Source organism: Talpa europaea (genome assembly GCF_964194135.1).
Source record: "Talpa europaea genome assembly, chromosome: 10".
Classification (NCBI taxonomy): Eukaryota; Metazoa; Chordata; class Mammalia; order Eulipotyphla; family Talpidae; genus Talpa; species Talpa europaea.
Window position 1 is genome coordinate 13,791,059 of NC_140077.1, and position 71,655 is coordinate 13,862,713.

General features: G+C 49.1%; 1 protein-coding gene across 1 annotated transcript; it reads right to left on the minus strand.

Moving 5' to 3' along the window:
• Positions 1–16,656: 16,656 nt before the first annotated feature.
• DUSP5 (dual specificity phosphatase 5) lies at positions 16,657–27,833 on the minus strand (the record flags this gene model as incomplete). Its single annotated transcript, XM_084245176.1, has 4 exons — positions 27,387–27,833; positions 22,730–22,878; positions 19,666–19,885; positions 16,657–17,063 (listed from the first exon to the last, which is right to left on the minus strand). Exons 1-4 carry the CDS (start codon positions 27,763–27,765, stop codon positions 16,657–16,659), a joined length of 1,155 nt encoding a protein of 384 aa, XP_084101302.1. The 5' UTR covers positions 27,766–27,833.
• Positions 27,834–71,655: the final 43,822 nt, after the last annotated feature.

Here is a 71,655-nt window from a genome sequence, read left to right on the forward strand (position 1 = left end):
CATCAGGGTCCACCTCTGAAACTTGCTATAAGAGCCCTGGCTGATAGTGGTGATTTTCTAGCTGTCCCAGAGCAAATGGCTAAAGCAGGATCCTTCCCAGATCTGCCCACCCAGAGTTCAAGCATCCAACCAATCTTCCTGTGCCTTTCCCCAGAGTACAATAAACATTTCCTGAACTTCTAGAAAACAAACCAGAAACAGCAACTTAAACATTTTCTCAGAAATTGGTGTTCTACCACCCACTCCACCTTTGTTGCAGCCTGGTGCAGGGTAGGAAGCTTAAGGCAAAAGCCAGGCTGGGAGCAGCCTCCAGGTCTCCAGTGACGGGTGCCAGGGACCAGCCTCTGGCAAAATGTCCTGTCAGGCATAAGACCTGAAACCATAAAATACATAGAAGGAAATATAGGCGAAACACTACCTGATATTCACATCAAAGACATCTTTACAGACACATCACCCAAAGCAGTGATAGTGAAGACAAAGATAAATAGCTGGGACTACATCAAATTAAAGAGCTTCTGCACAGCAAAAGAGACAATAACAAAAACAAAGAGAAACCCCACCAACTGGGAGAACATTTTTGCACACAACACTAATGATAAAGGACTGATCACAAAAATCTGCAAAGAGCTGATGAGACTCAACAACAAAGAAAATAATCCAGTCAAAAAATGGGCAGAAGAGCTAAAAAGAAACTTCTCTGAAGAGGAAATGCGAATGGCCAACAGGCATATGAAAAAATGTTCAACATCACTTGTAATCATGGAAATGCAAATCAAAACTACCATGAGATACCATCTTTTTTTTTTTTAAAGATTTATTTATTTATTTATACAAGCACTGGGTATAGTCAGAAGCGCGGGAGGGTGAGAGAATTCACCAGAGCCAGAGCAGGGAGCAGAGCAGGCAGAAGGACCGAAGTACACTGCTGAGGGGAGCAGCGGGCGGCAGGAGAGGTCTGCGCGCCATGTGGGACCCTCCTCTGGTGGCCCAGGAGCAGCCGGGGATCGAACCGGCGCAGCAGAGGCCACGGGCAGCTTCGCAACCCAGCGCTCAACTGCTGCGCCACAGGGGAGGCCCGAGATACCATCTCACACCAGTGAGAATGGCACATATTAAAAAAACTAGCAACAACAAATGTTGGCGAGGGTGTGGAGAAAAAGGAACTCTTCTGCACTGTTGGTGGGAGTGCAAACTGGTCCAACCACTGTGGAGAGCTGTGTGGAGATTTCTGGACCTACTAAACATAGAGCTTCCATATGATCCAGCAATTCCACTCCTAGGTATTTACCCAAAGGACACAGAAACATCCATTCCAAAGAACACCTGCACCCCTATGTTTATAGCAGCACTATTTACAATAGCTAAGCTTTGGAAACAACCCAAATGCCCAAAAATAGATGACTGGATCAAGAAGATGTGGTACATACACACCATGGAATATTACTCAGCATTCAAAAAAGAGAAACACATGCAATTTGCAGCAACATGGATGGCGCTGGAAGGGATCATGCTCAGCGAAATAAGCCAGAAAGAAAAAGAAAAATACCGGATGGTCTCACTCATAGCAGGAATCTAGAAAACTTAAATAAGGGACCGGAAAATGAATAACTATAAGAAAGTGAAAATCAAAATCAACAAAAAACTATGAACCAGAGACACTTTTTGGGGGGTGTGGGGTGGGAGGGGAGGGATTGGGGTCAGAATGGGGGGGTTGCAATTGTATGGGGAATATAAAAATAAAATTTATTATTAAAAAAAAAAAAAAGAAGTTCAGAACATTAAAAAAAAAAAAAGTCCTGTCAGGGGTTCCTGAAAGGATGAGACAGCGGCATAATGGGATTAGGGAGGAGAGGAAGTGGTGGCATCCCAAGCCTCACTGGCACTTCCTGACTGGTGCCAGATGACTGACCCAGCAAAGGGTCTCCTCTCCCAGGAGCCTGCTTTGACCTTTGGAAAAGGAACTCCTGTTTTGACCACCTGGCATCTTGCACTTCTACCTCCCATGACAGGGTATGATAGCTTGTTTACATTTCCATCCCTACATAACCCTGAACATCTAGAGGACAAAGACTGGGCTTTTTCCCCTGATTTCCTCATGCCTGGAACATCAGTGTTACTGGAATGAATGAATGAATGACTCTCCCAATCCCCACACTATGTGGGAAACCATAAATCCTGGAGCTTTTCCAAGGCATCTTGGCAAAATAAAATAATCATGATGGGCTTTGGAGTTAAGCGGCCTTGCTTCAAAGCAGGCTCTCGTACCCCTAAGCAAATGCTTCCTTAACCTCTCTGAACCTCAGTTACTTCATATGTAGTATGGAGATCATACCTAACTCTCACACCAAGTAAGTGGGAAGGCAGGAAAAGTGGCTGGCACACAGTAGGCCCTTGATCGATCCTAGCTCACTTCTTCCTTCTAGAACTTCATTCTGACTCACTTCCTTCTCCCTGGTCCTCACACTAGTGAGGTCCAACAATAGAGAAAAGTTTAAATAAACGATGGCATTTCAAAGAGTTAAAATGTTAAGCAGTCAACAAAAATGTTGTTTAACCAATAGTTTTTAACAGAATAGAGAATATGTATTTCTGTAAAGCAAAGAAAAGGCTGAGTTATTCATACAGGATGACCTCAGGCATGTGAAATGAGTAGGCATGTGCATGCTCGTGTGTGCAGTAGACGATTTCTGGAAGGATAGACAAGAAACTCGTGGGAGTAGAAAGTTGGTATAGACTTTAACTTTTCACTTTATGACCTTCTGTTCTATTTTATTTACTGTAACTATATATATTATAATAAAAATATAATTCTTCCCATGATTATGTATTCATTTTTAAATAAGAACCCAAACCAGAAAAAAAAATATAGAAGGGAAATACAATAAAATTTCAACAGTAGCTATCTGGGGCGTGATGGAATTATGGAATTATAAAAATAATTCTTATCTTCACGTTTCTATAGTTTCCAAGTTTTTTATGATGAGCTTACAATTCCTCTATGATCAGAATTGAGGTGAAAATCATCTGAGTGGCTCCCCTGGGGTATAGGTGGAAGGAAGAAGAGCAGGTGACTGTCCAAAGGGTGAAGGGAGTGTGAGGTGGAGCTGGGCACAGGCAGTTGTATTTTCGGAGCCATGTGGTTCCTGCTGAGTCAACTAACTAGTTGTTTGGCTCCAGCCCACTGGTGGAGCCGGGAAATGCTCCCACTCTTGCCCTGGCTCAACCTTAGTCATCCTCTGGGAAAGAGGGTGCGGATGGAGGCAGGCTAGCTGGAAGTCTCCATCTGTCCCTGGAATCTTCTAGGCAGAGAAGACCTAGGAAGGAGTCTAAGACCTAGGAATCCTACCCACCTCGCAGTGTCACCTTGGGGCGGGTAGCAGCCAGGAGAGAGCAGGAAGAGTAGGTGGAGGGGACTGGGGAAATGCCCCTCTGGCCTTTGGCAGGCAGTTCTGCATCCTCTTGTGGAAGCTGCTGTGAAAATTAATTACCGTTTGTCCAGAGCTTCCAGGTTCCCCAAGATGAAAGACACAGAAGAAGGAGTGTCATGATGAATGGGTGTTTACGGTATTGACTTTCATCCCAAACACCCCACATGACATTATGAGTCCCTCCCCTCCCCTCCACTGCCCCTGCATCCTGGCCTCAAAGCACAGAAGGTGAACATCAGTATCAAATGCTACTGAATGTGAGGAAGGAAGGACAGGGGGCAGCTGATGCCCCACTGTCCTGCATTTCACACAGGTAAACCAAGGCACTCAATTCCCCTATGGGTTAATGGGAGGAAATGATGACAAAGCCTAGGAAACTGGGCTTCCCTCATGGTGCAAGGGGTTAAGCACAGCACTGTGAAGCTATCCACAGCCTCTGCAGCACGAGGTGGATCCCGGGCTGACCAGGGAGCTACCCACATGGAGCGGCAGACCTCTCCTATTTCACCCACTGCTCCCCTCAGCATTGTATTTCAGTCAATCTGCCTGTTCTGTTCCCCAATCTATCTCTGGTGAATCCTCTCACCCCCCACACCTCTGGCCTATACCTCAGTTCTTGTATGCACAAAAAAAAAAAAAGCCTAGGAAACGAGGAATGAAGCTTTGGAGTGAGGAGTTATAGGTTACTCTGGGCCAGAGCCCTGGACTCTCCCCCTCTTGTATATTGAGGGATGGAAGAATTCTAGAAGTCTCTCGCTCAGGCCACACAATGCCAAGTAGGTTCATCCCTAGATGTGCATAGTAGATGGAGTTCATTCTGACGTCTACTTCCTCTAGCAAACTGAATTGATTTTTTTTGTTGTTTGCTTCTGAACACTTGACCACAGCTGAATTCTGTCATCAACTGGTCCTTAGCACTTGGTGAGAAACTGTTTTTCTGGATCCTTCTCATTCTGTCTTTCCTTCTTCATCTTATACAAGGTAATTGATCTGTTAAGTTCCTTGATGTACTTCTGGGCAGGTGTACAGGGAAAATATAAAGAGAGAGGATCCTGAAGAGGTCAAGCCACCCTTCAGAGGCTGCATTCTTATTGGAGAGTTCAGTCTTTGTTTATGAGACATTTTAATAGTCTAAGAGGGTAGCAAGCAGAGAAAGGGCCTGGCCCCTAGAAAAGCAGGCATGTGTACAGTAGGAGCGCTTAGGAGACCCTTTTAAGACTCAGGTATGACATGCAAAGGGACCCTGCCTACATGAAGACAGTGAAGAGGACATGGAGGCCAGAATGGGAGATTTGTGCAAAGTTAGGTACAGACAGATGGGCAGGCTGGGTCAGATTTTGGATCCTGGAATGCCAAGCTAAAGAATTGGGATTTTGTCCAGAGGGCAATGGAAGCCCACTGAATGTTTCTAAACCAGGGAATGATACAACGTGGAGTCTCAGAACTTATTGCTTTCCCCAGGAGGTGAATCTCAACATCTCTGAAGCAGCAGTCCCACCATGAAATTCACCATCTTCCTCCGACCCCTGACTTGGATTTCAGCTGGTAACGGTAAGTACAAATGTCAGATCCCCTGTTTGCTCCCTGACACACGACCCCATGTTATTTTCTTCATAGCACTTGTCACCTTGGGAATCTGTGCTGGCTTGTGCCCTTGTTTACTTCCTTTTCTGTTGTCCCAAAGAAAGAAAGCAAAATGGAGGAGGAGCATTATCTGTTTTGTTCATTGTTTTACCACTAGCACCTATGACAGCCCTGGCCTGGTGGCAGATGCTCAGTGTGTATTTGTGGAATGAACAGATGATTGATAAGTGGATTAATGGAGCCCCTATTTTCTCAGCCACCCCACCCCCAAGCCCATGGTGATTCTTGACTCATCCTTGTTTGTCCTCAGCAGAACAAAGCCATTCATTTCCGCGTCTATGGATATTATTTCTGCATCTCTCCCTAATCTCCCCAGCTCTATTTGCATTTATGCCTTCACCCTCTCAAGCTAGAAACTTTACATTTCTTGAAGGCAGCAGCAACACTCCTTCATTTCCCCTGAGGGTCTCAGCACAAGGGCCCTCACAATGACACTGCCTGCTGATCCCGTCTGTCTTCAAAGTTTTCCAAGTGCTTTTCACATGGCCCTGGTATACCCAGGGCGGACTCAGGATTTGAGCCTTGGTCCTCAACTCTAAACAACACCCTTATTCCACTCTTGGTCTGATTTATGCATAAATTATAATGAATGAATGAATGCTGAAGTGCTTGAGAGGGAGAAACTGGAAGTAGGGAGATCTATTGGGGGAAATATTGGTCCATATTGACTCAAAAGGAGAAATAATAACAAGAGAGGAAGTGAATGGAGTGGGAGGATGGGGCGGGGAGAATTGCCTGACTCTGGGCCTGGAAAGAGCTACTACCTGGAGGTTAGCTACTCTGTCCCAACTGTCATGTACTCTACCCCTAAAGTCTTGTTTTTTAAGAGAGAAAGATATCACCAGGCCTCCCTGGGGGTGCAGGGGTTAAGGTCTCAGTGCTATCAGCTATGGCAGTCGCTGCAGCATGTGTTCTATCCCTAGCCAGGGAGCTACCCACATGGCACAGTAGACCTCTCCTGTCTCACCTCCTGCTCCCATCAGCAGTATATGTCAGTAGATCTGCCGTTCTGCTCCCCACTCTGTCTGGTGAATCCTCTCACCCCTCTCCCTGCACCTCTGGCCTATACCCCAGTTCTTGTATGCATAAATAAATGAAAATAAATCTTTTAAAAAGAATCACCAACCCAAGAAAGGCATTAGAGACAAAGTTAAAGGATCAGGGAGATTCAGAGTCCAAAGGAGACATTATTTATCGATTTGTCTTGACAGCAATAAGTATTAAAATACATATGCAATTCTGATGGAAACTTAGAGTAGAAAAATTTAGGATGGAAGGCCTCCCTAGGACAAACACCAGAGGCGGGGTGGGAATGATTAATAAATCTTAATTAAACCAGCTATGGAAGGTTCCTGTATCTAAGGTGGGGTCAGAAAAGATTATCAGCCAGAGGTGGGGACAGAGAGTTTATCGATTTTAGAAAACCGACCCAATCTGGCTCCAAGGCAATAATTTCCACAACGATTCCATCAAAGAGCATTATAAAAGAACACGAGCGAAAGGGCAGTTCTAGTTCTTTAAGAATGCCTGCTTGTGTCTATGAGGAACCTCACTTCCCTTTTTTTGCTTTTCTCAATAAATGTGTCACGTGCTGATGAATGGAAATATCTCCTGAATTCTCTTTCAGAGGTACACAAGAACCCCATGGACGGAATCACAACATCTCCACTGGACAAAAACTACCAAGGACAAAATGTATAAATTCAAAAGTAAATGAAAACCACCAATTATTTCACTATCCAGAAATAATCATTCTAACATTTTGATTTATGGTCTTACAGATCAGATAAAACAAGTATTTTTATTTTTATATACAGCTATACATACTTATATTTTATATATTATACTTCTATAATATAGATCTATTATATATACTTGTATATATTCCATTGTATAGATACCATATACACATATATAAGCACACATGCAAACATATGTTACTTATAAAGTGGAATACTTACCATTTTGTAAACTGCTTTTTGTTCTCACAGAGGAGGTTTTATAAGCCCAAAGGGCAGTTTGAAAAGATAACCTTTGGGATAAACAGGAAGTCAGAGAAGATATATGAGCATAAAGTGAACGGCTAAGTTCTGTGGTTTTGATAAATATTATTAAAGTAAATAAACCGTAGATGTTCCGCCAGGTTAAGTAATTATTAACTCTCTATCAGTAAGGCCACTAATTCATAGACTCATAGGATGTTGGTACTTGAAGGAACCTTTGAGATGATCTAATTCGGTGCCTTCTCTTAGGTACTGGGGAATTACAAGTCCAGAGACAGGAACTGACATCCCTCAAGCAGCGTGACTGGGGAGAATTGGCATAAGCACCTGATGCCCTGACTCTCAGCCACCAAACCACACAGATCAACAGTCACGGGCACTCTCATGCAGAGGAGAACAGGGTGCTGCGGTGGGCAAAGGAGGTAGGGGGAGATGGAAGTCTCAAATCAGTGGTTCTCCAGGTGTAAACATTCAGGGGGACATGTGTGTTAAGAGACAGCAAAATGTTCCTGCAGTTGTCTTGGAGACAGGAGAGCACAGTAGTTGGGAGCAGTTGATTCTGATGTCAGACCCTTGAGTAACAAATCTTAATTTTCCTTCTATATAAACTTGGCAATTTACTTAAACCTTTTGCCTGCATTTTCTTATCTGTAAAAGCAGGATAACAGCAGTCTTTACTTCATTGGATTGAAGTGAGAATTAAGAGAGAATGGGTTCGGGGCCTCCCTGGTGGCACGAGGGGTTAAGACACAACCTATGAAGCTATCCTCAGCCACTGCAGCATGAGTTCAATCCCCGGCCAGGGAGGTGACCCACATGGCACAGCAGACCTCTCCTGACTCACCCATTGCTCCCCTCAGCAGTGAATTTTAGTAGATCTGCCTGTTCTGTTCCCCACTCTGTCTCTGATCAATCCTCTGACCCCCCACACCTCTGGCCTGTACCCCAGTTCTTGTATGTATAAATAAATAAGTCTTTTTAAAAAAGAGAGAGAGAAAATGGGTTCAGCAAGGTGTTTAGCATAGAGAAAACTCCATAAATGAGCCATCATGATTATTACTGCTCTGGGATGAATGTCGATGTCCTTGTAAACTTTAAAAACAGACTAAGGGCACACGACAGCTGTCCTTGACTGGGGGCAAGAGGACTTGGAAAGAGACCCACCCATCTGTGAGCCCAGTTCCCCTGGGGGGCGATGACTGGAAGAGCCCATTACCCAGAGGAGGACATGTGGCTGGAGTTGAGCTGCCAGTAGCTGGGGGCCTCCAAGTATTCTCACAAGGAGCTGCAGCAGTGAGGCCTCCTCACTCCCTGGGCTTGCCAATTATTATACAGATTGAGGGTCTTACATTTCCCCCTCATTCTAGGGATTTCTAGGGCTTGTTATTTGCTTGGTTTGTCTGACCCTTTTTGCTCTCTATTGTATCGTCTACATATAAGTGAATCAGCTGATATGTCTTTTTCCTTCTGATTTATTTTGTGTGGGTTTATGCCTTCCAATTCCAGCCATGTTATCACAAAAGGCAAAAATTTACCATTTTTTTATAGTTGAGTAGTTTTACAATATTACATTCTGTATGTATACATCTTCTGGACTATCGTGAAGGATGATGGGGTGATATGGTAACAGACCTCTGAAGGCTGAAATCCTATACCTTTAACTCATATAGTGTCATAGACAAATACTACCTCCTTTGAAAACAACTAAAAATTTTCCCTCAATACCAATCTATTTAAAAGGTACCTTTTAGGGCCTCCCCGGTGGCGCAGCAGTTAAGCGCTGGGTTGCGAAGCTGCCCGCAGCCTCTGCAGCGCCGGTTCGATCCCCGGCTGCTCCCCGGCCACCAGAGGAGGGTCCCACATGGCGCGCAGACCTCTCCTGCCGCCCGCTGCTCCCCTCAGCAGTGTACTTCGGTCCTTCTGCCTGCTCTGCTCCCCGCTCTGGCTCTGGTGAATTCTCTCACCCTCCTGTGCTTCTGACTGTACCCAGTGCTTGTATAAATAAATAAATAAATAAATAAATCTTTAAAAAAAAATAAAAGGTATCTTTTAAGCAAAAACAATAAATTATTTTGAGATTTGTAACAAATATAGAATGAAATTCATTACCGCAATAGCACAAGGACTAGGAAAGGGGACATGTAAATACAAGTTCTTCACTATCCACAAGGCACTATAATAGCACTATTAGAAGGTAGTGATAAGTTAAAGGTGTCTATTTTAGACCTTAGCAAAATAATTAGCAACAGCAACAAAAGAAGTTGTTTTCTACATCAATAGTAAAGAAACTATGGAATTAAAAAAAAATTATAAATATTTTCAAAAGAAGGCAGGAAAAAGGGATGGGGAAGGTACCAAGACAGAGGGGACAAATAAAAAACAAATAACAAAATAGATTTAGGCTCAACCATATGAATAACTACACTATAGGTCATTTAAAAGATGGAAATAGCTCTCAATATAAATACACAGACAGGTTAAAAGTAAAATATAGAGATATACCTACAAAACACTAATCAAAAAGAAAGCTAGAGGGCCTTCCTGGTGGCACAAGGGGTTAAGCACTGCACTATGAAGCAATCCGAAGCCTCTGCAGCACAAGTTCGATCCCCAGCCCTACAGGGAGCAACCCACATGGCGCAGCAGACCTCCCCTGACTTGCCCACTGCTCCCCTTACCAGTGTATTTCTATAGATCCGTCTGTTCTGTTCCCCACTCTGTCTCTGGTAAATCCTCTCACCCCCCTCATCTCTGGCCTGTACCCCGGTTCTTGTATGCATGAATAAATAAATCTTTAAAAAAAAAAAAAAAGAGGGCCTCCCCGGTGGCGCAGCGGTTGAGCGCTGGGTTGCGAAGCTGCCCACGGCCTCTGTGGCGCCGGTTCGATCCCCGGCTGCTCCCGGCCACCAGAGGAGGGTCCCACATGGTGCGCAGACCTCTCCTGCCGCCCGCTGCTCCCCTCAGCAGTGTACTTCGGTCCTTCTGCCTGCTCTGCTCCCTGCTCTGGCTCTGGTGAATTCTCTCACCCTCCCGCGCTTCTGACTGTACCCAGTGCATGTACAAACAAACAAACAAACAAATAAATAAATAAAAATACATGCCCCTTAAAAAAAAAAAGCAAGCTAGAGTAGCAATATAGATCTCAGGCAATATGGACAACAGAACAAAGAATATTACCATAGAAAATAAGGACATTTCATATTGTCAATTTCAATTGACAAAGGGGTCAGTTCATTAAACATAACTGTAGTGAACAGAACTTCAGAGTGCATGAAACAAAAACTGCTGAAACTTAAGGGAGAGAAAGCCAAATATCAATTTTGGTTGAAGACTAAAACACACTATTCTAGTAATTGATAAAAGAATACACAGAAAATCACTACGGACATAGAAGATTTGACCTTCTATGAATCAGCTTGACCTAATTGACATTTAACACTTCATCCCAAAACAGCAGAATAGGATCTTTAAGCTAGGTGTCTTGGGTCTTCCAAGTCAACTGCTCTTTTCCTCAAATGCAGGAAATAATTTTTTTCATCTTCCTATCAGAGATATCTTCGAAGTTGCACTATCTGGGAGATTCATTCCTCTCAAATGGCACATTTTCTTATGGCTACTGGAGAAGTCCAGAGTGAAAAGTGTACAGACGGTGTTAGGAATCTATTTTAAGTTCCCATCTACTAGCTTCTTGGTTTCTGTAAACTTTTTAAGGAACTGGGGATGGGTGCGTGAGTCGGAAGAGATATGACCTACTACTATAAATAAATTCCACCAGGATTTTAAATTAGGTACCATAATTGATCCTGTGTGTGCTCACTGGAGTTGGGACAGGAGGATGCCCAGCCTATATGGGTGTCTCCTGAACCTTCTTACTGAGTGTTCAGTCTGCTGACACCAATTGAACCGTTTACCACAGAAAATCAAGCAAATGTGTAGTAAGAACGCTGTTCTTTCTGGCTGAAACTGTCCTATGTACAGCCTTATTCAAGGAAACAGACAGGTCCCAGGATGCACACCGGGTCCAAGGGCAGCCCACCCATAGGCTGATCAATAACCAATCAGGTGATGTGATGACATGGACGCTGACTGGCAGGGTAGCAATAATAATAAATCTATGAAAGTCGTTTCCTCTAGGACAGGAGGGATTGACTGGTGGCACCAAGTGGCACCCTAGAAAAGGAGTTCACATGTAGTGGATAGTGCTGGCTTTGAGAGAAACAGAAAGCAGCTTCTGGTTCTGGCAGTTTTTCATTCCCAACCTGTCATTCATTCACCCCTTCATGCAATCAAAACTCATTAACTGCCTGCTAATAAAATCAGGCCCTGTGCTAGGTCCCTCCTGAAATGCAATATAATCTTTGCTTTCCTGGTACTTCTAGTCTAGAGATGGACATTAATAAAATAATGACAGAGAAATTAATTATTAAACTTTGATGAAATATAAGATATAGATAGGGAGATACGAGAAAGAAAAAAGGAACTTCTGACCTATTCTGGGGTTCTTCACCTCTGAAGAGGTGACATTTGAGCTGAGATGTGAAGAAGTAGTTTAGTTCAAGAGTGAATTTAGGGAAAAATGTGTTTGAGGCAAAGAGGCCAGCTTGTGCAAAGGTCCTGAGGCAGGAGGGAGCATGAAATGTTCAAGGGACTGTCAGAAAGCCTGTGTAGCTATAGTGGAGCAGAGCTGTGCATTAAATGCCCTTTGCATCTCTCCACAGTCTCTTTACTTAATGTAGCCTGAGAAGATGCTCTTCCTTGCTAACAAAATCCCCATGGATGAAAGCACCTACGATAAATCTCAGGTGTTCAGAGGGGTTCAAGGTCAATGAAATAGTTTCATCCTGGTTGTACCATTTACTACCTGTGAGGCCTTGAGTAAGTTACTTTATAGCTCCCAGGCCCAGTGTGTACACGTGGAAAAATGAAGATAAAAACATTTGTGCAAGGTTGTGGTAAGAATCAAATGAGACCTTGTTTGTAAACATGCCTAGCTTGGCTTATGGCAAGTAGTAGGTACTTAACACATACTCCTGATATTAGAAATGATTGAGAAGGCACCAGGGTTCAATAAGAACTCACCTTTTTTGCACTCCGGTGGAGGTGGGGGTGGAAGAGAGGCCATGGCTGAAACAATGTTCAAAACAATGTCAGAGAAGGTAGAGGGATGAAGCAAGGCAGGACTTGTGTTGTTAGCCATGTCTACCACTGCCACATCCCAGTGCTTAGACATAAATCCGCGGCCACCAGAGCAGGGAGGATCAAGCCAGGGCCTGGGAGGAGAGGGGAGAGGTGAAAGGGCTTGGTGTGAGGCTGGGACATGGTCCAACTTCAGAGGCCAGCTCCACTTTGGGACAGAAAGTTCAGAGGACCTTCCTCAATACTTCACGACGGGGCATTTGGTTCTGTCTCCACTGACTCCCAGGTTCTAATAGGTGTGCCGTGTCAAATGGAGAGAGGGTGATGGTTCTCTAGGCACAGAATCGCACTCCCTACTTCCAGTGTGTAAGGTCAGGAGGGCCTGCATGGGGGCCTTGTGCCATCTCCATGCCAATACCCCCAGAGAGACGCCAACCAGCAGCAGAACCAGGATTGAAAAGGAAGGCAGCGCCCAAGATTCTGAAACAAGAGGCCAAGGCCCCAGTGAGGGAACGTGGGTTCTAGACAAGATTTATTCCAGAAAGAAAACAGAACTTGGTAGTTACGGAGAAGGCAAAGGAACCCAATGCCACAGATGACTGCTTCTGTGATAGAGAGTGGCAACAGGGATGAGACACAGGCTTCTCTATGTATCATATCCCCTTGTTCCATAAACACATTGGGGCATATTTAACCTTTGCTAGGCAAGTTTTTTTCTTATTTTAAACCACTATAAAAATAAGGGCAAGAGAACTAAAGTCGGGAAATTTTAATGGAAACAGGGCAGGGTCCATATGAGAAATGCACACCATAAGGTCCTTATAATTCCCCCAAGGCAACTAAAGATTTGCTTCTGAGCTGCCTAGGCGCCTGAGGAGGAAACGGGGGCAGTCATGAGTTTTATGGTGTTCAGAAGACAGACCCCCAGCAACACAGATACAGCCTTTCAGGGTGTTGAGATCTAAGGGGCATCATCCCCAGGACTTCATGCAAAGGAGACCCCTGGGCACATGAGGCTCCTGCCAGCACACTGCTCCCTGGCATGAAGCTGCTCACGTTTGCTGCTCCAGTCAAGCCCACTTCAGGAACCGGGGTAGACCAGGTGGGCGCTTACTCACAGACCCAGCCAGCAATCAGAAATGGGAAGAACTAATCTCTATTCTTCCAGGCACATCTCAACCTGAGATGTTGCTGGAGACAAGTGTTGTTTCTTCAAACGGGGCATAAAGGAACTGGATAGCACCAGCTTTAATCCCCCTCTTGGTTGTGTGAAGTTGGTCTTGGCAAACCTGGAAGTGTAATTAATGAGGAGACTATTAAGGGAGTGAGAGTTACAGAGCCATCCCCAGCTGTGGGGCTTCACTTGGCTTACCCTCCAGTGACTCACTGGCTCATGAGCAATCCTCATATGCCTGATTTAGAGGACTTACTCACCCTTCAGAGAAAGACTTTAATGCAATAAAGCAAATGTCAGTAAGTGGGACGCAGCTTAGCACATCACCCGGCCTGCACCCAGCTTCCCACTCCCTGGCTCTCCCTGCTTGAGGCCCCTCCAGTCACTCAGCACCTGGACAGGTCTGCGCAGTGAACAAGCTGCAGGACACCATCCAAGGCTGAGCAGAGGCTCAGAGATATGAAACAATGGAGCCTCAGGCCTCAGCTAGATCAAGCCCTGAAGTCTGGGCCTTTGAAGATAGAGATTAGTTCCAAAGAACTGGAGTTAGGGTGAGGGCTGGGACCTTGGTCTTCTCCCTCCCTGTCCACTGCTCTGCCACTTTCCTCTCTCGGAAGCAATGCTTGGATGATGCAGATGAGGGGCATGTGCTGAAGGAAATTAATGAGGCCTCCCCAGTCCCAGTGGCTTTCTTATCTGTGAACTTTCCAAGGAAGCTGTGAAGATCCAATTGGGGAAAAAGAAGTCATGTGGAAGGCAAGGCCTCAACGCTTTTGTGTTATTTAGAAAGGGCTAGGCTGCCCTGAGCTTGGTTGCCAACTTGGGTGCATGGAGGCCTTGTGAACTCTCCAACACTCCTGTGTCGGGGTGTTATAAATCCCAGCCATTTCCTGGTTGCCCAATTAGGAAACAGACCCAAGTTAGGCTGGCATGAGAAAAGTAGTGTGGGAAGTACAATACTGCCCCTTCCTTTACAAGACAGGAAATTACTCAGAAGGCGAGTTGATTCGGCATCGGATTTAAGTCCACTCATTGATTTACCAAGTATCTCTTGGGGGAATTATCTGTTTGAATTAGTTCAAAGGGGAGCCTCCCTGGTGGCACAAGAAGTTAAGACACAACCTATGAAGCTGTGTGCAGCCACTGCAGCATGAGTTTGATTCCCCAGCTGGCCCGGGAAGTGACCCACATGGTGCAGACTCTCCTGACTCACCCGCTGCTCCCCTCGGCAGTGTACTTTGGTCAGTTTGCCTGTTCTGTTCCCCACTCTGTCTCTGGTGAGTGCTCTCACCCCCCACATCTCTGGCCTGTACCCCAGTTCTTGTATGCATAATTTTTTTTTTTAAAGAATTAGTTCAGGGCCTCCCTGGTGGCGCAGCGATTGAGCGCTGGGTTGCAAAGCTGCTCGCGGCCTCTGCGGCGCCGGTTCGATCCCCGGCTGCTCCCCGGCCACCGGAGGAGGGTCCCGCATGGCGCGCAGACCTCTCCTGCCGCCCGCTGCTCCCCTCAGCAGTGTACTTCGGTCCTTCTGCCTGCTCTGCTCCCCGCTCTGGCTCTGGTGAATCCTCTCACCCTCCCGCGCTTCTGACTGTACCCAGTGCATGTATAAACAAAACAAACAAACAAATAAATAAATAAAACATGCCTCTATTAAAAAAAAAATTAAAAAAAAAAGAAAGAATTAGTTCAAAGGGTAAATAGGTGGGCAGGCATTTGAGGTGAACCTTCACCTAGTTTACTTCTCCATCTCTTGGCTGTATGGCCAAAGTTTTGTGTCTGCCACGTGCCAGGCACTGAAGAAGGCTGACCACAATGCTGGCACCCAGGCTTGCTGGAATCAGGCTTTTAGGACCACCCAGTTCAGTCCACTCATTTCATAGATGAAGAATTCAAGGTTTAGGGGCCTCCCTGGTTGTGCAAAGGATAAACACACAACCTATGAAGCTATCTGCAGCCACTGCAACACGAGTTCGATCCCCGGCCAGGGAGGTACCCACATGCCGCAGCAGACCTCTCCTTTCTCGCCCGCTGCTCCCCTCAGCAGTGTATTTCAGTCAATCTACCTGTTCTGTTCCCCACTCTGTCTCTGCTGAATCCTCTGACCCCCCACACCTCTGGCCTGTACCCAGTTCTTGTATGCATAAATAAATATTTAAAAAAAATGTATTCTTGCCTTACTCCGATTCACCAACAAGAAGCAGTGCTTTTTTTCCTTTTACTATTTTTATTTCGCACTATAAAAAAACAACCAGTAACATACTGTTTTTCTTCACATTCATATGGATTTTAGGAAATTATTGCCTTTTCCCCTGGAGAAATAACCTACAGACAAAAACATAGTAGTACCACACATGAAGTCTGAAAATTCCAGAAGTCAACAGCTTGGAGACAACCCCCAGGGGCAGGGAAAAAACAAGTGTCACAGGAGACAGACAAGCACATGTAAGGACAGCAAGCTGGGGAATGACCCTTGATGCCAATGACCCAGACAGCAGGTACCTCTTGCTCCCGGCACCCACTGCCACCACCTCAAAGGGGTGATTTTTGGCCTATGGTTTGAATGACTCTTTTCAACTGACATGAGTTGCTTTGAGGAACGGTGCAAGGAGAAAGGTTCAAGTATGAGGAAGAATCATGCCAAAGTTCAAGGTCAGGGAGGAACCCACAGTGTAAAGGAAACCCAGGAGCCAGTGTCTTGCTATTTCTACCAACCACCTCCACTGGACCCAAGGGAGATCTCTAGCTTCAAATCACCATCTACATTGTTTCCCTACAGACCCTGCGGGGTTACTTTCCTGATGAGATGGTGATCCAACTCAGGGCCTGAATCACCAGCGGCAGCTACTGTGACTGCCAGTTATAAAAATACGGTAGAAATTGTGCTTCCTTCAAAATGAATTGGCTTCGAAACTGCCTTTTCTCCTGGTCGAGCAACTGCTTTCTCCCACGTTGCTGCAGGTATTTATTGCCTTACGCTTGAAATGAAAAGGCAAACTTTGAGGTGCAAGGACCGGGCAGTCCTGAGGGCAGGGGGACTGGAAGTACAGTAGTCAGCACACGCTGTGCTCCCATAATGGCTTGGCCTTCCTTCGGCCCCGAGGACCCATCCCCGAGGTCAGCCTGAAGTTCGTCCGCAAGCCTGGCGACCCTCACCATCCCACCAGGGCAGAGTGAGGTCTTCAGTATTGCACAGGTATGAAATGTCCGCAAGTTTGAAAAACAAAATCACAGTTGTTCGTGGGGCTGGGCTGGCTCCCCCATGCCTGTTTTAGCAGGACGTGGCTGTGGCCATGGAGCTCCTGCTGAGCTCGGAGACTGTTGAGTGGGTGGGCACTGGCGCCAGCGCTGAGGTAGGGAAGGTACAGTAGGAACCCTGCAAGTCAGGGTTCAGTGTCTGCAAATGGGCTATAAATGAAGAGCCGGCTGCCTCCCCTTGGCAAGAGGGAGCCTGGGGGGTGGGCGTAGAAGGCAGGATCTCAGATTCATACTGCAGGAGCTGGCCCATGAAGCCGAAATTGGGCGAGACCATACTCCTCCTCTGCTTGATGTAATCGAAGGCCTCCTTCAGGCGGAACTGCTTGGTCTTCATGAGGTAAGCCATGCAGATGGTGGGCGAGCGAGAGATGCCGGCCTCACAATGGACCAGGACCTTGCCTCCCTTTTCCCTGACACAGTCTGGAATGAAGAAGACAGGCGGAATGAGTTGGGCTTGAAACCCAAGACACAAGAGCAAAACACAAAAGTCACCTTATCAAATTGTCAGGCCTGCTCAACAGCTAGACTTTGATCTGCAGCAGTGAGGAGAGCGCTTCTGGTGTCTTAGGGCTTTTGTGATATTGATAGCAGCTTCCTAGTTCTCCAGGATACTTGCACAGATTCTGCCAGTGGAGGCACTAGACCTGGAATAATCTCTTCCTGGGGACGCCATCTTCATTTGGTTTCCGTGGAAGGGTTTCAAGAGGGCAATGGAAAATCCTTGAGGCTGCCTGCAAGTTTTTATGGGGCATGCACATTTTTCTGGAAGAGTCCAGAAAAGGCTCCAAGAGTGACTTGGAGAAGCAGTTCTTGCCTCTTAGAATTTTATTCTAATGGTGATGACCTAACCCTCATTCTGATAGAGGCCTTCCCACAGTCATCCAGTCTGGCTGTGCCAGGGCGGGATGCTTGGCTCAGCTCCCAGGGTTCCCACCACCAAACATACAATAAATAGTGCACAGCCACTAATTATAGCCCTGGCTAAGTGACGCTTACCAGACGGAGGATATAAATGGCTTGCGCAAACTCCATCTTGCACAACAATGGGAGTCACTGCTATAAAGCTACCCCCATCAGTTAGCATTCTTCAGCTCAATGTGTGACAAAAAGGGGGGATTATCCTCCTCTTCTAATCCACTCCCCCCCAAAACAAGAGGCACAACTGTTAAAAATGGGAGGGATAAAAAGTCAAATATATATACTCATCCAAAGAAAGAACCAAACCCCACAGAAAATTAGACCTTCCAATTCCCTGTCTCGCTAGTGAGGAAACGATGATGTCACAGGAAGTTAGCTGCCCTTGGCATTACGAAGGCCACCGTGTAAAAACATTTAGGGCTGTGCAGGGCAAGTGCAAAAGTCAGCCCCCCCTTACCCACCACCCTTCTCAAGTTCAAGAAGTCTGCAGTGAAAGAGCAAGTTTTTGAGGCATCAGGGAGGGATCCTGAGTTTCCCTATCATAAAACCCCAAAGGACACCCCAGGGAAACACACGAGAGGTCCCTCCCTCCAATACACTAACTCAGAAGGGTCAGGGAAATTAGTTCAAAGGAGAGACCCCAGAACCTAGGGTCATGACTCCAATTTTCCTTTCCTCCTTTGTGGCTTCCTTTGTAGTCCAGCTTTTAATTGACCAGTGCCACATCCAAGAAAGCAAAGCGCCCAGAGCAGACCGCTTCTGGCCTCAGCCGACCCCTCGGGCCTGCTGTCCAGAATGTGGGTTTGACCCCAGTCCCTCCTGCATCAGCTGGGCTAGGAGTCTGGGGAAGATCTTGTGCTTTCAAGGTGCTGTGGGTTTGTGCGGTTGTGTACACCAGACACAATACACACACAACATGGAGAGGGAGGCTTCTGAGAAGTGGATGGGGGTGGTTTCATGACCTCACTGAGCAGCTACCCAGGTAATTAAATAAAAGGCTAAGAAGGCAAGGCATTCCAGAGACAGGGAAAACAAGTCAAAGGTTTCCTGCCCCAAATCCATCACTCTGGCTGCCTCTCGGGCACTCCAAATAAATCATCCCAGCCTAGAGGCTCAGGTACCAGGAGGCCAGAGCTGGCTTCTGCCTCTGCTATTTCTATGGGGCAGACATCCTGTGTGGTGACCCTCCACATGGCTGCAGGGGGTCCTTGAATCACTACGCACCTTATGAAATCACTGCTGTGCCTTCCCACAGCACTCAGAACGAGAGGCAGGAAAACCAACAATGCAAAAGTTAACAAGAAAGGACTCTGAAAAGGGTGGCAGACACAAGGGTGGAGAGTGGTACTTCCAAATTTGAGACGGAAAAAAGTCAGCCCAGCCTCTGGGGAGAGGGCGGGCGGTGGGTGGGGGCAGTCAAATGAAGAACAACCCAGGCTACACAGAGTACCTGGAAACCCAAGGCCAGGAGCCCCTGAGTCCTTTCCAGGTAGAGGCACCAGCGCTTGGTTTCAGGCCTACACAGTGGGGTAAATGATAAGGGCCTCATGGAATGCAGAAAGGATGCAAAAGATGCCAACTTTTCTATGCATAAGCACAGAGCTTGAGGCAAGTGCTATCTTTAATCCAAAATTAGCTGAAAATGCAAAACAAATTGCCCCCAAAGCGGTTTGCCAAAAACCACGGGGCTCAGTGCATAAGTAGTGCTCTCTCAATCCTTCTGTTTGCTTCAAAAATAGTCCAACCTCCATAGCAGCAGCTAGGGCGGTTCTCACTCCACCCCACTGGCCCTGTGTGGAGTATCATGCAGGGACGCGTTCTACTTCCCACCCAGCTAGAAACAGTGACAAGAGCGGCTGCTGAGGACTGCCATAAAAATATATTAATTCATTTATCTTGCAAATTAAAGCTCCTATTAATAGCAGCTCCGATCCGCCCCTCTGCCTCTTCAGTGGCTGCCTCCCTTTCTGGCTCCAACCCTGGTAGCTGCACATACAAAACATCTTTTTTTCCTTTAGTGAAGGTGGCCCCCCATCAATTCAGTCCAAGAAGACGTGCCCCGAAGGGACTTACACATAACAGCCCTGGGAATGGCGGAACATACCTATGAAGTCTATTGCCTCCTGGAAGTGGGAGCTGATGTCCGCCGTGTGGCTGTCTTCCACGGGGATCCACTTGTAGTGCAGCCGGGGCTCGCAGGCCTCGGAGGCCCGCCGTGACACGTTCAGCAGGGCCGTGATGTGCAGGTTGGCGAGGAACTCGCACTTCGACGCGTGGTAGGCACTTCCAAGGTAGAGGAATGGGAGGATTTCAACTGGGCTGCCCTGGAAGCAGGGGCAAAAGGACAAGCAGGAAAGATTGGATTAACATCTCATTTGGGAGCGGAACAAAAGCACCCCATCTATCCTGTCTCAGGTGGGAGGCCCCCCTTTCCGGTTTCCAGGTAGAGAGTTCAGAGACCGGGCAGACCTACCCACAGTGTGGGCGGGGTCTCCGTCCTGGCAAACTCTCTGCCCTACATCACCTCTGTGTGACTCAATGACAGCAAACCCCACACAGCAAAGCTTTTCATTTCCTATATGTGGAGGTGGGAGATGCCAGCAGCTTTCCTGTGTTGACGAAGATGCTGGCAGTGTGGGGTGGCGGAAGATCAAGGACCGCGGAGGTCTTGCTACCATGAGAGCACCGGGGCAAGGCCCTTCAATTTGGGGCAGCCTCGATTTCTTTCCAGATAAAATGGAGAAGACTGCAATGGGGTGAGCCGTCCCCCTCTGCAGCCCTCACATTCCGTGCAGTGCATTTCATCAAACCTAAGAGGTGGCCAGATTTCAGGGATATTAACACGGGCCCCTCCCCAACGACAGAAGTATGCTTCTTAGAACTGAAAACGACCATTATCTACCCAGAATCCTCAGGCAGGGCAAGCTGGTAGGCTCAAGCAAAGGGACTTCCCCTGCCCTTGACCTTCTTCAAAGGGGCTGAGCACCTGGTGGGAGATGCTTACATGCACACACCAGGTTTCTAGCCAAGGAGACTCCCGATGAAGGGAGAACCAGAGACATCTGCAGAGACAACGCTATTAGACAGCAGTGCTGCCCAGTGGGGCTCCGGTGGAGGTGCTGGCACTTGGGGGGGCGGGTGGGCAAGTCAGTGAAGACGGAACAGTGGGAGCCTCTGCAGAGTCAGAGGGCAATGGCGGGCAAGGTGACAGCGGCTGTGTCTTTGGGAGCTTTTCCATATCATCCATCCGCTTCCTGTATTTCTATTTCCTGCCTCGTAGCAGAGAGGAGAGGAAACTCTCTGCCGGCCCTGTGACGGGGGAGGGGGCACATGGTGAGGGCAGCAGAGGGCACTTCTCAAATGACCCAGCATGTGGAGCTGGCTTTTCCTTCCCTGAGAAGTCAAGTGTTTAAGCAAATACCAGTGAGCCACTTCGAAGAAAGTTAAAGAGGATTTTACAAAAGATAATAGCAACTCCCACCGTTTTTATTAGCACCTGCTGCGGCTGCCCCTGGGTTCACACTGCAGAGGCCCCTCTGTCCACATCATCCTCCCCTAGAAGGTGCCTGCAAAACGCTGACACACTGGGCTTGGGAGCCTATCCAGTTTCTTCTGGTGCTCAGCCCAACAAACACACCCCCGAAACCATGTTTCTTTCCTTTTCTGAATCTTTTGTATAAACTCAGGAAGAAACCAAACGTCTTCAGAAACCCCAAAGGTTATCACCACTTTGCCTAACTTCTCTCCATGCAGGAGTGCTTCTCAGAAGTAGCACTGGGGGTTCCCCAGATGAGGCTTGGAGACACAGCAGGGCCTCCCCACCAGGCCAAAAGTCCTCTGTGCTTTTACAACATCCTGCCAGTTCCTGTTTCTCTTTCACTTTCTGAGAAAACTAGGGGAAAACACAATGCAAACAAACAAACAAAAATAGAAATCCAGCCAGGCCGGATGCCTGTGGCTTGAAAGTCAAGGGTTCATCATAAGCTCAGTATTTTTAATAAAGGAAAACAAACAAAATAATAACCTGGGCACCTCGCCAGGCTTAACAGGCTTCCTCACCAAGGATCCTGTTCAAGGAAAGGTCACCTGGCTGTCCTCAGAAGTCTATTCCCAGGGGCAGAGATCTGTGATGGCAGGGGGGTGGCATATTCAGCAGCATCTAAAAGTCTTCCTTCTTAAGATTTGGAATGTCCTATTTTGTGGGGAAAACTTGCTAAGTTCCTCCCATCAAATATAGTGCCTACAATGGCCCTTTCCTGAAAGAAGGTGTTTAAAACAGAACAAGGTCCTGGAAAGGGCTAGAACAGTTTAAGATAAGCGCTGGTTCTGGGTCTAGTGCTGCCATGAACCCAGCTTCAGGGTTCCTTGCAAAGCAACCTACTTACTAGCCCTGAAATGTTTTCTTTTGCCCTGATTCTGCCACACTGGGGTTCCCGCCCACCTTTTCCTTATCCTCCTGTGTCATTGGCAAAATCCCACCTGAGTGTCCACTTCATTCTTTCTTTAACAAGTCGTCACAAAGTGCCAATACTTGGAAGGGGGAAAAGCCCACAAGTTTGTAGAAACACGAAGTTCCCTCTTATTTCCTGATTTCTTCTGGTTCCAGAATTGATGGAATTAGAAGCATGAGAAACCTTTAAAGGACCCAGCTTAGCTATTCAAACAGAAGTTTCTCTATAACCCTCCCTCCTCTGTCTTTACCCCCACCCCCCACTCCATTTCAGTTAAGAGTACCAACAAGACCTGCCTTGACAGGTACTGGGCTGGTCTGCAGAAACCGCAGAGCATGAACAATTAGAAAGGAGATCAACACAGGAAGCCTGAAAGTCAGCTTGGAAAGGTCTTCAGGGAAACCCAGACCAGTATTGCAGTTTCTGCACACTTCCCAGGCCAGCTAAGAATAATGTAGTTCTCACTTCCCCTTTTCCTCCAGAAGCTGTTGAGCATCCTTTGGCTCGTTTGCTCTTGTCAGCTTGTTTGCTGGAAGAAAGCCCATTTTCTCTTGGATGGAAGCTCAAGTTGGCAAGTCAGAGGCTCTCTAAAGCTCCAGGGCTCTGCCAACACCCTGATCCACAAAAGCAGCAGCAGAGGTTGCTGAGCGGGGAGAGGAAAAGCCAGGGTAGCCAGGAAGGCGCGGAGCCAGGAGCTGGCCACGTCGGCATACCCACCTGGTCATAGGCTGGCCTGTAACTCATGCTGAGCACTGGTTTCCCGCATTGGCTGATGAGGGCTCTCTCGGTTTCAATTTTCTCTTGTGAAATGGGTTTTACATCCACACAGCATTCAGGATATTCAGAATAGAAAGTCTCATATCCCCCTACAAGAAAAAACAAGAATAAGACAAATGTAAGCATTGATTTCTTGGGCTGTCAGAAATGCCCAGAATGAATCAATACCCTGACTGTGGAGCAGTCAAAAATACTGAGCTAATACAGATTCTGGTCATATAAAAAAAATTGAGCCAAAGCAACTAACAGTTTTAGAATAGGAATGAGGTCTGCACACGCACACCTGGGCATGCACATGCGCGCGCACATACACACACGTTAAAAAAAAAAAAATCGGGGGGTGGAGGCCGGGAGGGGAGGGATTGGGGTCAGAATGGGGCATGTGCAGTTGTATGGGGGAATATAAAAATAAAATTTATTATTTAAAAAAAAAAAATCAATAGCCCCTAAAGGCAATGATTAACTATTTGTGTCTATCAGAAGCCGCCTAAACTGTGAAAAGAACTATTTGACATCTGGCAAATATTAACCAAATCCTTGTAGAAAACAAAAGCTGTTTTCTCTTGTTTATCTAAAATGCAGGTGTGATTAAGCAGAATTTCATTAATTTGTGAGAAGAGAGCAACTCTTAAGCTGGTCTGTTTCTTCTCCAGTCCTGCAGTCCTAGGCAGGATTATAGATGGAACCCCCTTCCATTCACAAGGGACTGGGGGCTAATGTGAGGTTTCAAGTCAGAGCAATAAAATAGCCTTGCCCTTTCTCACTCCCAAGGTGCAGAGGACACTGCTGACAATCTCTCTAGTGGTCCCATTTAGAGTAATCAATCTCGTTAATTACCTTCCAAACCAAACTGGGGGAATGGCCTCCTGAACTTAGTTCTTAGCTCCCACAGTAAAAATTGCAGCTAATATAAACTCTCTCCCCTATGACCACCTACCCACCCCCTTTCGAACCTCCATATCACCCTCCCCTCCTGACCTTTGACCTCCCACCACCCCCCCAAATCAATTAAGTCAACTGCTAGCAAGCATAACTGTAAAAATCCTTAATATTACATTTACACGTCTCCAAATAGATCGCTTAAGGTAAAAAAGGACTCTGACCACGTCACAGATATGTGAGCTTCTGCACAAGTCTTCTCGGGCTCGGTGCACTTAGTATGGAAGAACCAAATGAGACCCAGGCCTCAGAATGCTCAGGCTGCCCAGAGGTGATGCGGACACAGGTCAGGTTTGCTTGGGAAAACCTCGCTCCCAATGGAAGGAATTCAAGTCACTTCCTAGAGTCTCCAGACAACCCACTGCTGTCTTTTCCTGACCCAGAAAATTCACTTGTTGTCAAATCAATATGCATTCTAAGATCTATATTTTCCCCAAAGTCTCTGTCTTGTCTGCCTAGCCCTCCAGTGGAGCACGTGGCTTTTGTAAACCCCAGCGACAGACAAAGGGTTAATGGATTACAGGGCCAACTCCTGCTCCCTCCCCAAAGCTGCAGCCAATTCCTAGAATGAGTCATCTAGCCTTTAGGGCTTCCGCTCAGCTTGCTGGAAAGGCCCCCACCCCCATTTAGTACACCCAAATCTCCCCTGTGGTCACTTCACCAAATAGCCCTTGGGGCCTCCCTTGGTGAAGCTTCTGGTCCCCCACAAAGACCTTGTTTCTGGTGGCAATGAGGGAGGCCAGGGCCAGAGAGGATGGAGTGGGAAGGTGATGGAGAGGTTAGTGGCTTAGCTTCTCCCAATTCCCCAATAGCTCCTGCCCCCTTCCCCCCAGGAGGCTGAGACTGCCAGACATACACTGACTCTCCCCACCCCCACCAACTTCCTCTGAAGAGGTGTACCTACCATAGCTAGGAAATCACTTCCTGGGCCTCAACATTTTGGGCTCCAGGAGACAAATGGAGCAATGTGGGAGGGAAACTGGAATAACGGCCCTGGCCCTCCCAGATGAGGCTTGGTATAGAGAAGCTTTCAGGCTACCCATCTTCTGGCTTTAAATAAAGAGTTGGACGTCAGGAGACAGACAGGAGGACAGATAGGAGGTGCGGGTGTGGGCTGGTCCCTGCCTGACTGTTGACAAAGTAAGGCAGGCACACAAAGAGTCTCAGTGTAGTTGAGGGACAGATAAACAGAGCCCTGCCTCTGCCAGCTGGGGTCAGGATGAGTCCTCCAGATTAGATGGTCTCTGTCTTTCACCCACTCCCAGCAGAGGCGTGGAGAGACAGAACATTCCTCTCTCGTGCCTCACTTAAGTTGCAAGAGCCCTGGCAATTCTTTTGGCTGCTTCAACCCACTTCAGAGTGACTCTGCTTTCTATCACCAGGGCTTTAGCAGGGGAGCACTGACACTATGTATACACACCCTCAATGCCACTGGACCATCACCTCATTTTAGTGGGTTTTTTTTGGGGGGGGAGGGGAGGTTAAGCGAAGTATAAAAGATATTGTCCCCAAGAGCTGTGATGCCACTGGATTAAAACCAGAACTTGTATCTTAGACATGAATCACATAAGGAAATAAACATATTCTTTAGCAACAACCTAAGGATGAGTAGTGTTATTATGGATATTTGACTCAAATTTAAAATGCGCATTCTTTCAACCTGGCAATTATGGCTTCACTGAAAGATAGTATACACACAAAAGCACGTGACAAAGATATCCTCTGCCACCCTGCTTCAGATGGTGAGGCAGAAGCAACCTGCTGGCTGTCATCAGGGGGCTGGTTAAAGAAGTGAAACAGACACGCAGGCTGATATGGAGGAATCGTCTCAGATTTAGTTGGGTAAGAGTCAGAAACAGAAATACAGAAAAGCATTCTATATTTAAAAAGACACTCATAGAAAATGAACTTATTTAAAAATGAACAAGAAATAGTTATCTTGGGGGCATGGAACTGTGTTCAAGGGTATACATTAGACTGACTTTTCACTGAACAGCCTTTGTGCTGTTCCCAAGTTTTTTTACCTGCATGTTCCTTTCACTTAAAACCACATTTTAAACATTAATTTTCCTGAGATGTGGGGTCTACAGAGGCGCCTCGCATGGAAATAACTTGTAAGCTGTGAGAATGGACTCCCTGCAGAGGGCGGGGAAGAGGGAAGACCAGGAGGGATTTCCTGGAACATGTTTTTCATGTTACTGGGAGGCTTTTCCTTTACTCACTGCTAAGAACAGGAGACAAAAACCACATCAGGAAGAGACAGAAATCAGGGGACATGTGTGCAACCTCTGAAGAGCTTGGAGAGCACCCCTCCATCCCCTGGGGGCTGAGGCTGCAGGAAAAAAAGCCCAGAGAGCAGGAGGTGCTACTGGTGGGGGCAGCTGCCTGCCCATGTACCTCTGCAGCCCCCTCCTCTGGGGTGTGAAATCTGCATGTTTTAAAAGCTGGTTCCTAACTCTGAATTCACTAGCTCTGACCCACATCACTGATCCACCCCAAGGATCAGGGATAGGAGGGCCTTAGGGGCAGATCTGGGGGTGAGCTCCCTTCTTTGCACTAGGTGAAGACCATCCATTAGCCACTGCAAAGGACTCCAACACTAGGCGGGAACAGTCATAGGAAGTCACCCAGAAATCAATGCTCTGAGTTTGAAAGTCAATCACCCACCTACTACCGGAAGTCAAAGTCACCTCCTCAGCAGGTGCGGGGGCGCAGCTTCCGGGGTCTCCAAGCCCAGGGAGGGGGCATACCCCGCGCTCACCCTTGGGCACCTCTCCTGGGCTCCAGCCTGGGGTGGAAGGGCCTATCCTGCTATGCTCTCAGCACCCCACTCGGGATGACCCAGGCGCCAGAGGGAGGGGGCGAAAAGGGTGGGCAGGCTGTCAGCTCCAAACTGAGCTAGAGAAAGGCTGGGCAAGGCCGGAGGAAAACAATAAAAAGCAATAAAAAGAAACGGAAAGGAAGAGGAGCGGCTCCCTGGGGTCAAAAAGGCAAAAGAGGGGTCGGTGATGACAGAGCCTAATGCACGTAATCGTGCAGGCGGGAGGAGAGGGGCCATCGCGGAGCCACGCTCCGGGGCTGGGGGCGGGGAGGGGGTCGCGACCTGCCGAAGCCCCAGGGCTGTGCGCCAGGGACCCTCGGCGCCAGGCTCCAGCGAGGGCTGCGAAGCGCGCTCCAGGCAAGGCGGGCCGCGTCCGGCAGGAGCCGACGGCACTCGGGGGCCGCGCGCCCAGCTGGAGCCCACCCCGCCGCGGCAGGCGGACGGACCGGGGCTTTCGAGGAACTCGGGGCGCTGCTAGTGTCGGCGCCCTCCCCGGCACCGCGCGGCGCGGACTCGCCGTCTGGGGGCTGCCCGGCGCCCGGGGTCCCGGAGGGGCCGGCCCGGCGGAGGCGGGTGCCGGGGAGGGTGTCCGGGGAGGGTGCTCGGGAGGGTGCCCGGGGCGGATGGCCGGGGCAGGTGCCCAGGAGGGTGCCCGGGGCGGGTGGCCGGGGCAGGTGCCCAGGAGGGTGCCCGGGGCGGGTGGCAGGGGCAGGTGCCCAGGAGGGTGCCCGGAGCAGGTGCCCAGGAGGGTGCCCGGGGAGGGTGCCCGGAGCAGGTGCCCAGGAGGGTGCCCGGGGTTGGCGGGGTGCCCGGGGACGGGCGCCCCGACGCGCTCACCTTTGAGGAAGTAGACCCGCGGGCCGGCGGGCAGGCAGGCGAGCAGCGAGGTGAGCACGACGCGCGCGGCGCTCTCCTCGCGCAGCTTCTGCCAGTGGCGGCTGCCCTGGTCCAGCACGACCACGGCCGCCACGCCGCCGCCGCCCTCCTGCAGCAGCCGCGCGCGCGCCGCCTCGTCGGGCAGCACGTAGCGCGCGGACACCGCGCCGCCGCGGGCCCGGCGCAGCACCACCGAGTTGAGGTTGACGTTGAGCGAGCCGCGCACGCTGGACGCGGCGAAGGCCAGGTAGGGCCGGCAGTCCAGCACCACGCAGCGCGCCGCCGCCTCCTTGCGGAGCATCTTGCGCAGCTGGCGCCCGTCGAGCGACGTGACCTTCATGCCGCCGCCCGGCGGCCCCGCGCCGCGCGCCCCGCCGGTGCCCACGGCCAGGGTGCCCGCCGGCGAGGCCCGGGAGGGCGGCCCGCGGGGCCGCGGCGGCCGACCGAGCCCGGCGCCCGCGCGCTCGCCGCCGACTCCGCTCGCCCGCCCCGCACTCGGCGCCCAGCCCGGCCGCTCGCGCCCCGAAGCCGGGGATTCCGCCGGCGCGCGGCGCTTTATGTGAATGGGAGCGCGGCCCGTGACGCGGCTGCCCAAATAAGGCCGCGGCGGGCGGCCCCTCGCGCGGCCACGCCCCGGCGGGCGCGGGCGGGCGCGGCCTGAGTCAGCGCGCGGGAGGAAGCGCCGGTGCCGCCCCGCGCGCCCCGCGGGGTCCGCGTCGCCGCCGGGCGGTGGAGACCCGCGCGGAGCGGGGGCGCGGGGGCGCGGGGGAGGGCGGGCGCGCGCGGCCGGGCTGTGCGCTTTGTGGGCGCAGGTCCCGAGCCCGCCGGAGGCCTGCGGGCAGCTCCCCGGCCGGACGGGGGAGCCCCGGGCCACGACCCCAGAAGCAGCGAAGGATTTCTGATCCTGCCCGAAGTCTGTTTGGAAGAAGTGAGGTGACCGCTGAGAGGGGCCTCGAGGGAGGTACCTGACGGGTGGGGCTGGTGTTGGCGGCTGTTGGAGATCAGTGATGGATACCTGGGGCTTCCTCGTGCCGTTTTCCTGCTCGGGGGTGCATGTGAAACTTTCCATTACATTTGAAACTTTCCATAATAAAAGTACCGACAGGTTTTGAAAAAAAAAATGGACAGGGGAGGGCCCTCCCTGGTGGCGCAAGGGGTTAAGCGCCGCACTATGAAGCAGTCCGCAGCCTCTGCAGCACTAGTTCGATCCCCGCCTGTCCAGGGAGCAACTCACGTGGCGCAGCAGACCTCTCCTGACTGCCCGCTGCTCCCTTCAGGACTGTGTTTCAGTCAATCTGCCTGTTCTGCTCCCCACTCTGTCTCTGGTCCTCTCACCCCCTGCATCTCTGGCCTGTACCCCAGCCCTTGTGTGCATAAATAAATAAATCTTTTTTAAAAATGGAGAGAGGAGAGCCGAATAAAATCTCCCTAAATGGATTCTGCCCACAAAGTGCTGACCGTCCTCTTCTCTGACACATGCCAAGAGTTATTAGAATAGTCTTGGGGGGGGGGATCCATTTTCTGGCCTCTGAAAATCAGTCGTGAAATCAGCTGTAGCATCAATATGCATCTGTCATGGAACTCAGTCCAACCAACTGCTGTCCAGGTGGCTTCTGGATTCGGGGGATTATCTGTGGATCAAGAATAATCCCAGGCTCTCAGCCCCCACCGGTCCCCAGCAGCTTCAGGCTTCCCGTCCCCATTCTTGGGGAACTGGACATATTCACCCATTCATCAGGTTATTTACTAAGGGCTCTCCTAGCTGCAGGGACATATGAGGGAAAGACAGCCCAAAACTCATGGTCAGCCTTTGTACTGTGAGTCTAGGTTGGAGAGGGAGCTGATAGATGAAAAACAGCCTGCCAGCACGAGAGATAATGTTTACTAACAGCAGAGGAGAGAGGGGATTTTAGAAGGAAGCAAAAATCAAAATCTGAAATCAAATGCAATCAAACCAGATACCAGACAGCAGCCATCGTCACTGGGTCTCAGCTGCATTCAGAGATCCTATCCCCACCCTGCCAGTGGGGTCTTAATGAAGATGTGATATGGGGGTTTTCTTTCTCTTTGGGGTTATTCCTCCCAGCCTCCCCTGTATCCTCTTCCTCCCACCTTACCAGTACCATCCACCTGAGATGATTTCAGCCCTGAGCCCACACATGTATGGAGCATCATGTGGTCAGTTCTGCATGGGGTGCTGGACCCTGATTTGCACAGAACTCCTTGTTCCAGTGGCTCCTAGCCTGGAGGTGAGGAGAGACCCAGCCACGGGCTTCTGTAGTGAGCCTGGGTAGGGTGGGGGTGAGGCCTGGAGACGGCTTTCTAGGTCTGGAGAGAGTGGAGTCAAACTTCCAAACTTGAACTTCGAAGAATAAATTGAGGTTAGCCAGGCCAGGGAGGAGGAGGGTGGAGCGCATTCTGCCCTTAATGTAGAAGAAACTGCTTAAGCTAAAGGGGTAAAAAACAACAACAAACCCAGCCTGGTATGCGCTGGAGATGTGTGGGAGACATGGCACTTCTGGCATTTATTAGAAACTTGCAAGGTGTCAGGTGTCGGAGGGCCTTGTGTGCCATGTCAGGCATTTCTATCTTACCCTTTGGCTGGAGCAGCCCCCATGTCTTACTCAGGTAGCTGGTCAGGAGACTATTTGGGGACATCACTGAGGCAGCACTGTGGAGAGTGGATGTTTTATTTGAGAGCGGGGGTGGGGTCCAAACTGGAGACAAGAAACAGATAAAAGGCATTTGTGGGTAATCCAGGCCTGAGCCAAAAAGGGCCTGCCGGAACTTGGCAGTGATAACAGCATTGAAGAGGCCACACAGTTGGGAGAAACCTATAGGAAGTAAAATGCAGGAAGGGATGGAATGGGGGGAGGGGAGTAGAGGACGATGCCAGGGTTTTTTTTTAATAGGGTGACTGGGTGAAGGGTCACACCTTTAGATAGGGACCCAATAGGAACAGACCTGGGTAAAGAGCAGGTGGAAGAGGAGGCAGTAAAGTTTCAGTGTTTGAATAAATTAGAGTTGATGGTAAGAAACCCGGGGGGTGGTCATTAAACAGCGGGGAAGCCTTCCTGGGGCAGGAAGGTCATCCCTCAGCAGAATTGCTCCCTCACCTCTCATGTCCAACAGATGTCCAAGTCCCAGGACTCGGCCTTCCTGATCTCTCTACTGACCTTCCCTTTCCAGTCCCACGACCAGGCCACATCGTGGGTGTGTTAGCTGTGCAAGGCACCGTGCATAGAAGGCCTCATGCTTGGTTTAATGCTCCACTTGAGATACGTTGAAAATCTTACTAATTTTTGGGTAAGGGACCCTAGATTTTCCTTTTGCACTGGGCCCTGCAAATTAGGTAGCCAGTCCTGCCCATGGGGCCCAACATTTTACACCCCATTTTCCAGTCTGCAAGCCCTCCCCTTGCTCTCTCATCCTCTGCAATGGCACTTTTTAAAGCATGGATCTTTGAGCATAGACCCACACCTGCTCTGTTCAAAAACCTTCAGTGACACCTACACACTGATAAAATCCAGATTGCTTAGTGGAACATCAAATTCCTCCTTTAGGTCAATTTGCCATGACCCACCTCTAATCTTGTTTCACCTTTTCCTTCCTTCCTTCTCAATCATGCTGCCTCCTGGCTCCAGTCACCCAAGCCTGCCCCTTTCCTAAACTTGCCCAGCATTTTGCTTCCTCCACCCTTCCTATGGCACTTAGGAGCCACCCCCGCTCTTTTGTAAGAAATCCTCCACCTTCACGAATCCACTCTAGAGTAACTACTGCACCCCCAAGAAGCCATCCCTTAATCCCCCAGCCTATGAACAGGTCACCCTCCTGGGGGTTCTCAGACTTGTGTAGTTCCTCCCTCGTGCAACTGACCCTGGGTGTCGCCCCCTTGACTATCAGCCTGCAGGCGCCCACGCCACCCTGGGGACTTGCCCCGCCATCTGCGTCTCCCTCACCAGGCCTACCACACAGCGGGACCAACCTCAGCGTTGGTGGGGTGGATTCAGTTCTTGCTGAGCCGTGAGAGCAGCTGGCTTCTTAGGAGGCACCTGGGAGGCGAGTTGGCCACAGCATAAACTAGGGCTTAAGACCCTGGGCAGGGAGGCAAGATAGGCTGTGAATGCCTGTCCTGGGAATCAGGTACTAGAGTTCATTGTCCACAGGCCTAGGAGGAAGAGGAGGGTGTCTGAGCCTGCAAGGCTGTCACTGTATGAAATAACCATGTCTTGGAATGGGGGCGAGGGTGGGTTTAGGGAAAACAGAAGTTAAATTGACATGTGAGTCCTCCTCGTCCACTGCCAGTTATTCTTCAGCGGGGAAAGATTTTTAGTTTTTTTTGCTGTCCTTTGAGCAGTCACCCTAACCCTCATGCCCTGGTTCATCTTTGTGATCTGACCCTTGGAGGACCATGGGTGCTTTTTAAAGCTGTGGGCTTGCCCCTTGGGAGGCAGGGCACACAGCATTCAGGGAGAGCTTCCAAAATCAGGGAGTTTTACATACTGGGAACTCCTTTGTTCCTGCTCATCACAGCCTCAGTAGGAATTTCTAGGGTTTCTCTCCAGTCCTGCTCCCCCCACCAGCCAAGATCTCTGCAGTCTCTATGGGGATGGAACAGAGTGCTCCAAAATGCCAGGGAGGGTGCCCAGAGCAATTCTGAGACCAACACAAGGACCTTCTGCCCATCCCTGGCCCTCTCAGAAGTATGCATTTCCCCCTCTCTATTTTCTTGTTTGTTTCTATGAAAGTAGTGATGCTTGGGCCTCCCTGATGGCACAAGGGGTTAAGACTTAGCACAATGAAGCTATAAGCAGCCGCTATAGCACGAGTTCGATCCCTGGCCAGGGAGCTAACCCACATGATGCAGCAGACTTCTCCTGGCTCGCCTGCTGCTCCCCTCAGCAGTGTATTTCAGTAGATCTGCCTGTTCTGTTCCCCACTCTGTCCCTGGTTAATCCTCTTACCAACCCACCCCCCACCCCGCCCTGCCGCCACACACACACACCTCTGGCCTATACCCCAGTTCTTGGATGCATAAATAAATAAATCTTTAAAAACAAAAAGAGAAAGTAGTAATGCTTATCATTCAAAATGCATAAACAAAATGTATAAAATGCAGAGAGGTGAAAATTATATATATATATATATTTTTTTTAAAGATTTATTTATTTTTACAAGCACTGGGGTACAGGCCAGAGGCACGGGAGGGTGAGAGAATTCACCAGAGACAGAGCAGGGAACAGAACAGGCAGATGTACTGAAACACACTGGTGAGGGGAGCAGTGGGCGAGACAGGAGAGGTCTGCCACACCATGTGGGAATCTCCCTGGCCGACCGGGAATTGAACTGACGCCGCAGAGGCTGCGGACAGTTTCACAGTTCCACTGCACCACCGGGGAGGCCCCTTATATTTTTATTTTATTTAAGGGCACTGCTTTCTCTGGCTTAAGAACCCAAATCAAAGCTGCGGTCAGGTCTGGACCTAAGATTTGTTCCCATCATCTTGGATAAAGGAAAGAGCTCTCTGGATTAGGAGTCAAGGAGCTGGAGTCCCATCAGCCTGCTGCTATCACCAGCTTTTATTCCATGACCTCATATTTATAGAGGTGTGTGAGTAGGTGTTTTTCTCCCCACCGCACGACTGTCTTCCCTGCCTCCAGGATCTTGGAATGGAGCAAATCCAGTGTTCACTCAGGGGTACAGAGGCCCCTTCCTGTGTGACTATTGAGAATCACTCACCCACCTACAGCCATGGTTTCCTGTCCTGTAAAATGAGGATGTTAGTGCCTGTCTGCTTATAGTGAGTGACAGTGACATAATGTGCAAAAACTGTATTGTGTGATGCCAGCCTAAGGTATGGTGGTATTGCTAATAATATTATCCATCAGCAAAGCATTCTCTCACTTACTGGGCTAAGTCCTGATGCTCTGGAGGTGTTTCCTTTTGTAAAATGGAAGTGAAATATAGGACTGAGCTCATAGCTTACTGTGAAGATTCAGTACGTTAACACATGTGAAGTACTCAGGAGAGTGCCTGGTGCATATTAAAACTCAACAAACATCAGCTAGTGAACTGACTGTAGTGCTCAATCCAGCCAGGAAAAGACTGTTTTCTAATGGCACAGCAAGAAAAGATGGGGGTGGACATGACAGGGAAGAGGGAGTTACTGCCTGTCTAATTCAGCTAGGAGTCAAAAAAAGAATTCTTAGAAGCCCATGAGCTTGAGCTCCTGACAGTTACTGAGTACAGAGGGATATTTCAACAGTAAAAATCCCCAGACCCACTCAAAGTAAGGTAGGAGGCACAGGAGCCATTCACACAATAAGAAGTGCCAAATCAGGTGGTTTTGATACTGAGAATAGAAGAAATTTTATAAGAGAGAGATCCATAAAGACTTGAGTTTTGAGCAGGCAAACCTGAGAGAATTTAGATTGATAAATCACCACCACCACCATTCTAAAAGTAAGGACTTGGGAGTGTGACCCTCTGAGGTTTAAGTCTGTGGTCACCACTTAATGCATTTGTGACCTTGAGCAAGTAACCATCTCTTTAAATCACGATTCTCTCATCTAAAAAAAAAAAAATGAGAATAATAATAGTACTTACCTCACAGGGCTGATGAGAAAATTAAATGAAGTACCTACGAAAAACCCTTCACTGCATGACTGAGTCTGGCGAGCGCTCCATGTGAGCCCATATTTTTCTTTATGAAAAATCATGGGCAGCACTGAAGCACAGAATCTTGGCAGTCAGTAATTATAATTCTATCTTGAAATTTTCCAGAAGGGGAACTTACTGTCTCATAAGACACTTTTGAATGAGGCCTGAAAAGGAAACAGGTGTATCTGGGGTTTTGATATAGGTCAGACCTGTCCTGAGCACCTCACTTAATCTTCACACCACCCTATGATGTGCGAGCTCTTGCCCCCATTTTACAGTTGACTGGGGTCACATAGGTGAAACTGACTTGCCTGTATCTTCTCCCCATTGCTTCCAGATTTGGAGCAATACACATAATCTAGACATCCTTTGAGGTATTTGGATATGGTATCTCCTCCTTGCCACACCTTCTCTTTTCTAAGAGAACCAGCCATCATTCCTCACAATAACTGTTTTCAGACTCCTAGAAGATGTTTTGTTTATTTGTCAGAACTCTTTACTTGTGATTCCTGAATGAAATCAGGGAGCAACAGAGAAGGTATATTTATTCAATGTTCAGAGTTCCTACAAAAGACTGTATATTAAGGGCCCTGACATCTTTAGAGAAAGGAAGATAAAGAAGAGAGTAAACACTTGAAAACAAAGAGATACTGTTCTTTCCCATCCTTGCAGGAACCACAGTCTGCCCTGAAGGATGGGAGGGGGGGTTTATCCCCAGGCAGCACTTCCTAATCCACATTCAAGTCTAGTCAGGGAGGGGCGGGGGAGGAACAGGCATCCTTGAAAGCTACAGGAAGTGGGCTGTGGGTAGAAGGTTAGAAGGAGCAAGTTAGTCATCTCTATAGCTTCAGGGGAGCATTGTATTTGCCTCTTAGCAAGACCCTGGGGACAAGGAGGATGAGGTTGGGAGGGTTTTGGCTAGAAAACCACCAGTACATGAAATGGCAACAGTCAACAGCCTCTGAGTGAGCTCTCCTGACGCTCTGCTAGCCACTTAGCTAGTGTTCTCTGTCTCTCTCTGTGTCACTGTCTGTCTCCTTTCCTGCATCTCCAGTCTCGTACACCTTCTTGGAGTTTGCATAGTCTGTCTTAAACAGTAGTATCTGGGGGTTTATAATCTCATTCTATTTTTCCTGGTTGAAACTAAAATATGTGACAATTCAAATGGGAGAATTTTATCTGGATGCCACCTATCTTACCACCAGGGGAGTCCTTGGGGAAACAATAATTGGGTTTTGGGGTTCAGAGACCAACGACAGGCCCAGGCGGTGACCGGCAGTGTTGTCTGACAGATGATTTGAACTCTGAGCTCCAGTTCCTTCCTGAGCAAAGTGGGGGTAATTATTAAATTGTAAAGTTGAAACAAACTAATAAATGTGAATGTATCTTGTGATGGGTTTGGGGTGATCTTTGCCATCAATAACTCACTTCCTGGGAGAGAGGAGGTCTGGAACTCACTTCCTGGGAGAGAGGCTGGCCTCCCTGGGGCCTAGAACTTGAGTTCAGAGCAAGGACTTGGTCCAAGTTTCCCCTTGGGTTACACCCCCCCAACCCCCTCCCCAGATTTGTGCCCCTCACTGCGGAGTCCCACCCTCTGGATTCCTTAAAGCAGTGGCTTCCTCATCTGCAGAGTGGCTTAGTTCTGGCAGCCTGTTCAAACCTGATGGTAAGCAGAACTGTGGGAGACTGTTCAAGTGCAGATTGTCTTCTGACATTACCCCAGACCTGTGTGCGGGTCTCCCAGTTAGGACAGTTTGCAGCCTGAGCAGGAGTGAGTTTGCAGCTTGTCCAGAAAATGGTTGTCAAGCAAGGCCTTTACAAGGCTCCATTGCATTGTTTCACCACACTAGAGGCATTTATGTCACTCACCAGATTCCAGCCCTATGCGTGCCCCTCCATTGAACTCCAGACCCAGGATGCCTGACCCCACCAGAGATTTGCCTCTGGCTGGACACCCAGCAACCCAGTCTCTAAAGGAGATGAAAAGGTCCTTGGAGACTCATGAACCCTATGGCCTCACGCATTCTCCCAGTGCAGCCCCAGGCAAGGTAGTAATCCTCAAGTGTGTACTGAGCCCTCACCATGAACAAACATTTATTGATCACCTGCTGCATTCACTGGCTATGCAAGTTCATTTGAATAACTTACCTACTTCTATTACCTTCTTGTGAAGAGAGTACACATGGAGGCTGCCAGGTTTAGTGTTAAGTAGCTTGTTCAGGGCAAGATTTTCAACAAGCATCACTTCTGGAGCAAAGCGCATCAGATTGAGCTGACTCCACCCCTCTTGGCCTGCTATGAACTTTCATCAAAGCCCCTGTCCTTCATAGTTACACTTGGTTATTCATGTTTTCCTCTTTCTCAGCTCCTAAGGCCCCTGCAGCCTAGCTCACAGATGGCCTTGGTGGGACATGTTGCTCCATGAATACATGAAGAAGAGACTGGGCTCCTAGAACTACAGGGCTCAGCCCTGGGCTGAGAGAAGGAAGGGAAAACTGAGGCTTCATCCCTCACCTCAGGGGCATATACTTTGGTTGTCATAGATTGGAGTCCAAATCATGAAAGGGATAGAAAGTCCCCAAGTCCAAGTGGGTCTGGTGAAAGGCTGGGTGGATTCAGAGACGTGGAGGGAGACGGTGAGGGTGGGCTGGGCTGACCTGCGAGCAGTTGAAAACCAGGGTGGGTTGACTCAGGCCAAGTGGCAGAGAAAGACTTTTCGGCTGCCAGAGCCAGGCTGGGAGGCAGCACAGAATGGAGGTGGGAGGCAGCCAGGTGTATTGCCACCAGGAGAGGGGAGCATCCCGCTGGGGGTGGTGAGCCTGGGATGGTATGAAGGTGACAGAGGTTAGGACTAGGAAATAACACTGGCCATCAGGTATTAAGAATATGAAGTTTACGTGTTTTTACTACCTTTGACCTAGTAATTCCACTTCTGGGAAATGATCTTTTAAGGAACATTTTCAAAATGTGGGGGAGGAAAAGCTAGATTCACGACAGTGTTCATCACAAAGCTATTTATAAGAAGGTAAAAACAGAAGCAGCCAAAACATTTCTTACAAGAGAACAGTGAAGAAATTGGTATATCCAGGGGCCGTTAAATGTGATTCCTTCAGACTGTGAATAACATTGAAAATCAATTATGTTAAAATGTTCAGGGAGATGGCAAGTTACAAGTGATAACAATAGCTGCATTTATTGAATGTTATTTCCTAAGCACTCAGTGCTTTTCATGTGTGACCTCATTTAATCAATTCAGCAATCCAGAGAGGGTGGATTTACTATCATAGATAGATTTGGAGACTGAGGCTCACCCAGGTAGGAGGAGGAGAGGAAGAGCTGAGATCTGAGCCCTGGCCACCCTCCAGTGTATTCTGACCACTACCTTATGTAATATGACCACATCAAAAGGGGACTTGTGAGAAATATGTAAAATATTAACAGTGGTTCTTTTTTTTTAGAGTGGGAGCTGGGGGAGGGTTGACCCCCCTACTTTTCTAAGAAAGTGATGTTACCCTTTTTGCATTCTTTCCTAATTTTCAGTTATTTATTCTGCTTATTGCTCTGTAATAATAATTTGTTTATTCTCGTTTGCCAGTAGGTCTCAGTGATCTTATCATTTTCTCTGGATGCCCTTCATTCTTTTAGGGGGCTTCAGACAATTCTACGGTGGAATTTAGCATAATTTACTTAACTGGGCTTCCCATTGAAAGACATTCTTGCCTATCTGCCTTTCAGCAGAGGGTTTTCTTTGATTTTTATTTATTTTTTTAAGATTTATTTTTATTTATGCATATAAGAACTGGGGTGTAGGCCAGAGGTGTGCTGAAGCTATCTGAAGCCACAGCAGCATGACAGTGGCTGTATAAGTTTGATTCCCAGCCAGGGAGCTGACCCATGTGGTGCAGCAAACCTTTCCTGTCTTGCCTATTACTCCCTGCAGCAGTGTATTTCAGTGGATCTGCCTGTTCTGCTCCCCACTCTGTCTCTGGTGAATCCTCTCATCCCGCCACACCTCTGGCCTGTACCCCAGCTCTTGTATGCATAATAAATAAAATAAATCCTTTAAAAAAAAGATTCTGTTGGGCTGTGGGCAAATCTTCTTCAGGAAGTCAGTTATTCCAGCTTCTCTGGGCCGCCAGGATGAAGAATTGACTCCAGTAACTCCCACCAACTTCCCTGACATTCCTTTGTATCAAATGTAGTTTGAAAAACCAGAACCTCAGGCAATTCCTTACACCTGCTGTGTGGCCTGCAGCCAACTTCAGCAGGACCTGGGCTGCTCTGTTTCATTTTTATGCACTGAGGAATGGGCATTAAGATAGTCCCAACCTTCCAGGATTTTTAAAGGCCTTTGCTCTACCTCTTACCAGCTGTGCCATCCTGGCTGAGCATCAGTTTCTCCTTTGTAAAATGTGGACAGTGAGACCCACCTGACAGGACTGTGCAGATAAAGGAAGTTCTGCCAGGGGTCTGGCACCCAGCACAGAGGCTATGCCCGGAAATTGGGCAGTCCTTTAGGATCCAAAGAATGGAAACCCGTCACCCCTTATTACCCAGGCTCCAAGAGGTTAGGTGGGGTTGCATTTGGGGAAGGCTATTCATAGGCCAACAGAATGGTGCCCTGAAGCCATATAAGCTCAAAAACAAAGCAACCACGGACACCTCTTGTGGACTTAACACTGAGTCCAGAACCATCCAGCTGCTGCTGTGGCCAGCACATTAGGTACCCCATCTTGCTTCATCTTCCTCACATCACTTCATCCTCACTCAGTTCCTCAGCCAAAACACCAAACCTAAAGCTTATATGGGGAGGCCTCAACTTAGTGAAGTTTAAAGGTCTGGTCCAAAACATATTATTAGCAAATAAACTAGGTAGAACAAAAAGATCTGGCACTACTGTTGAGGGAAAGAAAAAAACCCACTTAACTACATGAGTGTGTGTCTTTATGCGCTTACTATAGATCTCCTTATATTCTTATAGAGAGGCAGCTGGTGTGAAAAATTCTGCTTATATAACCATGTTCAATCCGTTCACAGCAGTTGGTGTTGGGAAGTGCAGTGGACTCTCCCTGTTTACTTTCTTTATTGTTTGACTTTCTGCATAGAACACACACTGAGAGAGGCAGTTATTGGAAGTGGTTAGGACTGAGGGGTAGTTAGTCAGATCTCTGTGTTGCGGGAATGTGTCAGGCAGCTCATCTGCAAAAGCAGGATGATGATACTAACAAAGGAGACCTCATGGGGTTGTGGAGGGGGTTAAACAAGGAGATGGGTCGTGCTTAGCACAATGCCTGGCATCCAGTAAGGGCTCAGAAGACCAGCTGCTATTATCACAGGCAGAACTAAAAATCAGTCGATATAAATAAATATTTTTGTATAGAGCTAGGTCCTCAAATAACACTCAATTCAGTGTTGTTTCATTCTAACATTGATGCAAAAAAGTGCTCCTGGTTGACTCTGAACAAAGAAACAGCATTATTTGAGAACCTGCTTTCATTAGTCATTGCCCCAGTTGTTGCCCAAGCCTGCTGACAGCATCAAATGGGGACTTACTGTATACCTGCAAACTGAGGCTCCCCACTAAGCACGGGGTATCTGGAGGCTGCACATGTATGCCTGTGACACAGAAAACCCCAGAATAAAATATGTGAGAGAGAAAGAAGGATGACTGTGAATAGCCAGCATGAGGGCCCCTCCTTACATGATGCTCTCTATTCTTGTAAGAGGGGCAAGGAAGGAAACACCGCGTGGGAGAAGCTGAAATGCTTAAAGGCCCAGCAAGAGTCCCCCACCCCCAACATTGCCCCACAGAATTCACTGGAGAAGCCACACAGGTTTGTCCAGTCTCTTGGCCCCAGAGGCTCTGGGGCAGGAAGGAATTAGAGCTGTCCAATCATTCACTCATTCAGTGAATATTTATTGAGTGCTTGTGAGCCAGTCACAGTTCAAGCCCAAGGATGCAGCAGAGCACAGAGAAGAGGAAAACAAAACAGAGCATCAAAGAAAATCTCTTCATCAGAGCTGCTTGCATTCTAATGAAGGTAGACACTAAACAAATTGAGTAAGGCATGTGGTATGAGGAATAGTGATAAATGCTTTGGAGAAAGATTAAGCCAGGAAGGGCTTTAGGGATTATTGGGGTGGGGTTGCAGTGTTAAGTGGGGAAGGTCTCACTGAGCAGATAACATGTAAGTGAAGACCTAGAAGGATGGGAGCAGGCCCTGCAGCCTGCTAGGCAGAGGAAAGAGCAAGTGCCAAGACCTTGAGTGGGAGCACTGAAGGGAGGCAGCAGGGCCCAGTGGAGTTGTCTAGGCCTGTGGTCCTCAATGGGCAAGGGTGGCAGGGGACAATGCTGTCTGTCTCCCTGCTGCCTTGGGTCAGGACATCTCCCCACCCCACCCCTGACATCCAGCAGTGTCTTGGAGATGTTTTTTGTTGTTATAACTGGAGAGAGGCAATACTAGTGTTTAGTGGGGAGAGACTGAGGTTGCTGTTCAACATCCTTCCATGTGCAAGACAGCCCCCCTACTCCCCAAAGCAATACCCATCCCAAAATGTCAGTCGTGTCCAGGTTGAGAAAGCTTGGTCTACACTTGGGAAGAGTTGCGGGAGATGATGCCATAGAAATAACAAGAAGTGGAGGGAGAGAGGAGGAGTAAGAGGGAGATCTGATCTACACACCTTGGGTTGCGTAGGGACCTGAGCTCCAACTCTAGGCCAGATTGGAAGCTGTTGCTTGTAGGTTTAAACCCAACGATAACCTGTAGCTGGTGATCCTTGATCTTGGCTGCAGGTGCTGGCTCCTTTTGGTTTCCTCAGTTGGCCATGCCACAGGGACTGGAAAGTGTAAGAAGGGTCATTTCCAGTCTTTAAACTCCATCAGCAATGAAAACTCAGCTTTCTCAGGAAGTTGTTAATCTTGATCATGTGCAAATAGCCCAGTCTTCCTTTGTCACCAGGAGCCCTGGGAGGTTCTGCCTTCAGCACAGAAGTCAGCCCTCATGTCATTGAGTATTTACTGAAGGCTAGTTGGGCTGCAGGGTAGATGCAAACCTTCTAGGAATTTCTAAGGTAATGTGGTGTGAGTGAAGGAGAGAAAGATTAAATTCCAAATGTATACCTGCAAATGTATACCTTCACACAGAATCTACTGAACGTTCATGGTTTGTGATTGGGGGTGGGGCTTAGGCTGGAAGGAGGTGATGTACCCACAGGCTAAGCACCATGGTGGGGTACATGCAGTTACAGATGAGGGGTGGCCAGCTCAACGTTGGGACAGATGGGGAGGGAAGGGACAGATGGCATCCAGGTCTTGGAAGCCTCAGGAGGTGGAATCATGGGGACAGGCTCTCCAAACAGAGGGCAGAGTGAACACTCAGGTTCTCAACTCTGTAGATTAGGGACAACATCCTGATAGATTCTTATTCAGGTCTCCTCAAACCCAAGAACCTGCATTGTACACGATGCCAACAATCTGTGAGCTAGGTGTTTTCTCTGATAGCATGTTGAAAGCGCCACTCCTAGAAAGTCAGAGCTAAGACACCCAGCCTCCACAGCCCCTCCAAGGGAAAGGTACCCAAATGCTGTGCTTTGAAAGGCTAAAAGCCAGAGGGCTGTAGCCCGCTGATGTTACCACAGGGATGGCCTGGGAGTAGCCTACAAGGAGGACAGTGGCTGCCTGTCTCTACAGCTAGATTGCAAAGCACTTGGATGTATTCCTTGGACAGAATTTTCTTGAATTAACCAGGATTGCCTTCCCTGTAGTGCCTGGTCAGGACACTGGAAGCTGTAGGAATAATGCCCCAATACATCAGGGCCTTAGCTTTTGCCACTAGGGGTGAGGCTCTAGGGAGAAAATCCAAATCTTCAGGAGAACTTGTCTTGGTGCCTTCAATAATAATGAAGGTGGCAGCAATAAAACCTCTTGCAGGAAGCCCTCCATGACTGATTCAGTCCACAGAGCTCTTACCTTTGTCTCCACCCTTACAGTTTGTTTCATTTACTTCCCAGCAGGCCTTGCAGAAATCATTACCATTTCACATGTACATGTTGTGTCCATAGAGGTAAACTTGAGGGAAGGCATTTTTGCTTCATTTTATACTGCTGAATCCTGAGTGGCTAAACAGGGCCTGGCACATGGTAGGCACAAGAAGTATTGCTTGCATGAATATATCCTGGCAACCCCAGGTACTAGAGTTGGCCTGGGTCAGGTGGTATTAGCCTGGCTTCCAGGATTGCAGTAACTCTAATAATTGGTTGCCCTCTGAACTTATAGAAGAGAGAGACAGCTCTCTTGCTCACAACAGATTTCACCACATACAACCAAAAAAGGAAGTGTTCACTGGCAGGGAGACTGGACTGCTTGTTGGAAGGGTGTAAAGGTAAGTTATGGAGGCAGTTGTTGCACAGTCCCTGGTGGTGGTGTCTCCATGGCTGAACTTGAATCATAGCCAGGACCTCTGAGAGGTCAGACGCAAACAAAGCCATGGGAGATTTGAGTGCTCTGTGAGCCTTGATTGAAATGTAAGACCTGAGTGTAACCAGGGCATTCTTCATTTATTCATGCCACAAGCAGTTAAGCACCTGTCAGTGCCATGCTAGGCTAGGGATACAGTGATAAAATAGGTGTCTTACTCAATGAGCTTATACTCCAGATGGGACTAGATAATAAACAAATTAAAATATATAATTTAATAACGGGGGTAATGATGATAGGAAGGACATAAAAGAGAGTAATGGGATGGGGGCAAGATTACTTTTTTAGTTAGGGTGATCATAGAAGGCTTCTTTGAGGTGGCATTTATCCCAAGCCTGGAGGATGAGGAACTAGCCATGGTGGATCCACGGGAGGAGCATATTCCAAGTGTGGGGACACAGCATGTACAAAGACCCTGAAGTGAGAAAGTATTTCAAATGTAATAATGCACAACCCTTTTACAGTGTCAACAGGGGCCTTTTCGCCTCCGTGGCTATCTACACTCTCTGGGGGCTCACCATCGCCAGCTCAGGGACTCTAAGTTGTGAAATTGTTACAGGACAGGGAGAGGGGCAGCCCAAACCCCGCAAACCTGCCTATTCTAATTGGGTTCTGCCATCCGCCACATCAACACAAAACATATGAGACTTTAATGGGAAGGAACTTTAATACAATTAGGAAACAATACAGGAAAGGCAAAGAATCTAGTTTTTAAATCAAGCACCCAAAGTTACCTGTCCCCTCGTGGGTAAAAGTCCATCCAAATGGGATTGGCCCAGAGCAAGACCCCAAAGCCTGCCACAAGTCTAAAGCACCTTCCAGTGGGGACCCAGAGAAAAGGGTCAGAAACAACGAGACAAGCCTGGAAGGAAAAGAGCAAAATCAAAATCAAGATAAAACCTGCCATGGTCACCTCCCCACGGGTCTCACCCACATCTGTGTCACCCAGTCCACGACCAAAAGGCAAGCACAGTTTCTTCACATGTCTCTCCATTCCATGTGCCTCCTCCAGATCTCCTCCTGGCTCTCCATCCTGCTTCCTTCCTTCCTCAGTCTCCTCTGCAGCTTCTTCTCTCCCTGCTCAGCTCCACCCTCCATTTGGGTGGGGCAGGGAACCTAGAACCTCCCCCTTTCCTGGGGACCACCCTGTTACAAAATCATGCCTGTGACTATGCCAAACATTGATGAAAAACCTCATGCCAACCAGAACCTTCTCTTACCCAAGCTTTACAATTGTTCCTCAAGTTAGGTAATATCATAGTATTTTGGACATTTCACCAACTCAGACTCAGCATGAAGAGGTTGCCTAGGTCACTTATTTATGATGTGATAGAACAGGGAGCTGACTCCAGGTTACCCCCTAGGCTCATAGTGGATATGTGGCATTGTCACTGTGATGTGATTTGCCATCACTGCCCACTCCCCAACCCCGCTCCTACTTCTCTGTGAAGCAGGAACATTTGGGTCTGGAGGTTTCTGCCACTCCTTAGGTCATTAAAATGGCCAGGAGACCTGCTGGGCATTGGTCCCCACACTGAGGGCCACCCACCTAGAACATGGCTGAGCTTAGGATTGCTGAGGACCAGGGTCTGTGGGTGGTAGGCCAGATAAGCCCAGTTGGAAACCATCCTTGCGGCAATGCCTTCAAGAAGGAAAAATTCCTGGCCTGTAACTATGTGGTTCCCAGCCTGCCCCTAGCCTGTCCCCTCTGCTGCCCCCGACCTTTGCTTGAGTCAGCTCAAGGCCTGTGTGGGGGTGTCCTTGGGGCTTCTGCAACATCCTGTGTCCTGCTTTTTGCTACCTATCTTTCATTTCCAGGGAATCCCTCCCTTCAGGGCTTGTTTTTATACCCTGGAGCCAACCAGCCCACAGAACAATTAAAATGACTCCCCCAGGGTCATTCAAGGCATCTGGCATTACATAGTCAGTCTCTGCCTCCAGGGTCTGGCGGGAGTCATCCTTCCTCCTGCCCTCCCTGCCTTCCCCTTTTCCCTCTTGCCAAGGCTTTAAGTTCTGCTCTTCCTTCAGGCTAGGTGGCTAGGACCTTTCCTCCAGAGAGGGGCACAGCGGTCCCTACACCCCCAGCTCCTTCCAATTCCTCTGTCGTCCAAGCCCCGCCATGGTTGTCATCTGGCATCCCTTCTCCTGATGGCTTTCTCTTTCCTCTGGGAAACAGCCCCTCTGCCTCTCCCTGAGCTTAGAGGGGAGCGTCCCACCACACCCTGCCCCTTCCCCTGGCCCAGGGATGGGCCTCATCCACCCAAACTATTCCAATAGGAATCCCTGCCTGGGGGGGTTGTGTTTGGATCATGGGAAGAAAATCTCTCTCTTTGATTGTGTCTGTGGCCAGGCCAGTTAGGCTAGTGCTACCTGCATTTTCCTCCCCTCCCCAGATGGAAGCTACCAGCCCCCAGTAGGAGAAAATGAGACCAAAAAAGATGCAGAAAGAGCAAGGAAGTGAAGGTTCCTTATTTCAGTTTCTAGAGTCCCTGGGCCTGGCCCCAGCTCAATGGGTGAGCGGATTTACTTACTATTTACTCACAACTTACTTTTGCTTGAATGGCTTGAGTTTGGTTTCGGTCACGTGGAATGGAGAGTCCAAACAAATACAAGAGTTTACAAGGTTCATGTTTTGTGCTAAGATACAAAATGGCTGGTTTGAGGTCCGTGCTTCTGTCTCCTCACATGGATGGAAAGCTCCTTAGAGCAGGAGTTCTTTCTTTGAAAATGTTTATTATGTAATTTTGATATAGTAGAACATACAATTAATAAAATGTAAAATGAACACTGTAGGGAGCATGTAAATTATAAACATCACCTACATCCCTATCGGATACCAGCTTTTCGCAGACGCAGACGGCGCACAGCAGACGCGGGTAGATTATGATGTAAGGAAACATATATTCTCATTGGACACCAGCTGGCCGAGGATATCGGGCACCAGCTGTCCGAGGATGAGCGAAAGTAAATATTTTTTATTTTGATAATTAATTTGGAGTGAAGAAAATATTTTGGTGAAAGTGAAATATAAATACTTACGCATATATTATTGGATGCAAATATGTTATTGAAAATGTTGAGAAAAATAAATGATGTAATCTCGCTCAGGGAAAGTATATAAACCGAGCCATCTCAAAGCACTTCGGCTCGGGGTGAGCTCGAGGTCAGCCCGTCACTGCGTGACTGAGAGCCGCCATGCCCCTTCGAGATCCACCGGAGAAGACCCGGAACAGCACTCATGGGCTGCGGCTGCCGTGTGTCCCTGCAGAGCCCAGACCAGATTCGACCCACCTAGATCAAGAGATTGAACGTGAGCTGCAGAACCACGGATGACTCGTCCCCAGCGACTAAAAGTGGCATTGTGGTAAGTGATCGCTCAAGGGACACAGCGCTAGGGTAGTGCTAGCCATGGTGTTTGATTGTGTGTGACTTGTGTGAATAAAGCATACTGAAAAGGCACCATTTATGGTCAGAGGATTATTGGCAGCGCCTACCCTGAGGGAGCCCACCAAGGTGGTCTGCTTCCCCGCTTGCGACACTTATAACCCACTTAAATGATCCAGGAACTAGACCTTAGACCCTACCTGTGGACTCCTCTGCTGTCCCATAACCTACCTGTCCTTACAGTAACAACAGCCCTTCATTTTATCCTCCGTGTTTCCTTGCTCTAAAAAAATTTGCGATACTTTTGTATGAGTTCCTTAGGAAATATCGTTTAGCTTTGCTTGTTTATATATCATCTGGTGTCTTCTAAAACTTGCTTTTTTCACACCTTTTATTTCTAAGATTCTTCTACCTTACTTAATGTAACTAACGGTTTGTTCATTGTCACCCCTTCATAATGTCCCTTTACACTGTGGGAGTGGACTGCAAATTGCAATTTGTCTCTTGGTAAAGGACCTCAGGGTTTTTCATAATTTTATTATTATGAACACTGTTTCTTTGAACATCTGGTCTTTCACACTGGTGTAAGAGTTTCCAAGGTATATACTTAGGAGAGGGATTAATTGCTAGATGATCAGTGTAAGTTCACCTTTACTCTGCTTTCCAAGAGACTGTACCTACCTATACTCCCGCCACCCCAGGTGAGACTCCCAGAGCAACACCTGCCACTGCTGTGCCTGTTTCTGCATCCCCCTCAGTATTGTCAGGGTCTCTAATTTGTTCTGGGCTCAAAAAATGGTTTATTTACCAACCATCTGAGTCAGTGCAATGGATGGGTAGGTCGGCGTAGAAGATAGACTCTCAGAACACTGGAGAAGGAGGAGGGAGCATCTTTGCCCAAGAAGACAAAGAGCGAGAACCCCAGAACCTCAGATGATCACTGCTGGCCACAGACCACACTCTGGCTCCTCTGGGTGATATCCTGGACCCTGGGGAGCCATGCATGGTGGCTGAACTCTGACTCTCAGTGCTCACCGAGCCTCTTGTCAAGGACACAGCCTAGTATGAGCCTGCTTGCCCTGGGGGTTTCATCCCTGGCCCTGCCCACCTTTGGACCCCACAGGGGGGCTCTTAAAACTTCTGCTTAGGCTTTGCTCTGCGCCTGGGAGGGGGACTTTAAAGAACCCACTCCTTTGGGAAGCCTGTCTGTGAGTAATACCCTGATGTCATTTTCAAAACAGTCAAGTTTCCCTGCCCTCCTTACTCTGACTCTTTTCTTGAAAGTTGTTTTTTAATAGGCAAGTTCTAGGAGGATGGTAGAACTTAGTGTTCAGCCACACACGAAATTCATAATCTACACACACACACTCTCACATTCCTCCCTTCAAGTCCAAGGCCTACAAAACTAGTTTTCCTTTGAAGGTCAGCAGCTCTGATTACATTTCTTTATTTAGAACATTGTTTTGTTGAAGCTGATTCCATTACTTTTGAGTTCACAGAAGTGGAGCCTACTAGAAAATCGGCAGTCAAGAGGCTCCCAAAGAGGCTTAGTGAGTGATGCTAAGGTAAGGAAGGTCCACTGGGCTACTTACTAAGGTTTATTGACAGTGATCTCTCTCTCTCTCTCTCTCTCTCTCTCTCTCTCTCTCTCTCTCTCTCTTTTTCTCTCAGTGGAGCCTGCATTTTCCTGCTTTGCCACCACCAACCTGTTTATGGTGGGAAGAAACGAAACTTGGGACTTCAGCCTCACTCTTATCTCTGCTCCTAAATTCCCCACTCCTCCAGCCAGCGACCTACTTCCCACTGCCCTAATATGGCTCATCCACACCCACATCCGGGCCTCGGGCTGTCCCAGGCGGGATTGCAGAAGAGGTAGGCCATGTCCTAGGTCCTAGTGGAATAGGCTTATTTATAGGCTTAACTGTGGGCTGGTCTTATGGCTTCTGACTGAGTATCTGTGGGGGCAACCTCTCCCTGGCCTGGCCCCTACTTCCCTCCTGGCCTGGCCTGTGCTGTTCCTGGCTGTGCTTCTGCCCTGTCTGCTATTCATGGTCTGGCTGGGACACTGGCTTTGTTCTGGAGCCTGTGGACTGAGCTCTCCTACTGAATGGGGGCGACAGCACCCACCAGCCAAGGAAGGTGAACTTATTCTTAACATGTGCAAATTGTCAGGTGCCATGAGATTGACAGAGATGGGACATTTGGACAAGGCTTGTGTTGACATGGCGAAGGGGATGCTGTCAGGGACACTGAGGAATGGGGGCCAGGAATGAATTGGGCCAACTGCTCCAATGAGCAATTTGTCAATATTTATCCAAACAGAAAATATGTAATTATCCCTAGAGCTAGAAATTCCGCTTCTAGGAATTTATCCAACAGAAACACCAAAGACCTACATATGAAGATGTTTGTTGTGACATTGTTTATAGCAGCCCAAACTTGGAAACCATCTAAATACCTATTTTCCTACAATATATCCCCAGCATGGTGTAGCACATGGCCTCTACAAAAGAAGGAGCTGGTGATTCATGGGCTGACATGAAATGGTCTTTTAAGAAATATAATTTATGAGAGATGGTATCCTATGCTATCTTTGAATTTAAAAATAAGATGTATATGTGTGTGTGTGTTAAGGGTATTTTTGAAAACATTAAAAATGAACAGAAAACAGAGTATTTCCCAGGGAGGAGGGTAGGGTGGAAGGAGTCATCTTTTCTGTTCTGTGTGCTTCTTACACTCTGAAATTTTTATCAGGCAAATGTAAAAGTTAAACAAAATTTTGAAATTAAAAAATGAGTATGAGCTGTTTTTATTCTAAATACTTTCAAGTTTTCATTTCTGGAACACACTTATGTCACTGATAGTTGCTCGGAAAATGACCTTTGAAGAATGGAAAGACAGCACACACATTAGGGAACTGAAAGAAGGATGTGGGATGCCAGCCCCAGGGCTCCCCCACTCCCAAACCCCCCCCCCAAACCCCCCCCCCCGGGGCTCTAGCCTCCTGTGGCTCATGCTAGGCTTCTCCACAACCCTGTCACCTCCATCCCGTCTCCCAATCCTGGCCACACATCTAGGCACCAGCACCTTCTTTTTAGGGAGCACCCAACTCTGTGTTGGGTATCACAGAGCACAGATGGGGGTCAGCACTCATGCCTCACCTGTGTTAGTATCACAGCATTTACCTTCTGCCCCCCCCCACCCCCATCGCCTCTTGGGCCAGCTGGTCCTGTGGTCCAGACCACAGCAACCTCCTCACAGCTGTTTGCCACTTCCCTCCATTCTTCACACAATTGCTTGAGTGATCTTTCTACTTAGTTAAGTCACAACTGTCATTGTCCAGCTTTAAAGTCTTCCTTAGCTATGAGCATAAAATTCCAACTCATCACCATGCTATGAAGCTGTCAGGATCTGGCTCCCCCGCTGGCCCTCACTCTCACAGCTCCAGGCACCCAGCCTGGCCTTCTTCCTACTCCTTGAAGAGCCCCAGCACATTCCTGTTCCAGGGCCTGTGCATCTGCTCTCCCCCAGCTTTTTGTGTACCTGTGTCTTATCATTCAGTTTTTGGGTCATTGTCACCTTTCAGAAGCCTCCCCAATTACTCCAGGTAGAGAGGACACCTCCACCCCTAAGTCCATATTGGGGACAGACCCTCAGTCTCAGCAATGACCTCATTGACATATGTGGGGTCTGAATCCTTTCTGTAGAAAGTCGACTTGTTCCTCACTCCTGGGTCCCTGGTGCTCTGAGCAGTGTCTGGAGCCTCCCAAGCACCTTGGGTGCTTCCTGGGAGGACGTGGCACCCGATTGCTGCAGGGAGTGGCTTCACGTCAGTAGATGCTCATGCTTGCTGTGTGGGAAAATCAAATCTCTGCAGCTGTGCATTGGGCTAGTAGGAGTACCGGGCAAATAGAACCAGTCTCGGGTGGAGATTTGGGTTTTATCTAGAGGCCGATACTTCTGAAGAAATTGCACAGAAATATGAACTCTGATTCAGTTGTGTTGTTTTCTGCCCACTTTCCTGCTCTGGGAAGAAACACGTGCCTGGAAGACTCTCCCCAGGGTGAGGGTTGGGCTGGAAAATAGCCAATACAATGCAGGGGGTGGGGGGTGGCATAAAGACAGGGGGAGGCCCCTCTGGGGGGTTCTGGGGAGAAAGACACAGGCATAAGGGAGGAGGTGGTACAGGCAAAACCTTCATCAAAAAGTCTGACATTGTCGATACAGAAAGTGCTAAATGAATAATTAACATGCCTATTATTACTAGACCTTTACTACTCAGTAGGCTATTACTATACATTTCCATGAAGAAAGGCACCAGAATAACTATCTCCAATTAGCATTTTCACAACTGTCTGCCTCATTGAACTTTCTTGCCAGCATTTTGGGGAAGGTACTCTTGTCCCATCACAGAGTTGAGGAAAGCAGGCACAGAGTAGGAATCTGCCTCCAGTCCGCAGGTGGATGTAGCACCAGAATCAAACATACCCAGACTCTTCCTGCTGCAATTTTGAGCTTTCTTGGGACCTCCCAAAATCCTTTACTTTTGTTAGAGCTGATCTGTTTCCTTGGGTACCAACAGCAAAACCACCTCTGGGGGGAACTATGGGGTTGTTTTGGTGTATCTTGGCCTGGATGATGAAGGGCACCACTGCCTGACTCTGCAGGAGAAAACAGAGCTGCACCCACCCCTGGTGCTGCTGGGAAGGAGGAAGACACTGCCAGACTCCAAGGGCCTCTTTCAGCTTTGAGGGGAGGTGACTAAATCTCCATTCATTTCACAAGAGGCCTTGGAGGATTCTGGTCCTTCTGGAAGGGGACCCAAAGCAGGCTCCTGCAGGCTGGGAACTCAGGCCTCGGGGTGCTGAGTCTTCCAAGCCTCCCATCACCCTCGGTGATGACCGGAGCTCAAACCCCAATCTTTCATCTGGGCAGGCCCAGTCTGGGTTATTCCTTCAGAGCTCAACTCCTAGAACTTAGCACCCTTAAGTGAAATCTACACTGGTAAAGGGTGCCTGATGCAGAACCAGACATGGGGCCCTCTTCTCAAGATGCCCAGGACAAGGACCGACCCTTGCCCTGCCACTGATGGAAGTGACACTCACTCCAGTCCCCAGAATGATGCCTACAGTCTCACCCCCACTGCTAGACCTTTGGGACAAGCACTTAATGCCTTCATGGGAAAACATCCCCTCAAGGGAATGTGGGGGTGAAGGTGCTATCCAAGGGCTTGAGGTTGAGGGTTGCACAGGAAGAGGTAAGTATGGAATATTCTAGAGAAACAGGTCCCCATCTAGCCTGAGGTCTGGGCCTGGAGAACAGGTGGTAAAACCCTGAGGGGAAAAAAGGAACTGAATTTGGTGCATTTTAATGAAACCATTGTATTTTAGGCAACATTTCTGCCCTTGAGTTGGTGAACTATAAAAACCTGATCAAGCCAGTGCTGTCAGGGTTTCAGCTCTGGAAAAGGCCACCTGGGGTCCCTGCAAGTGTCCTCTCTCCCCACCACATCCCCTCTTTCCAGCCCCCCTCTTTCCCCACCAAGGTTTTCAGCGGCCACCCACAGAGCAGCCTTAGGCCTGGGCGCTGAGTCATAAGTCTGTGGTGCCTGCCAGGGGGCAAGGGTGGCAGATGGCTTTCTGTGGGCGTGAGTGAGGAAGGGAGGGCTCATGGGAGGGGGCAGTGACCCAGGCCCCAGCAGGAGGGATTCTGGGGAGTGAATAGAGAGTAGGCTAGAACCCAGACAACCCCCACTCTTCCTTGCCTGTACCTTCCTTCTCGTTTTCCAGGAAGGCCATTCCTCCTGCATGGAAAGTGAGCCAGGGGACTGAGGGCTGAGGCCCAGGTCTTCTGTCTGGCCCTGCTGTCCACCCGTGGGAGGCAGAGCCTGGCTGTGTTTACCCAGCCCAGGCACTTCCGGAGCAGATGGGCCCGTCAGTGCTGCCAGCCAGGAACCGGGTTGACATCCTCTCATTGCCAAGTGGCAGGTGACTCTGGGCCTAGAGAGTAACATGTGTTTGGTTTGGCTGTTGATTAGGGGAAATCTCTCCAGGAGGAGGGTTGCCTGCACACCTGAGCGATCAGAGCCTGCAGCTCGTGTGGGACACACGACAGGATCTTTGAAACAAAGAAGTCCAGCCCTTTGAGTTTCTGAGAGCTGGGGGCTTCAGGGCTCCCTGGGAGCTGTTGTTGAGCTGGTTTTGGCCACCCCTAACTTGGTATATCTCTTTTCTAGGGTGACCATAATGAAGTACCACAAACTAGATGGTTTAAACAACAGACATGTATTCTCTGAATACAACAGACATGTATTCTCTGCAGGCTGGAGTTCCTTTGGAACTCCAGGTGTTGGTTCCTTCTAGAAGTTTAAGGTTCCAGCTTCTGGTGGTTTTCAGCATTCCTGTGGGCTCCTAGCGGGGGATCACCCAGTATCCACCTCCATCTTCACCTGGCGTTCTTCCCCAGATGGCCTCTGTGTCTATGCCCAGCTCTGTGTAGGGACCCCAGTCATATTGTTATAGGACAGGGAGAGGGGCAGCCCAAACCCCACAAACCTGCCTATTCTAAATGGGTTCTTCCATCCGCCGCATCAACACAAAACATAGGAGACTTTAATGGGAAGGAACTTTAATAAAACTAGGAAACAATACAGGTAAGGCAAAGAGTCTAGTTTCTAAATGAAGCACCCAAAGTTATCCGTCCCCTCGTGGGTAAAAGTCCATCCAAATGGGATTGGCCCAGAGCAAGGCCCCAAAGCCTGCCACAAGTCTAAAGCACCTTCCAGTGGGGACCCACAGCAAAGGGTCAGAAACAACCAGACAAGCCCGGAAGGAAAAGAGCAAAATCAACATCAAGATAAAAGCTGCCATGGTCACCTCCCCACGGGTCTCACCCACATCTGTGTCACCCAGTCCACGACCAAAAGGCAAGCGCAGTTTCTTCACATGTCTCTAGGCTCCATGCGCCTCCTCCAGGTCTCCTGGCTCCATCCTGCTTCCTGCCTCAGTCTCTCCTGCAGCTTCTCTCTTCCTGCTCAGCTCCACCCTCCCTTGGGTGGGGCAGGGAACCTCCCCCTTTCCTGGGGACCACCCTGTTACAATATGAGCTATAGGGCCCACCCTGCTCCAGTGTAACCCCACCTTAAGTTTACCTGCAGTGACCTCATTTCCAAATAGTCACTCTCTAAGTTTCTGGAAAAGACATGGATCTGGGGAAGTCTCTCAAAGCCAACACACTGCGTGGCTCACCTGTCCCTGTCTGGTCTTTAGCTTTTTTCCCCTCTCACTGTGCCACTCAGAGAGCAGACCAAGCCCAGGTCCAAGCTTGGGAGTGGGGAGGCCACCATCTTTCCAAGAGCTAACTGCCTCCACCTCTGTAAGGTTAACTTAACACTCCAGAATGTCAGACATTATTATCACTAATCTGCTTTTCTCCGTGAAGAACAATCGACTGTGGCTTTAATGCTTTTTGGGGTTTCAGAGGTCTTTGGGAATCTGAAAACTTCGGACTCCCAGTCAGGATAAATGTCTGCACAAACACGCACAGTAGTGACACAGCCTGTGGGTGCCTCAGTCTTCAGGTTCCAGGGGGGCTGTCTCAGGACCAAGGGACACCTGGCAGGCAGCCAAAGGAAGACCCCTCCTCAGGGCTGGTCATGGCCGGGCAAGACTGGGGCAGGTTCCTCTAATGAGAACACTGTCAGTGTGTGTGTGTGCGTGTGTGTGTATATATGTGTGTGTGCGTGTGCGCGTGTGTGTACACACACGTGTCTGCATGCTCCCCATAGGGTAGGCATGATTGGGGAGGTATGAGACCCCAGTAAAGGGGTATACTCTGGCGTGGTGTGAAAATATTTTTTCTGCCCCAGTAGCCGCCACGCTGGAGACATGGTTAAGCGGCGTCCCATGTGTGGTGATGGATCTCTGAGGTGTGTTAATAAAAGGGAGGTGGGAGCTGATGCATGACACACTCACCATCGTCCTGTCTAGGCAGAAACCCTCAGACTAAAAAAAAAACAACAGCAACAAAAAAAAACAAACAAACAACCAGAAACTTCAGACTGTGAGTTCTGTAGGTACCGAGCACCCTCCTCCTCAGATATACCCCAAGCAGATAACAGTGGCTGCTTTCGGGGGAGGGGTCTGGCGCTCGGGCCTCCATGGAGCATTTTTCCAAGTTGCTTTGAATTTTTTGTTAAGCTTTGAACTTTTCCAGTGAGAATATATTCAAATCTTAATTGTGCATTAAGTAAATTAAAAGCTTTATGAAGAAAGGCTCTTGATATTCTGGAGGTTCCAGACTTTGGAAGCCATAGGCAACTCACCTCAGGACACCAGAAGCAGGACCACACCGACTCCTCCTCCGTGGTTGACAGCAAATTCCCATGCTGAAGCTCATTTCTTCCATCTCCCGCTTCACACCCACCCCCCCTACAAATCCTAGCCTAAGTCTTCTCTGCGCCAGGGGTTCTCAAACTAATGACATAAGAATCACCTGCGGGGCTTGATAAAGTGGATTGCCAGGCCCCCCACACCTGCACTGGGGGCTGAGCTTTGCTTTTCTAACAAGTGTCCAGGTGTCCTCTTAAAGCAGATCCTCCTGCTTTAGCTCCGGAACCACCGCCCAGGAAAGGGCCCACCTCAGATGGAAGATGGACTTTTGCTGGGAAGTGAGGCTTATCCCTTTCCTGTGTGGAGGCCAACCAGAGAGATGCCCAGGATCTGACTCACTTGAGGGCATGGGGAAGGGGAAAATCTTATCTTATGGGCTAGGACAAAGGAATGCGTTGCCTCGTAAGACTGCTTGAGCAAGAAAGGACCTCAGGAACCCTCTGCCTCACCCCAGCGATGAGAGGGTCCAAGGCAGTGGATGACTTCTTCAAAGTTCCCCACCATTGGTGAGCCTGCCTGAGGCCAGCTCTGCTCCTTCTGTGTCCCATCAGCCTGTGGGTCTAGACTGGGCTCTGAAAGCAGGAGGGGGGTGGGTAGAAGGTGGGGGAGGGAGCTGCAGTCCTTGTCATTATGTGCGTGTGAGAGGAGACCATAAGAGCTAGAGAGAGCCAGAGAGCTCATTCACCCTCCCCTCGCAGGTTTGATTGAGCAAACCTGGTGTCCTTGGCACCTGGCCCAGCACCTGGCGGGGAGTTGGCATCCAGCAAATATGCACAGAAGGAAAGGAAGGTGGCAGCCCGGCTTCACCCCTGCCCACTGTGGGGAGCACTGGGGTGAGGGAGGGAAAGGCTTTCTGAGGTACTTTTCCACTCCTTCCCTTTCTGCACCTCCCATCCAGCAAGTCCCGGTTCTTGCTGTGTCCACAGCAATGCAGCTGTGGGATTTATTTTTCTGCTCCCTGTGGTGAATGTGTCCCTCCCTGAGGGTATTTTCATCTTTAAGGAGGACTCATAACCCTGGCGACTTAAACCCCAGGCATGGAATGCGGGGCCTCAGGGTGAGCAATGTTGTGCAAGGAAGGGATTCAGGAGCAGTGGGTTCCAGCCGGTTCTGCACTCCCACGCACCTCAGACTAACCTCCTGCATCTCGCCTCAGGCCTCAGGGGTCAATGATGCTGCTTCCCTGGGGTTGGCTTTGGGGGAAGTGCCCGTGCCACCTCTAAGGGGACCCTGTGTGTTTTACGGGGGCACTTCTGGGAATTAGCTGAGCTGCTGTTTAGCGCATCTTTGCCCACCTGCCCAAGGAGTAGTGAAAGAGGGTCAAAGGTGCTGAATTCTTCTAGCAGCTTCTGAGATAAGAGCTCCTACCAAGTGAGGGGGGTGGGGGCAGCAGCCTTGGCTATTTGCCAGCTGGAGACCAATCCGAGCCTGGGAAAGGGAGTCAGGTCTGCCCCTTGAGAAGCCCAGGGTGGTGTGCGGCCCTGTCTCCCAATTCCTTTCATAGACTGGGAGTCACAGGGTGCTGGGCAGGGACCTGTGGCAGGGCAGGGACACCTGGAACTGCTGCAGATTCTTGGTCAGCTGGTGAGCTGGGAGGCCCAACCACCAAGTCACCAGGGACTTCTGAGACAAACCCAGCAGCCCCTTGTCCACTCCACTGTTTTCCATGTGATATCTGAGGAGTACGGTTGCTCCACAGACATCAGGATTAAGTCCATTTCTACATTTCTGACACATAGATATGACTTGATAAAGGTTAAATAGTATCCACACCCCCTCTCCTTAGGGTCTTTTCTGTACAAATGACCCTCAGCCCCCCTCCATAAGAATAAGGAGATCAAATATCACGCAGTAATGTTCTGGACTAGGACGAGAACTTAGAACTGAGTAATTCTGATAAGTAGGTAAATGTCTTTGAAGCTCAACTTCCATGAAACAGATTCCTGCTTATTTTGGGGGCTCATATGAGAGTCCAATAAGCGAGTGGTTGGGGACAGAAGTTATGCCTGCATTAAACTTATTTTTCCTACCACAGTGGTAAAAATGATGTACACATGTTAAAAACTTTTATCAGGGTTGAAACCAAAAGATGGATTTGCAGCTCAGCCCACCTAAGCAGGAAGCTGGGGACCACGGCACCCTCAGCCCCTGTCCCTACACCCTTTTACTCCAGGCCTGCCACAAGACCGTTCCGGTGTCTTGCCAAAGGCTCCACTTGGGGAGGTTTGCTGTGCAGCCACTTTGGGCACAGATGGTCTTACCCCGCCAGAGGGATTGACCCACGCACGACTGCCTTGGTTCACGACTAAACAGATTCTCTTATTATTTGGCCCTTTATCTGTTGTTCCATTCAATGAACAGCCACTGCTGGCCTGCGACATGCCAGCCTGTGCGAGTTCACAATGGGGAAGGCAGGCAGGGGCTAGTCCTTAGGGCCTCCTCTGCCCCCCTTGCAGACCCTGATGAGTCCTTGAAGGTCTACCGCTTCCAGGAAGCCCAGACCCTCGTGCTGTGACTCCACAGGCACCCCCCACAATGGGGTGGCCTGGGAGATGTGTGAGAATTGCAACATTCTCTCTCTTTGCCCTGGAGGAATAGGAAAGAGAGAATCCATATGGACCCCTTGAGAGTGACAGCAGGTAGATACTGGCCATGAGCACCAGGTGAGGGTGAGGGGAAGTGGTGGGAGGTGTGGATGACCACAGAGGCTGGAGAGTGGGTGTCTGATCAGTGGGCTAGAGTTTAGGGAGCAGGACTAGAAGGTGAGACTGGGTGGGAAGTGACATCATGTAAGAGTCCTCATGGGAAGGAAAGGCTCAGAGGATCGTCGTGCTTGAATCATGTCATCTAGATCCAGGAGCAGGAAAGAGGGGTATAGCAAGGTAGTGAGGGAAGTGCCAGATCATTCTAGCCACAAATGTTCAAAGACAGGAATGAGGGCTCCCCAGATCTAGACTTGTTCCGTTCAAATGTGAGTTCTGTCAATTCCTAATGCAACCTTAGACTAGTTCTCACAACCTGATGCGACTCACCTGTGGCCCCACCTGGGTTAGGGTCATAGTAGCTGGGGTCCAGGGTAGTGCTGGGGTTCAATGGCAATTTATTACTGGTTTCCTTGAACAGGTATTGACAGGGTACCTGTTTCATCACGCAACAGGAAAATTACCCATTAACCAATGGATTTGGGGGAACATCCACTGTGTTCAAGCTTCATAGAAGGTGTGGGACTCAAAGTAAAATGAAATGCTTGGTCCCAGAAACCACATTAGCTAGGTGCCCCCTCATTTTTAATTTTTTATGCCAGCAGTTTCAGTATCAATGTACAGATATGAGACAAATTTATTGTGCTCTCAGTCATGAAAATCTTGTTCAGCCTGGCTTTCAAGTATAATTATCTCCTCCCATCTCCCCTACAAAGAGTTCTTAATTATATGAATAAGTGTATTTGTGCAATTTTCTTGGGATTCAGTACTCAATTTTCATCAGCTTTGCAACTTTTTTTTTTTTAAGAAACATTTCTTTTTTATTTCAGAAAAGAACCAAGAAGAAAATTTAAAATGCTCCACACTCCGACCCCTTGGACAAGCCTTTGTTTTTAAATGCAAATGGAAAATAGTTCAAATGCTGGAGAAAGACACAGAATGAAAAGCAAAATTCTCTCGCTGTTCCCTCCTCCATTCCAGTTTCCCTTTCTGAAGGTTTTGGCTTTTAATGATTTCTTATACTCCCTCCAGAAAGTATCAAATGCATTTATCCTTTATATATCCTGTTCTTAGAAGGTTCTCCCTGAAGGTAAGAATGGTTGGTTTCGCTGTGCTTTGAGAGCTTAACTGTGTCTGTGTGGTTTTTGTTGTTGTTTGTTTTTGCTGTTGTCCTCCTGTTGTGTCTGCATTTAAAAAAACAACAGACAGGGTCCCTGGGTGCCCCTGGGTCATGTGCTACCAGAAATTGAGCAAATACAGTACCTGCTTATTTTGGTAACCATCAAGTTAAAGAGATAAACATTAATGAAAGAATTAAACAAGCAATATTAAAACTGAGACTGTCTTTAGTGCTGTTTGTAAAAAATTAACAGCTTTGTGAGGTTAAATATAGTGGTTCAGTATGAATGAGTATGGTGGGGGAGGGGGGTCATTTGAAAGGGATTCTGTCATATGTCTGCACAGAGGCAAAGGAAGAAGACTCTGTGTGAGATTCATTAGAATTTGTGTGCATAGAGAGAAGAAAAGGGATTCAAACAAGTTTCCCAATAAAGCACCACAATTTACCCATCCCCTTGTGGGCAAATGCCCAGCCAAGCAGTGTTGGCCCTAAATGGGACTGCTGAGTCCTGAAAGCATTTTACAAGTCTAAGGTACCTTCTGGTGGAAACCACAAGAAAAGGGTTAGGCAGGGAGAGCTGGGGCTGAAAGAGAGAGAGAAAAAACAAAAAACAAAAACAAAAAACAAACAAACAAACAAACAAAAAAAAAACAACAGCCAGAGGAACCAGGTTCCTAATGCTTCTCTGCCTTGAATTAGCTGGGTCACATCAGCAAGTTGCTTTCCCTCTCTGAGTGTCAGTCTCCTCTGCTCAAATAGGGGCTCTTGTGGGGATTCAGCAACAGCGTCAATACTGAAAGGCTGGTTACCAGCAGGTGTCCCACAGAAGTCCAAGCATGCCCTTAACCCCTTCGGAAGGAGCTGGCTGCAGTTCTAAATATGTCCCACAGGGCCTGTCATCAGTTGCCTGTCAGGATGACCTGTCACTTCATTTCCTGGCTGCAGGAGGGAGAGCGTGGGAACCTACTGGTGCAAAGGAGAGTCACATGAATTCCTCACCCTCCTTGGGGGCCCCCACCCCTGGTGCTCAGTGGATCCTGACCCTGGGAGCCTGGTCCCATCTGTCCTTGGCTGGGATAGAACCCCAGCTAACAGCTGGGACCCTGATATATGGTCGCTGTCACCCTCCCCCTCATCCTTCTCTGATCTCAGGTTTTAAGACCTCTGTGACCCCAGCCCTGGGGGCAAAGAGCACACAGGAAGGGTCTCCAGGGTCCAGAAGGTGACATGGCAGCTGCCAATAAATCTGCGTGCAGCCCCCAGGAAGCCAGAAGGAGGGGCAAGCTTCAGCCCAAGGAGTGATGACGGCAGAGTGTGGCTGAGGCCATTTTGGGGGCTAGGAAGTGCCTGCCAAGGTGCTGGGCTTTAAGTGGGCATCGCCTACTTGGTGCACCCAAAACTGCCCTCCCACTTTGCAGATGAGAATGCTGAGGTTTAGAGAGTTGATCCAACTTACTGTGCATGTTCTGTCCCTGTGTGAAGCATGGGGACACCTGAGGGGGCACCAAAGACCCCAGAACTCAAGGCCACACAGGCGGCTGCCTACTCACAGGCATGGGTGCGCCTCTCTCAGGGTTAACTTTTATCAGTTCCGCGCTCTCTGTATCTTCAGTGTCTAGAACAGTGCCTGTCACACAGTAGGTGCTCAGGAAATCTGTGGCATGAAGAAAGGTGTGAACAATGAATATGGCTGTTTGACTAATTAGATGGGCTAATCTACACCCCAAGGCTGATGCACCCTAAACTTGTTTCAGATCCTGTGACAAATGTGTGAGCAAAACACGGAGCCACCAGCTTTGGAGAGCCTCAGGCCCCACTCTGTTCAACAGTCCCCAGACCTCCCAGGAGAGGGGAGAGAGAAGCCCACCAGGAGCGGGGAGTGTCAGATCCTTCCTGGGCTGCCAGAAGCGGCTGACACCTCTGCATGAGGTCGTGGCCAGGTGGGGTCCCAGCAGGGGAGGCACTGACAGGAGGGAGGCAGGAGGTCACAGGAGGGTCAGCCTTGCTTCCCTCATGCCAGCCCCAGCACACGCGGGAGTCAGATGTCCACAGCAGGGCCCGAGGAGCAGGTATTAATAACAGTGAAGGCAGTAATGAGTCACCACCACCGGACACAGGTCCCTTCTATGTCTGCCTCTCATTTAATTATCACAACAAACTTTCCAACTTAGTAGTTTGTTTCCATGTGAAAATGGAGGTATCGAAGAGTTAGCTTGTAAGGTGGATTTGAACCAGAATGTGGCTCTAGAGTCTTGTCGGACCACTAGGGCCTGCTGTCCATATAGCAGGGCCAGGCTCAGGGAGGCGGCCGCTAGGGCTGCTTTCTTCCCCCTCTAAGAAAGACCCTATTAAGCTTTGGGCCCTGCCTGCCTTTATCCCCCAGGTAAGCACGATTACCTGTAAGGGGGCGGGGGATGGGGGGCAGGGAATGCCCACTTTGGGAGAGAGGGTCAGTGGAGGCTCTGGGAGGACAGCCGGCGGCCGACTGGCCACATGGGCCTTTGGAGGAAGGGCGTGCTGGCAGAGAGTAGTGAGCAGAGGCCCCGGCATGGTGTGAAGTACAGTCAGGTAGAGAGCAGGGTGTGCAGGGGAAAAGCTTTGAGAAAGATGAAAGGACAAGGCTACAGACAGCTTTAGGGCTTCATCATGTGGTGGGGGGTGGACAGTGGAAGGTAGGGGCCTTGAGACTTGTATTTTAGACACAGCAGCTGCAGCGTGACCTGATGGTAATACTAGTACCTGGCCCTGTCCTGTCCCTGCACCCACGAGGGCCCATGAGGCAGGGGCTGGGATTCTTTCTTTCCTTTGGAGCTGTTTAGGGCTTGCAACTTCTTAGAAGCCCTGAGCTTCCAGATACGAAGTTCAGGAGAGGAGGCTATATGGAGAGGGGCGGTCCTGGCAGAGGGGAGGAAAGTCAAGGTCCCCCCTCCAACCCTCCCACTCCACCCCCCAGTATCCCCAGAGTCTAGGCCTCAGGTGTCCCAGGAGCAGAGGCTTGTCTCCCCAAGCCCTGTCCAGCTGAAGAATCATAAACAAATGAGTGTTGTTTTAGGCCACTGCCTTTTAGGATGCTTTGTGCCTTAACAATACATATTTGAAACAGAGATGGCCAGGAAATGGCCCTTGATGATGCTAAATGAAAACATCATTTGCAGGTGAATCACCAACTAAAGGCTTCTTTCCTGAGAAGCCTTTCCAGGAAAACTGCCCCCACGTCCCCAGGCCACATCTGTCACTTTTCTTTAGTGGCCTAGATTTACTCCCTTTTGTCTGATTCCCAAACCCTGACAGCAGGCTCCCTGGGCTGGGCACAGCTAGAGTTCTGCACAGTCAGCTTCTTCCAAGCCAGGGGGTAGTGGAGAGACCCTCAGAGCCAAAGTGCCTGGTGCGAAGCTTGGCTCTGCCACTGGTTTGCTGTACAACCTCAAACAACCTAAGTCTCTTCTCCAAGACTCTCGCTCCTTATCTGTAAAACGGGGAGACTAGTACCTGACCTCAGGAAGGTAAATGAGGTAACATTTGTAAAGAGCCTAACAGAGTGCCTAGCATGTAAGTGCCCCTCATGCATAGCTATATCCACTCTCCTCATCTACAAATAGAGGTCTCTACAGACTACTCTAAAGCCTCTTCTCCACAAGTCAAGCCCAGGCCTAAGACTCTAACATAAGTAGTTATTTTTGGCTAAGCTCACAGTATCTGATTTTGGTCTGCCGAGAAGACGCCAGAAATGAATAAATCCCACCTCTGGAGCCACATGACCTGACTCCAGTCCCACCTCCCTGGCTGCTGCCAGGAGACCTTGGGCAAGTCCTGTGACCCTGTGTGCACAGGGGTAAGTAGTTCCTGGCCTGGCCTGGCAGAATTGCTGTGAGGCTCCTGTGGTGACCATCTGATGTGGAAGAACGTGGCCATTGGTACAGCTTCAGGTCTGCATTGGAGATGACATCACTTTGGTCCCTTTAGCAGGGATTGGTTCACAAGATCTGTGTTGCCCAACACAACATTATGTAAAATCAAAGACCCAGTTCCTCAGTCACCTTAGCCACATTCAAGTGCTCAGTAGTCACATGTGGCCAGAAGCTACCATATTGGACGGCACAGGTAAGAGAGTTCCACTGGGCAGCACGCACTGGAGTTTTTCCAATAGGATGACCAACCAGCGTGGAAATGAGAGGGAGCGATGGAGACAGAGGAAGTCTGCGCGGGAGTGGGTGGCGGCAGTGGTGGGTGCTGGTGGGAGCGACATGGATTTTGTTTGTTTTGGCAAAACCTGTCTGGTGACTGGACTCAGGGATGGTCACCACTCTCTAGCCCTCACTGCGAACAGCCATCCTGGGCAGCTTCTCTGGGAACAGCATTTTCTCACCATGAGATCAGGGAGCCTGAAGCCGCCTCCAACAGGAAGTGGCCAGACCATGAGACCAGATTGAGCTCCGCATACACATTTGCTCCCTTGCCTGGATGCTGGTGGGGGGTGTGGGTGATCCAGGGGCAGACAGAGCTTCAATCCCTACCCTTGGCACAGCTGGGAGAAGTCCTGGCAGGGAGCTGGGCAGCAGTGCCTGGGTATTGGCACCTGAGTCTGGTGCTAAGGGACCAATTAGCCAGTCATGGGGTTCATCCCATGGCCCCGCTGCCAGTCCGTAGAGACACCCTGAGCCCCAAATTGTCTTCCTGCTCCAGGTCATGACACTGGGAACCCAGCAAGCCTGGGGTCACCAGCACCAGCCAATGCAGCTTGGCCAACATGCTCTATGGCAGGGACGGAGAGACCCAAGAGCCTACTCCATTAGGACCCCAGCAGAACCCAAGGAATCTCCATTTTTTTGACTTGCTCACTAAAGTTCCCAGCCCTGTAGAGCAGACATCCCTCCAGAGAAAGGCACACACACAGATTTGCACAAGCGCAGGTACCAGCTACCACTGGACCAGAATTTCCTGTTCCCCTTAACTAAATGCATTTTCTGTTAGCAAAAAGTTCCAACTGTATGTCTCCAGGCAAAAAGCGGTCCTCCCTGGGCCTCACTGACTGCAAATGAAACACCCTGCTGGACCACAAGTCCCCACACCTGCACAGGCTAGGGAGGGGGGTCACCCTTCTGCACACATGACATCCCTGCTCTCAGTCTCTGGTTCTTTCTCTTCAGACAATGAGAATGTGAGAATGCAGCACCTGTTTTAGGGTCCCCCTTGTGCACCCTGTGAGGACGCCTGCCTCTCCCCCTCTGGCCCCTTCTTATTTTCACTGCAGCTTCGGTTTTCCCATGGAGCTTCCGGTGCCCTCCCACCCTCTGGAGTGGGCAGGCAGCATGACAGGTGACAAATCAAAAGTCATTCTCTCCTGAACAGGTGTGCGCAGGGCTGGGGGGCAGGGTGGGGTGGGAGTTCCTCGAAGTCCTAGGCCTGTGGTCGGAACCCTGCTTTACAGCACTTAGTCACCAGAGCTGCCAGACACTGCAACTGACATTTCCTCCCCTGCCCCAAAGCCAAGTTTGCTCGCCACCTTATCCTGGATGAACTTTAGCCACCTACTCAGTACCAGGCTTTCTCCTCAGACCAGAGTTTCGTAACAGATTCTCAGAAAAAGGCTGACTTCCCCTCCTCTGAGTCCCAGCCTGCACACCATCCCAGCCCCCTGTCCCTGCGTTTTCTCTGCCCACCCAGCTGCAGACAGCTGAGCCGACCAGCACCCTGAACCCACAGACACTCTTGCTCCCCAGCTTTTCAACCTGTCTACGTCCAGACTGGCAGCTTATCAAGACCCTCAACTCTCACCCCCAGACACAGCAGGGGTTGAAAAGCCTTATTTTACCATCTCTGAGGCCACATGAAATATCCTTCTGTCAAGTCAGAGGGTATAAATATTTCTCTGCCTTGTGTCCTCTCAAGTCAACAGAGTGCCCTATGAAATAACAGCAGATCTTTAAAAGCAATAATTTAAAATGCCAACAGTTAATATTATTTATGTAATAATGATTCGTTTAAAGATAATAGCAGCTATCATTAGAATGCAAGTGACCATACACACTCTACAAAGGCGGGTTTTTTGTCTGTTTCATTCACTGAAGTGGTCCCACAGCTCAGTCTGGTGTTTGGCACATGGCAGGTGCCTGTTAGGAATTTATTTATTTATTTATCTATTTATTTTTATTTTTTAAGATTCATTTTTATTTATTTATGCATACAAGAACTGGGGTGTAGGCCAGAGGTACAGGGGATGAGAGGATTCACCAAAGACAGAATGGGGAGCAGAACAGGCAGACCGACTGAAATACACTGCTGAGCGGGCAAGACAGGAGAGGTCTGCTGTGCCATGTGCATCAGCTCCCTGGGCTGGGATCGAACTCGAGCTGCAGTGGCTGCCACTAGCTTCATAGTGCTAAGGCAACCTCTTGTGCCATGAGGGAGGCCCACCTTGTTAGGAATTTATTGAAGAAAGTTTGGTGTGTCAGGGGTTATTGAAGTGTTTTTGAAGTCTGAACTCACTTAGTCCTTATAATGTGAGATGGAGCATGCTGTTCCTATTTTTCAGTAGGGAAACTGTGCACAGAGACACTAAGACACCTACCCAAATTTATATATCTGGTAGAGGGAAAGTTTACCCTCAAACGACTTGGCTCTAGGGATCAGCTTTCAAACTCCGTGTGTCTATTGAGGCACTTCGACATTTATCCAATTTCACTGAATATTTTTATTTCATTTCTTTAATAGTAATTTGTTGATCTCTCTCTCTCTCTCCCACCAGACTACTCTGTCCCTGAAGTCAGCAGAGGAGGCGTGTCTCAAACACAGACAATGACTCAAAAGTTGGAGGAACAAATGAACAGAGTTTCCTACCAGCTCACTCTTGTCTCTTCAGAATGGTTGAGGACAGGGAGAATAGGGCTGAGGACCAGGAAAAAGGAAAGAACCAAGGGGTCAGTGGTTAAAAGCAGACACCCATGTCCAAATACTGGGTTTGAATCCCTTCCTCTATTTTCTAGCTATGTGACTGTGGTCAGGTTACTCAACCTCTTAAGGACTCAGTTTCATCATCTGTTAAGTGGGGATAATAATGGTTTTTGCCTTCTAGAGTTGTTGTGAGAATTAAATGAGATAATGCTTGCTCAGTGCTTGGCACATAGCAAGGGCTCCATAAATGGCAGCTATTATCACAGCTAATATGATGTTGGTGTAACGTCTGCTTGTCCTGTATCTGATGTGAACTCAAACCCCCCATTAGCTCTTCCGCAGGCCACGGCCAGCAGCCTGTTGGCGGCGCCCGCAGCAGGCGTGGCCCAGTCCGCCCATCCGTCAGTGTGAATCCTCTGCCAGTTCCGGTCACAACTTACAACCTACTTATTAGGTTAATTAGATGCGACACCTTTCCAGAGATACCCTGTCTCCACAGCCAGTCCTGACATCTGGTGAAGCCCGCAACTTGCCCAGGATTTGGGGAACAAGTTCTCACGAGCTTCTGGTCAGAGCCAGTGGGACAGGGTGGGGGAGCACTGGAGGCACCATCCCATTTCTTTCTTGGGATTCTTCCCTGGCTCCCGGGCCTTCTCTGCCAGATAAAATATAGGCTGTCCAGATAAATTTGAATCTCAGATAAAGGCTGTCCTTTTTCAGAATAAGTATATCCCAAATATTACCTGGGCCTTATTAAATATATTAATGATATTAAAAAAGCATTTGGTATTTATTTGAAATTCAAATTAAATGGTGCTCACTTTTCCTCCCTGAAATCTGGCAACCGATTCTCTGTGAGATGAGGAGGAGGGAAGGCCCAGGTGTTTGAAGGAGCAGTGGAACTTGGTTTGGGCCCAGTTTTCTTTGTAGCCCTGGTGCCGGGAGCTCCACTTGGGGCCTCCTGGGTCTGAGGCAGGTTGCCCGGGACCTAAGGGAGCTTCCCTCCCTGAGGGAAGCTCTGGGGGAAGAACCAGGCCCTGCTGCCAACTCAAAGTTGTTTGCACTTCGCTGGCTCCCTGGGGCCCAGGCCCCCTTCCTGGTTAACATCCTGGATGGGAGGACCGAGGACAACAACCTTCCTCCTGGGAGGCGAGAGGTGTTGACGTGCAGCCCCAGGAGCACCACCGGTGGGGATAGGTCTCGAGGGCCCACGTGGCGCAGGACCTGGAAGTTCAATCTTTCCTGTTACTGGAGACTCCCGAAAAGATGTGTGGGGGGGCTTTTCCACTGTCACAAGAGGACTCATTGCCGGAGACAGACCTAGAACATGGCCTCTGACCATCTCCTTCCCTCGCCTCCACACTACCTGCCTGCCTTCTGGGCCTGTCGGGAGGGGACAGCTGTCCCCTCATGATTCTGATCCTTAAACTCAGTAGGTTCAAGCTAGCCCCATCTGCTCCTCTGCTTGGTTCCAAAGCCCCAAACATGGCACCCCACCCATCAAGCAGTCTAGAAACTCAAGCAGCATCCAAGGAGCCCCACTCTGCCCCTTTGTAAGTGTCAATGACCAGGACATTAGTGCTACTTCCTCTGGGGGCTTGAATCTGCCCACATCCTTCCATTGCTACTGCAAACATAGACAGCTCTTCTCCCACTCAGGCTGTGACCTCGGCCTCCTGACTGGTCTCTCTGCCTCGCTGTCCCCCTCCAATCCATTCTGCACCCTGCAGAGGTGAGACACCTCACTGCACCTCCCACCTTACAAACCCACCACTGGTCTCATCACTTTTAGAGTCAATACTCCTTCTCAGCACAGCTTGAACACTTTGTCTGGTCTAGCCCTGTCTTCCTCTCCCTGCACCCTCCCTCCCAAGGGACCCCTCTGTCCACAGGCAGCAGACATGACCCTCCTTCACTCCTTCCATGAACCAAGCTCTTTCTTGCTTTGGGGCTTTGCAGGTGCCGTCCACCTGCCTGCCTTGTTCCTTCCACCCTACATTCACCTGGCTAAACTCTGTCTGTCCTACCTGCCCACCAGATCTGTCCCACCTGACCTTTCTGTCCACTTCCTTCAGAAACCCTCTCCTCATCCCTGCTAACCTTCAGAAGCTCCTGGAGGGCTCACCCAGGATGAGCAGGGCAAGTCCAGTAAACTCCTTGCTATCTCTACAGCAGCCAGCGTGGCACCAGGCACACAGAAGGGGCCCACTAATAATGATTTACCTTTGTTAATATAGATATTTGGGTAATGTCAGACCGCAGACACTGGGGGAAAAAGTGGATCTCAGCAGTTTTCAATTCTAGCCACACAACAGAATTACCTGGGCTGCTGTGTAGATTACCAAGACTCAGGCACCACTCTAGGATTCTGTTTCTTTTCATCAGAGATGGGCCTGAACATGGGTGTTTTTTAAAACCTCCTCAGATACTCTAAAGTGTACATGGGGTTGAGAGGTCCTGGGTGAGCTCTAAGGCAGCGCACATGATCTCAGCTCAGCCATCCTTGCTGACTGTGTTCACCTCTATTACTAGTGAAGGGGGGTCCCCAGACATTCACCCATGCCCCTAGCTTCTCTTCCTTGGGGAATGGCTCCCTGGGGTGAGACACAAAGGTTTCTTCTCTGCTCACTCCCCTCTGGGCCCCTCTCTCTCTGTACAGTCAGGCTGGCAATCCCCCATTGGATCTGTGGGGATATAGCCAGGTCCAGAGAGAGAACCGGGCCTGGGGTCTAATGCAAATGACTGCATCTTTGGTCTCCTGCCAGAGCTGGCCCTAAGGGACCAGTTGGTTGAACAAATATTTGCTGAGCACCCAGGCTGGGCCAGGTATTTTGCTGATGACTGGGGAGACAGAGGTGAATCCGGTAACCGAATCAGGTCACAGATCAGCCTCATATCCCCTGAGCTGGGACTCAAAAAGAAACTGGTTGGAGACTAGAAGGGGCATTAGCTGTTGGCATCACTAGCCCCTAAATCCACCTCCACTATCACCTAAGCCAAGGGGAAAGTGGGGTGATCATGTCTCCACCCCCACTGCCCTCCAAGTTTACTATGGCCAAGTGTTACATCAGAACACCCTGGGAAGTTTGTTAAAAACATGGGTCCCTGGGACCCATACCAGAAATCTGATTCATAAGGTCTCAGGGAGCCCAGTACTCTGCATTTTTAGCAAACTTCCCAAGGAATTCTGCTGCAACAGGTGACTGGTGATTCCAAGCTGCACTGCCTTAAAGAACCACGGCAATCACATTTCTCGGGGCAGGCTTGTAGGTTTTGGGGGAAGGAGGTGTACAAACATCCGGATGTTCCCTGGCTTGCAGGAAGCCAGCTGCCCCTGGCTCTAACTGACTCTCTTCATTTTACCCAATATTCCCCAAATGGTTCCTTGAGGCACTGGGCCAGGCAATCTGCTCCATCCTTACTCCAACCAGGCAAAGCTGGTGTCATCCCCACTTTATAGAAGGTGAAGTTACTCTCAAGGTCATAGAACAGAGAAGACTAAGCTGGGGCTCTGGATCTCAAGTTGCTCAGATCCCGGGAAAGAATACTTACCAAACCAATGGCAGCTCTGGACAGAAAGACGTGGATGCCCTGGGAGAGGCAGATGAGAAGCTCTCAACATGTGTAGAGAGAGAAAAAGTTAATGTTCACTGGGGAGTGTTGGGGAAGGCCCCAGAGAAAGTGGTGACATTTGAAATGGACCTTGATGGATCAATGCTATGATCAGAAGGAGGGCGAAGAACACTAGGCAGAGGACACAGCATGAGTGTGGGGAAACAGGAGCAAGAGTTGGGGGTCTGATGGGGTGTCGTGTGGGTTTGTGGATGGACGTGGGCAAGGTGGCATGGAAAGGTCAGTCAAAGCCTCTTTTTGTGGTGGGCACTGGCCAGAAAGGTCTGAATGGGGAAATAAATAACAATGTCAATCTGACTTTCCAAGGTAACTGGGACAGAGGGCTGGGTGCAGATGACCAGGCAGGCGAGAGCTGTGAGTCACTCCACTACGCTGGGTCGGTTTGTTCTTCTCTAAAATGGAGGTGATTGTCTCTTCCTGACATATGTTCTCGGCTGGTTATAAAGATAGAAGAAAATGGAATGTGGGAGAGGGTGTTAATGAGCCCATGGGGACAGGGGAGGGACTTTGCAAGTAAGAGAGAGGGGTTTGAGGGCCGTGTATGTGATGATGTTCCTTGGCTGGAGACCCCCGGTGGCATGAATACAAGATGCAGGGGTATCCCTGAACCTGTATTGAGAGAGACAGAGACAGAGATAGGGACAGGGACAGACACAGGGACAGAAAGAGTCTTCTCAACATAATCTGAAGCAGGATTGCAAACTGACCAGTTACCTCATCTGAATGGGGCCCAATAGTCAGACTTCTGTTTTCTGGCGCGTTCCCTGAGCCAACACCTCATGATGCTGACCCACTCCAGACTCTTCTCCAGTGTGGAGTGACTGTGGAGAAAGTGCAGCCAGAAGGGCCCCTGCACGAGCAGGACATGAGCACAACCTTGGCCAGAGGGGTCTCTGAGGGTATCCAGTCCAACTTCCTGCCTTGGCAGGAATAGCTCTTGTGGGTCCCCCAAGGGGGCTACCCCAACCCCTGAATCTTAGTCACTCTTCCAACCCAGCTTCACATGGAGCCAGCATTTAAATCATGTTAACACCTTTAAACTCCAATTTAGGAAGTGAGTTTTTCAATCCTAATTTTCCCAGTGAGAAAACTGAGGCTCAAAGAGTCCACCCAACAGGTTTGGAAAAGCTGGGTTCAAAACAGGGCCAGGAAGCTAAAGACTGGCTTCCCCCACTGCCACATGCATCTCTCAGAGGGAGCGGGTGGGGGGCTGAGGTGTCTTTTATAGACCAAACATCTGGAGGTCGGCACACTAAGAAGCAAGTTATGTAAGGGCAAGGTGTGCGTGATGAGCTCATCAGGAAATGCTTCCTGGAGGAGGCAGTAAGACTCTGGAGGAGGAACCTCTCTAGGCCTCCAGGCCAAGCTCTGGGCTTGCTCGGTTTGCTTGGGGTGGAAACTGCCAAAGAGACATGGCATTGACCCAGTCCTGTCTGGGGGAGCGAGTTCAGTCTCTGCCTGTGTGGATTTCTTCTGAGTCCTCAGGTGTCTGAAAAACACAGTCTATTTTCTTTAGCTAAAACAGAAACTTTTTTTTTTTTATTGTGGTCACATTAATTTACAACACTATATAGGTTTCAGATGCACAATTTCTCACCTCAGCAACTTTATATATCGTGCCACACCCAGCATCAAATGTCCAGTCATAATCCACCATCGACCAATCTGTTCCCTTTACCCCTTCTTCTGTCCCTTCCCCTCTAGTAACCTCCATTCTCCATTCTATGGCCAGAGTCTAAAGGTTTGTTTTTGTTTGTTCATTTGTTTTTTTTTTTTCACCTTTATATTCCATAAATGAGTGAAATCATACAATAACTGTCTTTTTCCTTCCAACTTTTTTCACTTAGCATATGCCCTCAAGGTCCACCCATGTTGTCACAAACAGCAAGATCTCACCTTTTTAATGGCTAAGTAGTATTCCACACCACATTTCTTTTCTTTTTTAATTTTTTTTTTCTTATAGAGGTATGTTTTATTTATTTATTCGTTTGTTTGTTTTGTTTATACATGCACTGGGTACAGTCAGAAGCGCGGGAGGGTGAGAGAATTCACCAGAGCCAGAGCAGGGAGCAGAGCAGGCAGAAGGACCGAAGGACACTGCTGAGGGGAGCAGCGGGCGGCAGGAGAGGTCTGCGCGCCATGTGGGACCCTCCTCTGGTGGCCGGGGAGCAGCCGGGGATCGAACCGGCGCCGCAGAGGCTGCGGGCAGCTTCGCAACCCAACGCTCAACCGCTGCACCACCAGGGAGGCCCTCCACACCACATTTCTTTATCCAGTCATCTGTGTTCAGGCACTTGGGTTGCTTGGCTATTGTGAATAGGAGCACACACTGTCCTGAGACCTTTGATATTTACCTACATGGGCCACTTGTTCTCAGAATAGACAGATACCACAGACCATGGTATCCCTGGGGTCCAATGTGTGGGCCTAATCCACCAGGCATGGTTGATTTCAACAGTTCACACTGTTCAATGGCACACACATTGGCTTGATTGTGGAAACTTCCCCATTTGACAGGGAGACCACACCTTTGCTTTACATTTGTTTAAACAAAGGACCCATTTAGTGATTTCCCCCAATAAAGGGCTGGAGAGCTCAGAGGAACATGACCTTCCCTGTGAATGACCAAGTTTTCTTTTCTTTTTCTCCCTTTTATTTTTTAAACCCTCCTTCTGGAGAAACCATTCTAAAGCTCTCCCCATCAAAGGCATGATCTTAGTCCATGTGGACAGCTTATATTTGCTTAACTGACAAATCCCCAAATCCCAGGCCTGTATTCTCTTTTAATCACAGACTGTCCATCTCTCCCCTATCCCATCTGGGGCCAGCATTGTCCTTCTTGGTTTTTCTTTGGGATTTATTAATTTTTGTTCTTTAAAAAAAATCAAAGTTACACACCAGTATAAGATGGAGAGTCTAAGCTGTCTACAAGGTTCATCACAATCCACTGTGGCCCTGAACCACTTCCAGAGAG